The sequence below is a fragment of the Sesamum indicum genome, linkage group LG2 (genome assembly GCF_026168435.1).
Source record: "Sesamum indicum cultivar Baizhima isolate 11 linkage group LG2, ASM2616843v1, whole genome shotgun sequence".
NCBI lineage: Eukaryota > Viridiplantae > Streptophyta > Magnoliopsida > Lamiales > Pedaliaceae > Sesamum > Sesamum indicum.
The window spans coordinates 11,625,026-11,685,973 of NC_142658.1; the positions used below are offsets into that span (position 1 = coordinate 11,625,026).

Sequence of the window (60,948 nt, forward strand, 5' to 3'; positions counted from 1 at the left end):
GAGTGAAAAATTAGATGAATAAATAAATTAAATATTAAAAGTTAATGTATAGTATAGATATATACAAAACAGGAAGAACGTAGTCTTCAATTGAATCAATTGAACCTACACTACAATTATTAGCATTATTCTTTTCTTTTTCGAGTGCGAGGGTACTCCTTCTCTTGATCCTTTGGATTCTGTATGCTAAGATCAAAATCCGGTGAATCTGTGAAATTCTTTGATATGAAGAGAGTAAAGTGCTGCATCCACTGAGTAAACTTGAATCAACTTTGAACAAGTTACAAGAATGTAAAGGAGGGTAACAAACTGCTTTAGAATTCGACTGAGATCGACCAGAAATTCGCCATTAAGTTAACAAAACTTAACTAAGTACTGAAACTAATCACAGAAGTCACAGACTACCCACATAAAGATATGTCCACCAGATACACTTCGAGAAGCATTAGACTTAGGTTCCAATTGCTGAGTAGTGGTGTTCAGAATGCTCCCCGTATTTATGCATAATTCACCTTAGTTCTAACAAGTACCCAGCGAAGGAAACCTAGTACTAGACAGGAGCTGGATATTGCTTGGCCTGTTGGCGCACCCGTCTCCAGTACTCATCACGTTCCTGCAAATACCAAGACATATGCCCCAGACGTGAGTGCAGTCAATCATACCCAAGAAACATGTTAAATGGCTTCAAAAACCAAGAATCTCATTCAGTAATGTGGGGCACCTGCATGTAAAGCTGATAGCCATCTGTCTGCGCTGGATCATTTGGGTTCGGCTGGTCCAGCAGATCTTGAATGCCAATGAGGATCTGCTTCACGGTGATGGCTGGTCTCCAACCCTACAAGAAAACCAGTTTCAAAAATGTAATGCATGTATCATTTCAACAGACAAGATTACCAGAGTTATACTCGGCGTAGACAACTACTCACACTGTCTTCATTCAGGATAGACAGACAAACCGTTCCAGAAGGGTATACATTAGGGTGGAAGAAATTCTGGGGGAACTTGCACTTGGGAGGCTTGCTAGGGTAATCTTCACTGAAATGCATCGTAAGAGGATAGAAGCCACCCTCCCACTCGGTCTGCCAATCAAAATGTTAGTCCTCTGTTCCTGCTATTATTCATTAAAAATCATATCCAGAATCTTCACATAAAAGCCAATCTAATATTCTTGTGAGATGATAACCCCAATTTAAGCACGAAACAATTGGCAGTTCACTGGAAGTCCGTGACAATTATGTTCGGGTAGCAATATAGACAACATCAGGCAGGATCTTCTACAGTATACTGGATTCAAAATCCCTCTTTATGAGATTGATTTCATCTTTTTTCTATACATAAACCATGAGGACATATTTCAACGACGGGATTGCAACAGGAGTAGAAGATCAAGGGCAAGTGCTAGAGGCCATGAGAAGTATCCCAAATTAAATGATCTATATACATAAAGTGCCTGCTAACAACAGAATCTTGGCAGCAATTAGGATATGTAAAAACCATGGATAATACAGCATAAACAAGAAAGAGCAGGACATTTCCAGAATGAGGAAGAAGGTACAATACATTAAGCACCAAAATCATATTCACAGAAAATCAAGATAAAAATCAACAAGAAATCAACCCAAGCACAAATGACTAGCCCCATAAATCAAGAACAATATCCTTATCTTGTAACGAAGAAACCTCAAAATAATCAAAGTTCAGGGTGATTGAGTTTGGGGGAAAAACAAGAAACTCACATTCGCTTTACCAGGGATGATGCAATGCCACACCATGAGATTAACCGACCCATCTGGACTTGTTTCAGGTTTTGCCACAAAACCCTAAAACCAAAAATTTTCCAGTAATGAAAATCCCACAAAAGCAGAGCATCAAAACCAAAACCCACTCACCGACACCAATTTTCTTTTTCTTTTTCTTTTTCACTCAGTACACGAAGTGGGAATGGAATGTACAGAAAAATCAGGAATACTGACATGGGGGTGATTCTTGCGCCATGCTTTGCGCTCCTCCGCAAGGCGTCCTCGTGCTATGCCTCCTGACATTTTCGTTCGCTTTGCTTGATTTCACTTTGTTCTTAGAAACGGAATTATCATACAAAAACATAGAAGAAAAAGAGATGTACACATATATATACAGAGAAGAAGTAAAAAGGGAATTGACTTCTGGGTTTCCGAGGAAAATGGGATTACTGTATTAAATGCTCAATGCAACTTCTGTACGTTAGGTATGAATATCAGCTCAAACAAGGGTAAATTACAGGAATAATTACACTTTTCTTCCTCAACTTTCATGTAATTACGCATACATTCATAGTAATTTGAAAAATTATATCTAATATCTTTGAACTTTGCTTCTATTTATAAATAAGTTTCTCTATTAGTCAAAATTCACCAAATTTCCTAGTATTAACAAAAAAACCTGAATGAAAAATTTACCCTCAGTCGACTTATTACTGGTCAAATAATTTGATTCCAATTAAATTACCTTTACACGATAAAAATATACCTCCTAATAGGCATTAATGCATGAAGACATATGATGGTATTTTGATCGTAAAAATATTTATTTGATCTATAATAAATCAGTACTAAATCAATCGGATGCAGATGCAAATATATATTTTATTTAAAAAAAATTTTATTAATATCAATAAATATGATGAATTTTAACCAACGCATGAACTTATTTATTAGAATGAAATAACTCTTAGGGGTGATAAATTCAATTTTTTCAAACTATAAAAAATTTACGTGTAATAACACTAAAAATCATGGGAGGGGAAAATAATTATCCTATATTATATTGACATTATGTTTGACTAGCCGTTATGGCATGTTGATTTTTTATGTATAATAAATAATTTTTTTATGTTTAGAAACATGTTATATATAAAAATTAAATGTATAAACCAACACCCCAACTCTTCGAAAGAACTATTGAAAATTCTTCATTTATTGGATTGTGATTTGAGTTTATTGAAGTATGATAAGCGTGGCGATGGTTATGGTAGATAATTCCAGTGTCTTTTCTTTTTATATTAGCGTAAATTACATAAATATTTATTTAATTATAATATAATTATAAGTTCCTTATTCGATAGGGAAATTTTATATAAGTACCCCTGAAGTACATTATATTAACAATTTAACACCCATTCTGAAGGTGTATTTGAAATTTTACAAAGATCAAGGGGGTTTTTGTGTAATTAGGGCTAAATATAAATTTACCCATTATTTTATTTTGGTCTACTTATATAATTAGCTCGAGCTTGAACTCTGTACCCTGCTTTTGTCTAAATAAATCTATATAACAATTTGATTCAATTTATTAGTAATCAAATAACCGTTTATAAAAATAAAGAAGTTTACCAAATTCATAAAAATTAAATAGAAATCATATAAAATCACAATATATATATATATATATAAAGATTAAATTTGCCTAAATGTCGATCCACTGTTGAGATAAAAGTAAATCGGTTACATTGATCAAAAGTCTTTCTAAATCCAAGTTCGTGCAAAAGCATGACCATTAAGTCTACATAACAAATGCCGTTGTCTTAAACTTGTATTGACTAAATAAGAATAAATTAAATTAGAACCACATAACAAAATTCAACCAATATATTAGGAGTGTAAATGGTGCAGGTTGGAACAATTTAGATAATTTTTCAGCTCAACCCGATGTTTGTGATTTTTAGAAAGTTTAGTCTAAATCGAACCCGACAATCATCAAAATCGCACTTTGCGGTATAATTGGGTTGGGGCAGTCTGGGGCAGTTTATATGGTCTTTAATATAGAATCAATGACTTAAACAATTATATTAGTATTTTGTAACTACTTATGCTTTTTTGTAATTATGTCATAATAAATGCATTTTTATGTAGTGATAATTAACAAAAATATACAAACATAATATATCAACTACAATATGTAAAAATATACATGGTTATGTATATTTATTAAGAATATAAAAAACTTATTAATTCTTTAATAAGATTGTGAAAAGTTCTTTTTTTGAATTAAATTATAAATTAAACTGATCTTAATAATATATAAATAAAAGTATGCTAAATTAAATTTAAAAATATTACTCTGAACAAAGTAAAGGTATATAGTTAAAAATAAAATAACTATTCTCCACTTTATTTATAATCTATATTATAAAAAGTATATTTTTTCTATATTATTAAAAGATTAAATTGAAAAACTAAATGTTTAATTCAATATTTCTCTCGCAGAGTAATATAATTATTTTTTCATACATAAAAATAAACTTCCATAATTGCCAAAAAACTATTTTTTTTATTAATTAATTATAGTAACTTAATTTATATTTTTTTATGATATAGGAATCATGTCAGATAATACAGCAAATAGAATGTACAAATTCTAAAATACTAAGTACGTGAAAGTATAAATTTTATCAGTGATAAATTATTCAAACTGTTTGAAAATAAATTAAAAAGATTAATTGAATTAAAATTGTTATAATAAGTGTAAAGTAGTCCAAGAGGAAGTTGAACTTATATATAAAGCCAAAACTAGAAGCACTCTAGCTTTTAGCTTAAAAGTAATTCTTTTACTGTTGAAAGTTCTGCTTGTACTTATCAAATTCTGCTCGTACTTCTCAGTGTTTGTTTTTACTAGTATTTCAGTATTTAATTTTTATTGAGTCTGTTGCCAACTAGAGTTCAAAGTGAGTTAGTTTTCTTTTTTAGCTAGAATTCTATTCTTTATATATAGTTTCACATCTCTGTAATTTTAGTAACTTGAGAGTTTTAGATTAATAAAGTACTTGAATTTTTAGATGAATAAAGTCTAGTCTTTCCTTTTCTAATTTATTGTCATGAATATACTTTGTTCCCCACACTTCAAATTTTAATACTTACCATTTTCAAAAGCAGAAGGTGATTCCAAATACCTCATTAGTGTCTGTTTTTCTTTAAGCCAGAAATTGAAAAATATTTTTCCAAAGATACCACATTAAGGGAAATTTATTTAAAAAATGCAAGAAAAAAAATTAGAAAAGTAACATGATTTGAAAAGATTTAGAAAAGTAAGTGAGTAACCGCGGTGCCACAATTTTTATTTAAAAAAAAAATCTCTAACCACCGCGGTGACATTGTTTTTAAAAAAAAAATTAATGTGTCACCGCCGTTCAAAATCGTGGTGACAATTTTTTTTTTTAAAAAAAATTATTTTATTCCGCGACGAATTGCTGCCAACTTCTCGTTAAAATGTCGGCACCATCATGGCGAGTTGTCAACCATCAAATATATCGTTCGACTCCCCTTGATGAGACGAGCATTTCCCCACAAACAATTTCAAGTTTTACCAATCGTAAATAATGAATTTTTAGTACGACTACTGCACCTTTCGGCCATCGATCCGTCGCCACCGGAGCGACCCACGATCACGGACCACCACCATTGGACTCGCCTCGACCTAACGGTTCTAACGAGACCAACCTAGTTCAATTTTATTAAGTATTTGTTGAGATATGAAAATTTGAAAATTTTTCCACCGAAAATTTGCACTAAAGCTGTTTGCTGCCATTTCTCCACCGTCAGGACGAATCACGGATTGAGACCATAGTCGTTCGAATCTTGTCGTCCAGACGATTCCAACAAGACCAGTCTTGCTCAATTTCATCAAGTATTTGTTTGTTCAATTAAAATACATATATTTTAAAATAATTATAATTTTATTAAATTCTATTTAATTAATTAATAATACTATTTATAATTAATTAAATAGAATTTAATAAAATCATAAATATTTTAAAACATATGTATTTTAATTGAACAAACAAAAAAAAGAAAATGAATTTGGCAAACAGTTTCAGCGAATTTGTGGTGGAAAAATCTCCAAATTTTCAATTCTCAATAAATACTTGATGAAATTGAGCAAGACTGGTCTAAATAGTATTATTAATTATTAATTATTAATTAATTATAAATAGTATTATTAATTAATTATTTTTATAAATAGTATTATTAATTAATTATAATCTTGAAAAAAGGTGTTTTGAACGTGTTTTTTCATCTCAGTTTCTGGTCCGGTTGTAGCTGTTCCTGTTGCTAAGTCTCATGTGAGCAAGGACTTGTAGCTTATCACTCGGCCTATTAGTGATTACTGAGCAAAGTAGCGGGATTTTCTTACTGAGAAAATTCATGATCCAGGGCAATTAGAAAGGCTGTTCTAATAGTATTATTAATTATTAATTAATTATAAATTTAATTATTAATTAATTATAAATTTAATTATTAATTAATTATAAATAGTATTATTAATTAATAAATAGAATTTAATAAAATTATAACTATTTTAAAACATATGTATTTTAATTGAACAAACAAATACTTGATGAAATTGAGCAAGACTGGTCTTGTTGGAATCGTCTGGACGACAGGATTCGAACGGCTATGGTCTTAATCTGTGATTCGTCCTGACGGTGGAGAAATGGCAGTAAACAGCTTTAGCGCGAATTTTAGCAAAAAAATCTTTAAATTTTCATATCTCAACAAATATTTAATAAAATTGAACTAGGTTGATCTCGTTAGAACCGTTAGGTCGAGGAGAGTCCAGTGGTGGTGGTTCGTGATCGTGGGTCACTCCGATGGCGGCGAATCGACAGTCGAAATGTGCAGTGGTCGTGCTAAAAATTCATTATTTACGACTGATAAAATTTGAAATTGTTTGTGGGGAAATGTTCGTCTCATCAAGGGGAGTCGAACAGTATATTTGATGGTTGACAACTCGCCATGATGTTGCCGAAATTTTAACGAGAAATTAGCAGCAATTCATCGTGGAATAAAATAATTTTTTTTTTAAAAAAAATTGTCACAGCAATTTTGAACCGTGGTGACACATTAAAATTTTTTTTTTAAAAAAAAATAATGTCACCACGGTGACATAGAGAATTTTTTTTTTTAAATAAAAATTGTGGCACCGCGGTGCCACTTACTTTTCTAAATCTTTTCAAAGCACGTTACTTTTCTAATTTTTTTTCCTTGTATTTTTTAAATAAATTCCCCCTAAGGGTAATTTGATCATAAAAGTATTGCCTGCAATAAATAAATTTGGAGTAAATATATATTTTTATTCATTTTTTTGTTAATATCAGCAAATTCAATGAATTATGACTAATACAAGGATTTATTTGTTAAACGAAAGCAGACTTTTAGAATACTAAACATAATTTTTAAATCTTAGAAAATTTATTTATAATTATAACAAATATCAAAAGATGGAATGTAATTTACTCCAAATTAATTATTGTGAAATTAATTCTCTTAGAATTCATTTGCAACAGTGGTGCCAAACTGGGCCAATTAAAAGAGTTTCATGCTAAATTTTCAATGCAAGTCCAGTTCAGCCTTGTTTGGTTTCATTTCCATTCAATTTTTAACTTTTGACATACGTTTCTTTCAATGAAAATGGTTTACTATCATTCTCTCTCTATCATTTTTTTTATTTAAATACATACATATAAAAAAATTCAATCATTAATTTTATAAACCAATAATATATTCTTTATCGTAATATTTTAATATGGCATAACTAACCGATATATATGACTTAAAGAAGTTTGGTCCAAGTAAAAATAAAGAACCCTCAACAGCTCAACAGGCTCCATAATGTTAGAAGAAGAAAGGGAAGTTCAAAGTTTTCCCTATTAGCCCAACAATCCGTATGAGGGGAAGATCCCAAGCCACTCTCAAATTTGGCCCAATTATGTGGCCCAGTAATAATGATCGGGCTAAGGCTCATACCCAATCGTCCACACATAACATCCACCTGGATTGCTACGCATGACACCTAGCCTATATGGAAGACACGTGTCAAAGGAAGTCCCCTTAAAGCTCTTAGATCCACAACCCCAGTGGCCCAAAGATAGGGACCTCCCCCAATAGCCTCTGGGGAGGTCCCCCTCAGTGGCTTGCGCGTTTGGACTGCCTTCAGAAGGATCTCCAAGATGTCTAGTACCAGATTGTGGGGCTCCAGCAGAGAGCAGCAGGGTGTCCCTTTCACTGAAGTGGTAATGGCGGATGAACACCCAACAAATTGTCGCTTCCCAGCCATTGCTGAATACGGTGGCACGACTGATCCTCAAGAGCATCTCTCATATTTTGAGAATGCAGCTCTCCCACATAAGTACACGTACGAGATCAAATGTCGTGTTTCCGTTACCACCTTCGCAAAGACAACCCAGCAATAGTTCAACCAATTGTTCGTGGGAGCGATAGAAAGTTTTTAAGAGTTTCGATCTCTCTTTTTGCACCAGTTCGCTAGCAGTTGGAAGCTTCGAAAGAAGGAGCTTGGTCTCTGTCATACGACAGAAAGACAATGAACCCTTGAAGAAATACCAATAGAGATTTAATGTTGTTGCATTGGGAGCCTTCCGCCACTCAAGAAGTAAAGGCCAGTGCTTTCACTCAAGGGCTCTTGGATTGGCAATTCTTCAAGTCCCTAGCCAAGAAGCCTGTTTCCAAGTTAGATGCCTCCTAGCTCCTGCTGCAAAATACATTAATATGAAGGACGCCCAAGTTGCTAAGAAGAAAAATCGTGGACAGGAAAAAAAAAAAAAAAAAGGAAACGAAGGAGGAGGCCTCCTCTAAAAAGTCTCAGATTGATTTTTGGAATAAGAAGCCACCCTCCCAGAGAGAGTGAATGCAGTATATATACCTGACCATACCTATTACTCAGGCTCTCATGGCAGTAGAAGGAAAAGGTCTATTGCCTCGTTCCAAATTGTAGAAGGATGGTCCCCAATGCCCCAAGTTTGATAATTTCGTCATCTTCACAATTATTATGGTCATACCACCGAAGAATGTCGGCATCTGAAAAACGAGATTGAAAGACTTATTTAAAATGGATATTTGCAAATATACGTATGCTGGAAGAAAATCCGAGGAACAGTACTTTATCAAAAGCAAGAGAGTGATAAAGCAAAGAAAGAGAAAGCTTCCAGTCCTGAACCTTTCCCAAGAGAAGAGCACAAGATTGTGTCTGGAGGGAGAGTTGAGACTAGCACCATAAATATTTTTAATTACAAATTAGAATTTCTAGCGTGTTTGGTTGAGCCTTGTGAGATTGGACCATAATTTTTTTTATTTTAAAAAAAATCACTCTATCACATCTTTTCATACAAAAAGAATTACGTCTTTTCATTAAAAAAAAAACATACTGCAGAATCTTTTAATCCAAATATATTTAAGTTTTTCACACAAGACATGGTACAAAAATAAAACGGTACTTAATAAATGGAAATAAAACCAAACAAGCCTATATTTGGATCTTGATTGGGTTCAGATCATGAAGTTGGATCCAGTTGTCTGTGGGCTGGCCCAAAAATTGAAATTCAATATGAAGCTTGTTTTTGGGTGCAGAAAAAAAAAAATAGAATGGATCAAAATGAGAAGGTAATAATAATAATACAAATAAAAGATAATATTAGTGTTAAAATATTACTTAAAAATTTTAAATTCATCAATAAAAGATTTACAGTAACATGTAATAATTCTAGATTTGTTAATATAATGATTGATGACAAGAATTATGTATAAAATTATTATTAGATATAATAATATTACAAATACAATGACAGTTATATCTGTTGTCACAGTCGTTACATGTTTAATTTACGTATCTCGCTCGTTATTTATAGCGACAATATAATACCTAATTCTTTTTACTAGTGGTTGCTTATAGTGACAATTATTACATAAATATGGTCAAGATCAAAACTGTGAAAAATATTGTAATTAAAGACAAAATTAAAATTTAATACACAAAACTAAGTGACAATTTTATATCATCACTTAATTTTTGTAGTGTGATACTAATTTCTCCAATAAAAATCATATAAAAAGGAAGGTGTTAATTACAATTCTACTCCCTTTAAAAATGCAAAATTACACTTTCGCTCAAAAAAACTTTTAACTTAAGCATCATTCAACATCCGTGTAAATTATTTACAATAAGGCTAATTTTTTCATTCATTAATGGCTATTTTTTATCTGATTCTAATAAGTTAGGAATGATATTTTATCATAATTATATCCTTTTGACTCTATAAATATTATATTTATCTCCTTGTAAAATATTAAAGGTAGGTATGTTTTGTCAATAAATTATACAAAATGATGAATGAAAGGAACTAAACTTGAAAATTTATATAAATTCTTTATTAACATTAATAATTTCCGTCCAAAACCTTAATGGAAGGAATAGCTGTAAATAGAAAATCCTCGAAAAGACTACAAGTATAATTTCAAACATTCTTTAAGAAAAAAAGAAAAATGTACGTAGTTTTTGGATTTGTAGTTTGAGTGTTTTGTTTTGTATTTTGGAGATAGAGAGAGAAAAATAGAGATAAATGAGTGTGTGTTAAAAATTATTGATATGTTTGGATTTGTGTTTTTTGAGGTAATTTAGAATATTTTAAAATAAGTGGTATAAGTTTGATGTTGAGATTTGGGAGACAAAAATCAATGTTCGTTGTTAAATCATATCTTTTTTATATATAAATATTGTATTTTTTGGAAACAAAAATTACTATATATTGTCAAATCATGTCTCTTTTATATTATATATATAAGTGTGTATATATATTATATATAGAAAGTTGAAAAATAAAAAAAACACGTAGATAAGGTGTAAAAACACAAAAATAAATATTGAGTGTGTTTTATCTTGTCTTGAAAAAAGCAAAAACATAAAACCAAACAAAGCTGTATATTTTCATATTTTTACAAGGGTCTAAGTGTCATTAAATTCTATAAATAATTCATACGTTTCCGTCGTGAAGCATAACTGTGGAAAAAATTTTCGTTGTTACACATTTATCGATTGTTCTACTTTAGCACTTTTGTTTCTATACTTACAAACTTTATTTCAATCAAGGTTGTAAAATTAAAACTTTCGGTAGAAGGAATATATCATATACACATATATAAAAAAAGGAAAAAAAATATATGTATGTATACATATATGTGTGTGTGTATGATTCTTTTCTTAATGAGAAGTCAAGAATAAAAGAAGATTGAAATATTGAAAAAAGGAGATGGAATATTGTGGGAAAAGTCAATTGCATGTAATTTCAGAATATGGTGAGACCGACCATGAAAATCGCAGTTGCCAACCCACATGTTCATGAGTTGTCATAAGATATTCTACCACTTATTTTAGCTGTCTATATATTATTTATTAATTAGTCCTTTTTAATTTATTTCTATATATATAAAAACATTTACATATGTGGGTGTGCTCTAAATGTGTTCACGTGTAATTGTTTTAATATTAATCATCCATAATATGAATTTTCAGTATAATCTTTTCAGCCAATTTATGTGAAGATATATATAATAATTATTTTTATAACTTAGATTTATAATGATCGGTGCGATTGTAAACTAAAAAATTATAATTGAAATTTGTTTTGTCAAGAAGAGGTGAAAACAATAAAAATATAAATAGCAAGGTATACTATAAAAAATGAAATCGTTGTGAATTCATACTATCGACAAAGAACAAATAAAATAAATATAAAAATTTTAATTTTAATTATGGTTAATCTAACATGTATCCATGATTTTATCGGGGGAGTGAAACTTTTGTCGTAATTTGTAGCTATGCCAATTAATCTTCTGGCCTTTATTTTCAAACACAACGGCTAATCGTTGTTGTGCAGTCGAAATTATTCAGTATTTATCGTGATTTTTTATTTTTAATTATAATATATAATTTATAATCGTAATAGATAGACATATTTCTTCTACTATTTTTATGTCGAATATTTGTCTTAAAATAAAATACAGATTGTCTAAACAAAATCCACACAAATATATATAAGCCCATATTATGATCGAATAAGTTTAATTAAATTATTTTAAATATTAATAAAAAAAATGAATAAAAATTGATTATGCTGCATTTCTCCAATTATTTGCGATGCTCATCACATTTTCTTAGTTATCAACCACATGATGTTCTCTCCCCAATCAAAACTGCCAGCTCTTGTCCTTACAGCGTGCCGTACACTGCAATAAAAATGGAACAGGTCACAGTTTCATTTCCATAAGCAATGACAAGACCTGTTTGGCCATTTTTCAGATTTCAAGTTTTGGGACAATCATATCATTTTTTTACCCATCAATCTTATATTTAAATTTATGAAATAATATTTTGAATCTCGAAAGTCATCAAAATTAAAATACGATTCGTCCTAGTCTGAGAAATTTGACAAGAATATTAAAGGACGTGGAAATATGCGAAAAGTCGTGATCAATTTTTTTTATTTTCATGCTGGAATCAATAAAAAGAAATTTAACGTTTATCATGGTTAAGTGTCATAATAAAAATCGATAGTCGTTGATTTGAATTATTAATATATTGAAGCATTTTTTGAATTTGATAGTATTGAAGTATTAATTAATGAGATAATGAATCGTATACTATAAATTTAAAAAGTACAATATGCATTCGATTATGTAAAATAATAAGTCGTTACATGAATATATATATATATATAGTTGGTCATGATGCAACATGAACATGTGGTAGGAAAAAAATTAATTTCGACTTGGATGTGTGCCCAAAATGAAAATCTGCAAAAATGCACATGATATGTTCATAGTATATAATTTCCCTATGCCTAATTAGAAGAGTTTGGACATTATTAGATGACTTTATTACATATATATGGGAAAAAAAATAAAGAGGTCCAAAAGGGGTTGCAATTTTATCCAAGACAATTGATGATGGAAGAAAAAAAAACAAAGTACCAAAAACTAGATTTGAGGCAAGAGGGCCATGTGGGATATGATTGCAATCCACAAGTTTTAACTTATATCATACTATAATCCATAAAATCTTTGAAAAGATTATAAATTGATGTACTCAAAAGAACAAGTGCACTGATTGAGAAAGGAAAAAAACAAATGCATTTTTCATCCTATAATTTTTTATTTTTTTTTATGTATATTACGGTTTTAATTTTATAACGAGGACAATAAATTAAAAAGTAGCGCAGTATTTGGTCCAATTTCTATTAAAAATGCCAATTTCGCCAAAAATAAAAAAATTTACATGCTTGGCACGTGAAAGCGCCTTTTTTATTGGCAGAATTAATATTTTCTGGCAAAATTAGACCAAGTGTGCTACTTTTTAAAAATTATTGTCCGCAATTACAAAGTTTAAATCAAAGTGGACCAAAAGTACCACTTCACCACAATTACTGGACTATAATAATACCGATACGAACTAAATGAAAAATTAAATTTAAAAAAAAACACAAACTTAAATATATATACATAAGTCATATAATTAGGGTTAAATGTATTTTGCATCCGTGAATTATGCATGAAGTGTATTTACCCTCTTAAATTATAGAGTGTAACAAAATACCTCATGATATAGATCAATTTCTTTATGATGAGAAAACCCTTATTATTTACACTCCGTAAAACATGTCTATTACAATCATTAGTTCTCTTAAAATATAATTTGAACTATTATAAAAAATTATTCAATATACTACGAGAAAATTATTCAATAGCAACGAACAGAAAATTAATATCGAGATAATTAACAAGTAAAACACTCGTTACTAATCTACATTATCTAGTCAAAAGAAATTTACTTGCTATGAATTTATCAAGAAAAATTAATTTGCTACGAGTTTAGCAACGAACTGTTTAAAAAATATAGTAAATAATATAAATTAGCAACGAAAGTTTTACTTGCTAATTAGTTCGACGCTAATTTTAGCATCAATTTTTCATAACTATTGATCATTTTTCTGTAGTGAAATAAATACTACTCAAAAATTGTGATTTTATAATGAGTATAGAATTTGTATAAACTCTATAAATTTGCAATCCTTATACTTTTTAAATAACTATTAAAAAATTTACATAATTTTTGTTTGTGTTGTATATATATTAAACTTTTTTTAAAGATAATTATCAATACAATTTTAAAATATTAAATCTTACATATATATATACACCATAAAATAAGCAAATCTATGATATAATTAATCTATAACATTCCAAATTAATTATAGGTATATTTTGATTATGTGTAGATGTAATTGAATAAAAAATTATATAAGTTATATAGCATACTTTTTTTATAAAATTATATGGATTATGTATTTTCATGTATCTTTTAACATAAATTATTTACTTTGTAAAACATATTTGTGTATATTTGAGCTTATAAATGTTTTTTGTTATTTATAAAAAGCTAATATATTTTAAATAAAACTTGAGTAAAATTTTAAATCATCAAAGTAGTTGAGGAGGCGATTTTCTAATAAATAAAAAGTATAGGGGTAAGTGAGAAGGGTATTTTTGTCCATTCAATTTTATTAGAAAGTTTCTGTTGCCTTTGATATTTTAAAAGATAAATATGGGTATAACTGAAGTGTGCAAAATGTATTTAACCTTAATTATGACAGTAATGATTTTATTTTGTTGTGAATGAACAAAGAGAAAATGGGGTTTGATAGAGTGAAAGCAGACAGAAAGAAGGATGAGAATATAGAAAGGTAGGAAGCATAATGCATGTGAATGAATTCTCATCCAAGAAAAGGGGATTAGGGTTTTGGTGGAATATATAAAGTTTTTATGCTTACAAGTGAGTGTGATGAGATCTTTATTTCAGTTATTTAGGCCCCGTTTACTTTGATTAAGTTGAGATAGATTAATAACGGATAAAATGTGATATGTGGTTAAATCGTCACGTTATATACCTTATTACTTGTATTAATGAAATTTCGGACAAAATAAGAGAAATAAAACCACGTGCAATTCCACCCAGCCTGATCAAATTTAAATTATTTTTTTATCATGGGCTCGAAAGATATCAACCTAAATGCAAATAATAAGGGATTGGATTGAATATCTCTTGAAATATCCAGCTCAATCCCCACCACCAAATAAGGGCTTAGAAATGAAAGAAACATAAAATATAGTCCCACCAGCATGTGGTTTTGTCCTTTGATGAATGTTTTGGTTGGATTGCAGTATTCATTAACTAGCTAGGGATTATATGCTAATTACAGAGATGAATGGTAGAAATTAAAGTTGTTAGCATCTCAGCTGCCAACTACAAAGAGGGGCTCAAGTAATTATTATGGTAAAAATTTCTATCTGATTTAACTTAAAATTTCAAGGGATCATTTGTTAATGGGGCATATGGAGTTTCACGTTACACAAAATACAATATTTAATCATGGCTAATTGTCATGATTGAAAATAAAATAATCGTGGCAAATAGTCATTGATCACAACCATGCAACGATTATTGTTGTGGTATCTGCAAGGGTGGCCAAAATAATAAATTCATATATATAGAGAGAAAGTGAGAAACACTTATCTTATAAGTCGTGCCGGTTAATTACTTGAGATTACAAGACGAAAATAAGAATTTAATGTGATTAAAAACTTTTAAAATAATTTCCTTGTTGATTTTTAATGTATTATTGCATGTCATTTCAAAATTTGATTTAATTTCTTTTATATATATAAATAAATAATATCATATCATAAAATATTGATATTGTCATGCATATATAGCCGGCGTACCATCCAAGTAAGCCAACATGTCGACCGATTCCAATAAAATGAATATCCCGTTATTTCATCAATCGACTCCACAATCTAGGTGAATCTTTAGGTTTACGTATAAATTCGACCTAATCAAATTTTAACAACATTTAAAATGCTTAACTTGAGCTAATTTTTAATAATCTCAATTCATGATCATATGCCATCTACCACCATTGCTCTCAACAAAATATGACTTTCCCCCAACCTCTCAAAAAAGCAAGCAATATTGTCATAGTAAGATTACTTATTCTTGATGGCCATAAAGCACCAAAATATTACCCCTTTCTAACAATAGTAAAGATAGCTAAGTTGTAACCTGCAATCAATTTAGCAAAAACTGGCTGTATATAATGCTTGGAATATATAGGAGCTGATCAGGGTTGTTTGCAGCCGTTTAAAATAACTACTTATCAGCTTATTGTTGGAAACGTATACGTAAAAAAGAATGTTTTAATTTACAATTTCTACTTTTGAACTGATTAAAGTCAAAAGCTATTAATAACTCCCTATTAATTTTTTACGGCTTATTGATAAAATTATATAAGTTCTAAGTTGTTTTCCCAAATACTCCCACCTTCAATTGCTTCCTAGTTTCCACTTTTCTTTTGCTAAATATTTTTAATTTTTGCTACTACTTAACTTACGATTTTTTTTATAATTTATTCCCACCATAAATTTAAAAGGTACTGCAAAGACCTCATAAGAATTATGGATATATACTATTTTACATTTTTTAGTTTTGTTTTCAACATTTTTTTTAACTTTTGCTACCGATTAACTCACAACTTATTCTTAATACAAATTCAAAAGGTATTGCAAAAACTTCCTAAGAATAACGGCTAGCATATATATATGCATGATAGGGTTAATTACACTTAGACCTTTTTTGAAAATGCGAAATTACACTTTCCTCTACATATATATATATGTATGGACGATTACAACTTCTAATACTATAATGCAACACTTGGACGATGTTATATATTACATGTACATTAAAAGCTATATATATTCCAAAAAGATGGGTTTTTTTTTTTTTGTTAGTTATTTTCATAACAAGAAAGACAACATAATTAATTACCAAAAATGAGGAAAACTAAACTGCACAGACATAACAGTTGAAGAAAATGAAGGTGGGGTCTGAATTCTGGTTGAGTTGCATCCAAGCTAGCTAGCTAACGGTAGGATGGATTGGGAAAAATACAATGGATTATGAGTTAGGTTGAGAAAATGAGAGTTGGGGTTTTTGGGATCATTTCTGTCAGCTTTCTTACAACGCCCACCCCCCAAATTCTTCCTTGTGGATGAAGGTAGTTTCTAGAAGAAAAGGAGGTTGGGACAGTTTTCTTTCTTAACTTGCAGTCCAACGTTGCAGTCATAAAATTATATTCATTGCAATGGTTGTCCAAATTGACACATATCCTCAATTTTTTGTTGATTTGGATTCAAGTCTTGAATTTCAATCTCCGTTTTTTGAGGGCAAAGCAAAGAATTTTTATTTGATGTTTTTGTGATTTGTGAGTTTTCTACCGATACATTCTGAATTTTAATTATTAATAATTATAATAATTAATATATCAATAATCAGTATCAAATATTTATAACTAATCAAAAATTATTATATATGAAAATAGACCGAAGACTGCTATTATCATTAGGAAAAAATTTACTGGCTATAATGGCTAAAAATTGTGGTAAACAACTATTATTAACCACGGTTAAGTAAAATAGATGTAAAAACTAGCTTTCCATAATAAAAAAATTATTTGCCACACAACTCAGAGCGACGGTAAAAATATTTATCATGGCAAATATTTCAGTCACCATCGCAAAACCACGGCAAACAATCATTGGGTAGCCGTCACCAATGACTATTTGTTACGACTATTTATTATTAATTGTGACAACTAATCATGATTAAATGTTATATTTCTTATAATATATAATAGAAAAACACTCACATACATGTTATTGAAATTCGAGAACATGATCTCAATTTCGCCAACTAAATTAGACATAGTTGACGGAATTTATAAACCTTATATGGGTCTTGATTTTGATGAAATATATGAGTATATATGTGCGAATCTTGGTGTAATAAAACTCTACTATAGCTAGACAATGACTTATTCGAGAGTCAACAATTATACGAGGAAAGTGTTTCATATATATATGTTGGGAGTATGCAATAATAGCATGTTTTAATTATATATCCCATTAATTAGAATTAGTTGATTGCTGAATAGCTATAATAGCATTGTAATTAAAACATTAATTAATTTGTTGATTGCTAAATAGTTTATAATAAAAAATCATAGTAAATACAAAATATAATTTTTTATTATAGTTAATTATATAATATAGTCAAAAATAAAAAATCATAGTGAATACGAAATATAATTTTTTATCATAGTTAATTATATATCATAATGAACAGTAAAAAATCATAGTGAATATGAATTAACTACAGATGCATAACAGTTACTAATTAATATCCGTTGTTTTTACAAGTAAGATCAAAATATTAATCACAGTTAAAAATCATGTCAAATATATTGGTCCGTGGCGATCAATATTAAGTTATCCAATCGATTTTGTTTAATTGTGGTAAATAATATTGATTTATCATAAAATAAATTCTTCAAAAATATAAATTTATATAAATAGACGATAGATTAAAGAATGAAAATGTAATTATCCCAAATATATATTATACGATTCGAAGAATATCTCAACTGCGTAAAATGCCGCTCATTTCTCTCTTATTAAAATAAAATTTTTCATAATTGCAATATCATGCCATCCCTAAATTATTTATACTGGAATATTTGTAAAGTATTGTAAAATTATAATTTTATTTTTAACAATAAAATGTATAATTATGTTTAGGCAGAGAGAGATCCAGGATTGGATGGAAGAACACAATAATATTTTAATTTAATTTAATTTAATGAATTGGTAAAATTGGGTAATTAAGTACCAAATTGTCAAGAGAATAATTTTGCTATACATAATCAATTAAATAAAAAATGAAAAAGAAAATATAATCCATACCATTTCTTAAATAAATTTAAATTAACAAAGAGAATTATACTTTATTATTAATTTATTTCCCATTAGGAATTTGAGTGTGACTTTGAGGGGGCCATTCATTTAGTGACCATTATATACCACCAATACTATACTAGCAATTCAACTATATTTGATATGTGTGCATAATTTTAATTTTTTTATATTTTTTATTTGAACAAAAATAAATAAATTTATTAGTTGATAAAAATCAATAAAATAAAATAACTCTAAATATGTATGAATAAAAATATTATTTAAAAGTTTTAATGAATAAAAAAATATGATCATTTGCGGAAAAAAAAAACATAGATATATATAAAAGGAAAAAGCTAAGTAACGATGCTTATATTTTGAGTCCAGTCAAATATATTATTATTCAAGTTTATTTGAATTAATATAGACTTAAAAATTACATTCGAATTTGATTTGAATATTAATATATAATCGAGCTCAAATTATTTTCAATTGAATTAAATATAAGTTGAACTCGAATAATTTCATATTTTTAACAAGTTTAATGTAATTTACCCCTTGTAATATTGTAAATGAGCAACTTATCCGTTTATAAAAAAAAATATCGATTTAACTCCATATATTTTTTTAAAACAAAACAATTTACCTTATTATGTAATGAGACAAATTTCTTACAGGGAGTTATTTTGCTATTTTTTTCATAAAGCGAGTAATTTGCTCATTTGTAATATTACAGTGGAGTTGCTTGTATTTTTTTATATGTTTAAGTATATTTTATTATTTTTGTACTCATCAAAGTTTATGGATTATTTAATTCAATTTTCAACCCTTAAAACGTCATCGCAAATGAGAATTGTCATCAATTATAAATTTCTACGTACAACGTCTGACATTTGATCTGACAAAGGACCATATCAAATGAAGGCGTGATGCAAAATAGGGGCAGTTCTAGGAAGAAAAAAACGCTGAATAAATTATTTGCTGAATTTGAAGAAAGCGTGGTTGTGTGTTGTTGAGATAAGGTACGTACTGGAAAGAATTGTACAGAAGGCTCAGTTACAATATATGGACCATGGCATTCAATGGAGCAATGGACCACACACTAACTGAGCGTAGCTTCAGCTTTGACGCCACCACTGCGTACGTACGTACTGTTGAAATTCCTGCGGTTATAATCACTTTGTTCATTGAATGTTTGGATCGGTGAAATAGGGACGGGGGGAAATAATTAGGTAGTTTATGTCAAATCCAACAAGGCTGCACCGACCAAAGAGTAGCCGTTGATTTTGTATGTTGTTTAATTTGGAAGTTAATCATTCTTTCATGTGTGGCTGAGCCATGTTACTTAGTTGATTGATTGATTGCATCCATGTCCGGATGATTCTTATACAGCACTCGAGGAAATTTTCGTTCGAATTTTAAAAAAATATAGCAAAAAATTCCCTTTAAAAAATATGTACGTAATAAATAAATAATAAAAAAAATTGTTCCTGAATTTTTAAATAAAAAGCTCGATGTCTCCCTACTGTTTGAACATAACAGGAAAAATAATTTAATATTTATGCTTTTATATATTGGTAACTGAAAGCAAAAATAGATGTTACGCATGTAAAATATCACAATTAGTGGGATTATGCGGGAGTGAGACGTGTAAGGTAGTAAATTGTGTCTTTTTTTTATAAGTTCAATAGGCGAGTTGCTGTTTTTTTTTAGAGTTTTTTTTTTTTTTTTTGTATATTAGGGTTTTTATAGGGGAGTGGTTGTGTTTAGCTCGGAAAAAATATATATACTTCTTTGAACCAAGTTTAACGACACACGATTAGTTATTATATTATAAGTATTATTACACTTATTATTATGTAATTAGTCGATTTTATTAAATGTGTGTTTGTCAAGTAGTATATGTGGTTACATATACGTGCATATATATGATTTTTGTTTGTTTTTTTTTTTTTTTATAAATAAGAGTAAGAGTAAAATAAGAATAACATAGAAATGTATTTCACGTTGGTTGTAGACGAGTAACTTGAGTGACTTATAAGCCTTAAGGATCATCTAACTAACGAGGTGCATTTTCAGAACACAAATGCAAGCCTCATACGGAATCACAGTAGACAATATCTCAGGAAATGGGGCATCGATCTGGTCGCACGCCACATCATTTCGTGCCGTTTGTGGGAAAGAGCCCATGTACCCGTCCCGAGCCTCTAGTTTGAGGGGTTGATGCTGTAGACACACGTCCTATATCGGTTGCAAGTGAAGAACTTGAGTGCCTTATAAACTTCAGGCATCCTCCCTAACCAAACGTCATTTTTTAAGAAAAAAATGTGAGGCCCACACAATATCAAAACGAATAATACCTCGTGCTACGAACCATCAACTGTGTCGCATACACACATCAACTATCGAACGAAATCATGTCATCGCCCTAAATCTCTTGTTTGAATACATACCTATTGATTCCAAGGAGATAAATGGAGTCGGTGAGACCGAACGCCATTGAGATTTATCTTGATGGAGAAGAAAGGTACATTTTCACATGCATGCATATGCATATGCATCTACCAAAAGGAAGACAAAGGTCATGAGAGAATGCACAAAGAGGAAGAAGCCACTTCCTTGTGAGTTGTGGGCAACAAAATTGCCAAACACTACTACTACTTTTGATATTCCGTTCATACCAATCGTGTTTTAATTTGATGATTAAAAAAAAATTGTATGAACAAATTTCAATCGTGAATTTGAGTTTCACAGAACGTATGGATATTTGTCTCACTTAATTTATATAAATTTATTTCATAACTTTTTATTATATTGATGCTGATGAATTGCACATACGATTTGTTTAGTTTATTGAAATATTATTATTGTAATTATATATTTACGACTTCAATTCTATAAAGAATTCATATCTTTTTCAAATTTAGTGGTTTTATATTAAATGATAATGGTATTATACAGGTGGCATTTATATTTGTGTTGATATAAAATAATATAATAAATTAGAAAACATAGGATATATCCGAACAGCCACAGAAATGTAGAATAGATCAAAATTGTGTTTTAGAATTACTATGATGTTTGGCTAAACTTATTTAAAATATTTTAAAATTTATATATTTTGTAAGATGTTTTTGAAGCTTATATATAAGATGTTAGAATTATTTTAAAGGGTAAATTACAACGAGTTTTCCTGAGATTTGGTATAATTACAAATACTCTCTTATTATTTGATAAAATTATGTAATTTTTTATGGAGGTCTCATATTGTCAACTTTGCCCCTAGTGTATTTTTTTATTAAAAAAATTATAAAAAAGTTTGAAAATTTATAAAAAAAATTATTCACTTAGTCTATAAAAAATTTATAAAATTTTAAAAAATAATTAAATAAACTATAATTCTTAATCCACAAGACATTTGATTAGTCGCCACATAAAATAGATGAAAATCTAACAAAGACTAATGGATTGAACTAGTTGTTAGATGTCCGTTAAAATTAGGAGATATTTGTAATTATGCCAAATTTCATGGGAGCTCGTTGTAATTTGCCCTATTTTATAATAAGTGTTGTAGAAACAGGTTGGGAACCCTTTACTTGTTTTAAATGAGCTTATAAGCTGCCAACATCTTATTTTTTTAATTTTCCTCAAAATTCTACCACCATTTTTTAACGTATTATAAATTGTGGCTCGAACAACTTGTAAAATATTTTGAAAAGTTTATAAGCACAAACTACTCAACCAAAAACACCCTTTAAACTATGAATTTACTATCAATAAATAAAAGGGATAATTGCACTCTCATCCCCTAAGATTTGGTGTAATTATATGTAGACCCGTTGTGGTTTAAAAAATTATATCTAGTACATATAAAGTTTGCTTTCATCTAAAAAATAGGTCACTCAATCAGTCAAAATTCACTGAGGTTGTTGATATTAACAAAAAAAATGAATGAAAATCGATTATTTTTTACTCTTATTGACTTATTACAGGTCAAACAAATCTTTTGTGACTAGACTACCCTATAAAATGATAGAAAAAAAGAAATAAAAAAAGAGAGGTTATTGGTAGAATAGTAAAAGGGTAATAATTAAGAGGCAGCAATGGTGTGGAGGGAGGGGGGCCCCACAAAGGAGCCTTGAGTCTGACTAGGTGAAAGTGGGGCCCAGAGGAAGGACTAAGAGTGAGGAGGCTAAGAAAAGGCCATGTGAGGTAGGAGACCACCATTGCTGGCTGTGTCTCAATGGGTGGGGGGTGGGGGTGGGGGTCTCTTCTCTTTACTTTACCCCCTTCTCTATCACTGCCTTTTTCCTGCTTTTTCTTTCCTCCCCTCCAAATATTTGTTGTTTGGATTTTCTATTTTAAATTCTCATAAGATATATTATTATTATTATTATTATGCAATTTCAAAAAAGAAATTATTAATTTATTGGAGTATTAGGCTATTTGTGATAAATATCATTTTCTAATTTATTTGTGATTTTTATATATTGTAATTTACGGATGCACAAATTAAATAGTTGTAGCGAAAGATAACTTATCATTAAAATTTAAATTTGAAATATTTACTTATGTAAAATATTTCATATACTGGGCAATATTTTTTTCCCAAAATTTAATTTTAATACGAGATATAAATACGAAAAGTTGATGACACGTTGCTTAATATAAGTTTCAATCTGGCAATATAGTGTGTATTTTTTCCCATACCAATTTTGGGTTCGACTCCTGATCTTTGATGGAAAAATACGTTCTACTCTGTGTTTTTATTCTAAAGTGATTGGACTTTGATTTTTTATGACAATACGTTATCTACATAAATCCTAATCGGCACACATGTGCAAATATAATCTTCCGTGGCGAGTTTATAGAGTGTGGCACGTAATTTCTCATTTTTGCAACAAAATTAAGGTATATCTTTTTCAAAAAATTATTCACAAACTTTTTTTTATTTTTTCTTATCTACAAACGAGAGAGGCGATATCATCCTAACCACAATCTGAATTTGTGATTACATTTATTAGCATGTGTTTTTTCTTCATTAAATAATTATTTTCTCATGTATATATATCACTAAACTATATCATATTAACAATAAAACTTATTAATACTAAAATAACATAATTTGCATTATTTAATATTTTTCACAATAAATCTATAAAGAAAAACTCATGAAAAAGGTGTGAGGAAATTGAAAGAAACTACACCTCATAATGTTGTATATACATTAGAGAGCCATGTGCCATAAATTTACATGAAATAATGACATTCACCAAAAAAAAAAAAAAAAAATTACTACTTGTAGAATAATTATATAATTAGAAGGATAATAAATAAATAGTACCAAATGCTATTGGTGGGTGATGGGAGTTGAGCCCTTATTTAACAAAAGGGTCCAACAATTCACTCATTAAATATTTAAAATTAATTACAACTTTTATATTGAAAAAAAAAATGTAATGTTGTATTTCGAAAAAAAGGTTTTGCCGTGATTTTGATTTTACGAGATGATTCGAAGTAAGAATTTTAAATGATCATAAAATATAATTCGAAATGAAAATATAAGGATTTTATAACATAAATTTAACCAAACAAATTTAAAAAATTTGTGATTATAATAAATTTAAAATCTTTAGATCTAAATTCGTGGATTCGAACCCAACACAAGGGCATTTTAGTAATGATATGATTTGCATGTAGTGGTACTTTGCACAAGAAATGGACAAAAGGAAGAATTTGTGGATTCATTTTTGCATTATTGTCATTTTCCCTTAGGAAAATTAAGATAAAATTGCATGTATTCATTGAATTAATGTTTATTGTTACGTGCGTATGCTCATAGAGGTCGATCAGTAGAACATCGGACTGACCCCAATATAGTCCTCAACACTGTATGCTCATTGATTTTTAGGTGAGCAGTTGGGTACGAAAATAATCAAATAATAATCAAAACGGTAAAAAATATACTTAATAATTAAAAATTATATTTTACAGTAATAATTGAACTGCAATACAATCGAACGAGACCCATTAATCCATATACGATTTGATGATTCAACAGATTGAATCAGTCAGGTTGAACCGTTATGAGTAGAGACTATTCAAATGTTCAGGATAATATATGATCTTTTGAGTGATGCTCGAGGGTATCTTAGTCATTTGCCAAGTCCCATGTGCGGCCCTCACATCACAAGTAAACATCAAAGACTAAATTTTGTGTAGAAATTGTGTCCAAAATACAAAATATAGAAGTTGGATTTTTATTGACTTATTCACATTACTATGTTGCGTCCCGTGACCAAAAATCACTCCTTCCTTCACCAAACAAAAGGCAAATATACATATATATATATATATACTGTATATATATATTATAATATAATACGATACAATATAGACACTGCAATACGAAAAATCTTAAGAATTTAGGATACAATACGGTGTCGATACGACTGTAATATTATATTATGTAGCGTGTCTGACACCGTATCTTTTCTTTCTTTCTTATCTCTTGAACACGAAAATGCCGTGCTGGAGTGTATCGATGTCTGAATGCGTTTTAGACACTATATGCGATGAATTTTAAAGTATCTATTCATCATAATATACTAGTTACCGTGTCGTGCAATACTTGCACGCATATAATAAGATAGATACTACACATGTTATAAAAAGAAAAGACAATACACGATTAAAAGTTGAGCAAGTAATAAATATGAGTGAAAGTCGGGTATATACATGATACTGGATTGACGGTTAAAATACGACGTAGACCATTTGGAAAAAATAATCAATCATGCTATTGTAGATTTTTAAGGGTATAAATGGTATTCCATATAACTTTCTTTTTGTTATATTAGTATTTTAGTCTGAACCCGACTCGGCCAAACTTGAACCAATTACATGACAAGTGTGACACACTTATTTTATTTTTGGTGTACAGTTTAGAAAAAGTGATCAATCACATAACAAGTGCGTCGCACTTATTTGGTGATTGATTTGGTCCGACTAAATCTAATTCGAATAAGAATTTTCTTAATGGAGGAGATTTATTTCATGTACATACGTATATATACGTGTACATGTACGTATACATAGAGAGTCACATGCAGAATGAGTGGACATCGTAATTTGTAGTTTCCTCGTGGAGAAAACAACTCGTAGGGAAGGGTGATACCATTATTTCCAACCATCACGTGGCTTGCGCTGTGTTTGGCCTTTTTCTACCACATTCTCGGCAAACAAACACGCCCTTTCCACGTGTACACAAATACACGTACATGTAATAATTCCGCAAATCGTATGCCAAACGTACAATCTACGGCCGTCGTGAGGATAATCATGTAATTGCACAACGACAAAAAACACAACTGTTCTTTTGGTGCAAAATCAGGAAAGACCGTTGGGAGCTGCGCGACATATTTTAGGAAAATATACTTACATATTTTTTGTATATATAATAATTATTTTTTTATATTTTAAAATATATTTTATAAATTTAAATAAATTACATATAATAATAAATCACACAAACAAAGAAAACAAATAAAAAAAATCAACTTAATGTATTATTGATGAAATAAAAAAATTGATATAATAGTGTTAAAATGACGTGCAATTTCTTTCTTAAAATAAAAAAAGTAATTATTATTAATTTTGAAATCATCTAATAGGGATATGATCGTCATATTTAAAAATTAGCATCACATTGTTCCTAATCATCGTTTGCGAGTATAGTGAGCATCTTCTTTTTAGATTAGTATAAATAATTTTTTTTGGTATTAAAGCATATACGATATGTGTGTATAATTAAAATTCAATTAAACTAAGAGTACATTAATAATAAAATAAATTAATTTTATATGAATATTAAATAAAAGAATTATTAATAAAAACATGTTTATTTTACGGATTTTTTTACAAACTTTCCTCGACGCAATTGCACATATCAAAATGTAGTCCGATCATAACAAGAAAAAAAACATAACCGAATATTTGGATATTAGAATGATATTAATAATAAAACTCGAGTACTTACAATAATTTTTATTTATTAATGATCATAAATTAGAATGTTGGAAGAAATTTTGTGGAGTAAAAGTGAAGTCTTGAAATCCCATTCGGGGTGCCGGTGTAGTGTACTGTGCCAGAATTGCAATGAAGAAGATTTAAAATAAAAAAGGATAATTACACTCTCATTTTTTGTAATTTGGTGTAATTATATATATATTTCTTATGATTTGAAAAATTACACCTTGCAATCTTGAGATGTGCTTTCATCTAACAAATAGATTGCTCGTTAATCAAAATTCACTTAATTTGTTGTTTTACTTTTGATTGACTTAATACTGACTTATTGCAGGTTAAATAATTTTTTTTGAACTAAACTATTCTTATAATGATAAAGATATACTACTTTAGAGACGTTAGATATAATTTTTAAAACTATATGGGTTCTAGATGTAATTATATCAAATTTTAGGGGAGGGGAGTGTAATTATCATAAATAGAAAAGCAAACTAAAATAATAATATATACACACCTACTGAAGTGAAAGTCTACAGTTACACACAGAACACACACTAAAATACATATACACACAGCAGAGGCGGCTTCTTCTTCTATTCCCTCAACTACCCTTTATTACTACCATACTCTCTCTCTCTCTCTCTTGCATATAGTAACAATATAGTTGGCTGTCTTCTTAACTTCTCTCTCTCTCTAGTTGCTGCATCATTTTCTGGTCCAAGAACTCTCTTTCTGTCTTTCACCCTTCCCCTCCCTCCTGTGAATTTTTTCTGCTAACTGTTTGTCAAACCACATTGAGCGCATTTGGCATTTTTCTTCCTTGGGTGGGGTTGTTTTTAGCTCTGGTTTTTATTTCGAGGCCCAAAAGGTGTATTTCTCACAATGGAAGCCAACTCCTCCGGGGAGGATTGTTGCGTCAAAGTGGCAGTTCATGTGAGGCCTCTGTTGGGAGATGAGAAGATTCAGGGCTGTAAGGATTGTGTCACTATTGTGTCCGGGAAGCCTCAGGTACTCAAAACACTCACAATGTGATGTGGGCTTTTGCTGTGAAGTACTGAAATTGCTGCAATTTCAAGAAAACAAGTGTTCCTTTTTTTCGGTTGCTGTGGTTGTCTGTGAGTTGGTTTAGGGTTGATTTTTTGCTGTTGGGATTGATGGGTCTTGAGAAGATCTGATCTTTCTTTGATGATATAATCCCAAGATTTTAGCTCTCATTGCCATTTGGGAAATTTGGTAGGCCATGCATGTTGAAGTTTGAGGTGCAGTGTTATCATGATCTGAGGTTTTTGGTGATTCCACAGCAATCCGGAGTTGGGTTGTGTCCAAGTAGGAAAAACATTCATAGTTCTAACATTTTCTTTTGCCATGTGATTTGGTCATCTTTTTTTGGCATTTCCAGAAGAAATTTTAGGCTTGCAAGTAATTCCAGAGTTGGATAATTTCCTTGCAAATTCCTATTATCAAGATTTGTAAAAGTTTAGCATCTTGAGAGGGATTTGGTTGTGAAATTTGGTTCATTGTTTGATTTTCTCTCGCAGTATAGTAAATCTCTCTCTCTCTCTCTCTCTCTCCCTCCCTCCCTCCCCTTCTTGAAATCAAGGATAGATGAATTCAGGACGCATGGATAGTATTTGGGAAATTTGCATCCTGTTGCATTACTGATGCATCCTCCAATAAAAATATGATGAGCAAATTTTCTGTTTTTGTATTTTCTTTCTTGGCTTACTTTTATTATCCTTTCCTTTTGGGTGGGGAATTGGGGCTTGGTTGGACTCGTGTTTGGGTATGTTCTGCTGACAGAATAATCTTACTGGTAATTCTTGCTCTGCAATGTCTGTTTTTTTAAAACTCCTGTCTAAAGAGAAGATATGAACCGTTATGTCGCACTTCTTTTAGTGTGTGAGATCAATGCAATTATCTCAAAGGCCTGGATAAAAAGCAGAATCTGTTTCTGTCAAAGGTGTGGTTTTATTTGCTCGTTTCTGCTGAAACATGCTCCTATAATCAAGCTGATTTTCATAGTCATTCATTTCAAGTAGTTTGCACAATTACTAAGTGGGGAAATGAACTATCCAGTAGCTTCTTTCTTATGCAATTTTTGTCCAAATTTGTTATTCTTCTGAGTGATAAATATTTTGTATTTGTCTTTTCATTTGTTTTCTTTGCCGTTTTACGGTTCCCTTGCTCACTTATTTCTCATTGGTGACTTGTAGATGCATTAAGCTGCATTGTTATTTCTTGTCTTATTGATACTGGTTATATTTCTGCTCCAGGTGCAACTTGGCACCCATTCATTTACATTTGATCATGTCTATGGTAGTACCGGCTCTCCCTCGACTGCCATGTATGAAGAGTGTGTTGCACCTCTGGTTGATGGCTTGTTTCAAGGGTATAATGCTACTGTTCTTGCCTATGGGCAGGTAAAGCTTAAGTCTTAATTTTTTTTGCATAAGTGGAAGTTAACATTACAATCCTGGCAGCAAAATAGTTTGTATCTGAAAGATATGAGTTCCGATGTGGTGCAGACAGGGTCAGGGAAAACATACACCATGGGTACTAGTCTCAAAGATGGATGCCAAACAGGACTAATTCCTAAAGTTATGAATGCTTTATTCAGCAAGATTGAAACCCTGAAGCATGAAATCGAATTCCAACTACACGTTTCCTTCATCGAGGTTCATCCTGTCATCCTTCGACGTTCTTTCATAATTTATGGATTGTCATCTATTACATATAGTGAATATCCTTCATGTCAGTATGCATATATGTACTAGGTATGAAACCTTTGGTGTAAAGGCATATTTAAACTCTAAGAAACTAAAATATGTCCTGAGTGCAATACCTATAATGCTTGTCATCCTTATACAAATGTGAAGGTTATTTAAAACATTTAATTCTATCATTTGTAATTCTCTTCTAAATTTACTTGATAATATTAAAAAATTTAATCCTAAAAAGTGAAAAAATTTCTATCTTGTATTGACTAATTATTATATTTGATGATCTTGTATTTTAATAAATTAGTGTGGAAGTAAAATACAAAATATAAAAAGAATCCAATACTAAAATAAAATTAATGAGTCAAAGTTTCTTATTTTTGAATTTTTTATGAGAAAATTCAATTTAATAAAATTGACATGTTTTATTTATAATTTTATTTGGCGATATTCTATGTTTTCAATTTTATTTATTTTTATTATATTATTTTTGTGTGATATGTGTTATGAAATAATTTTAAACTAATTATTTATTAATTATTATTAACAAAATTTTAATCTAATTAGACATCCGTTGTAGCAGTATTTGTATAGCTAGGTCCTTAAATTAGGCAAATTTTGTCAAAATATTGTTTACACGCCTCATTAACTTCTAAATTTGAAATATTACATAATGTTGTTTTTTGCTTTTAATTGTAAATTTTAATTTCACATTTTTAGTGTGATTTCTTGATCTTATTCATATGAATCTAACTAGTATTCTCTCTTTCTTAATCAATAATATATTATGTTCTTACAAACTTAGAGGTATTCGACTAAACTTATTTAAAACATTTTATATGCTCTTACATCTTACAAGATGTTGTAAGTGCTTAAAAATATTGAATCGTATTTCAGAAATGAACTCTTAAAGTATTTGGACAAATAAAAGATCTTATTGTTTACTAGTAATTATACACATCATATTTTCTTATTGATATTCTTTTATTAATATCTTTTTATTTGCAAAAAATATTTTAAATTTATGAATATACTAATTATTTGTTACTTTTAAGAAGAAATTATCCAAATTGAATAAATAAAAGGTATTCACAGAAAGACACTTCTAACAAAAAGGAAACTTATTTAGTAATTCTAATTCCTCTCAACTACTTAGATAAGGTATTCAGACGATTAAATTGTCTTTATAGAATTAATTCTATTATGATTATGATTTATTTTTAAAAGAATTACTTAAGTAAGGTTACGAGTGTCTTTTCACAATGAGGAACAAATACTTAGGATATTCACACTTTTATATATAGTATAGATATAGATATATGTGAAGTTTACTGCATTATTACCCAGGAAACATATCCGGCGTTTTTCTCGGAGAAAATAACTTGTCAGGTGATTATGTAAAGGAGACTGTCCATTTTGCCTGTTTGTCATCAATTGTCACCATAAGGTTCTCTATTGCATAAAGGTTGACTGAAAGCACTTGGCCTGAATTGGCATGACTAGAGACACTTGGTATTCATTATAGAATTTTCATATTTGTACTTGGACTCCAAAGTTGATTATCCAGTTCCTGTTATCATCAACAAGGGTTATTTGTTTAACATTTTGGTTCTTGATGGATAATTGCTCCTTTTCCCTGGATGGGACTCTGGCCTCAGTCATGTTTTGATTTGAAGATTTAAAACAATGGTATCGGTACTTTTTGGCTCAAAAAATGGCTTCATGTAACCCTTAATGATATTGCTTCAATAATCCAAGCATTTTGACTTACCCAAAATGCGTAGAGTGAGTTTTGCATCATTTTGCAACTAATTGTACTGTCTTTAGTTATTACTATGCTGCTGCTTTTGTATGAACGTTCTCTTTTAATTACCGTTCTCTAATGGTTCAGCATCAAATTTTATTGCTGACATTGAACTTTATATTTTCATTTGAAGATTCATAAAGAAGATGTGAGGGACCTGCTAGATCCTGATTCTGCTAACAAACCAGAGATAGCAAATGGACATGCTGGAAAATTGACCATCCCTGGGAAACCTCCAATACAAATTCGTGAAACATCAAATGGTGTAATTACACTTGCAGGATCTACGGAGCGCAGTGTTAAAACACTCAAAGAAATGGCTGATTGCCTGGAGCAAGGATCACTAAGCAGGGCAACAGGGAGTACGAACATGAACAGTCAGTCAAGGTAGATAACACAATGAATATTACTGGTTCATGATGCCTTTCCAGAGAAAACTGAGCATGTAACAGTATGATTCCTTGTGAAAATGGTTGGAAAATATCCATCACCCTGATGCAGGATAGTCCTTCAATAGTGTTACGAATCAACAAATAGGATCTAAAAGACTGCCTTACTGATAAAATAATGCTGGATGATTTAAAGAAAAGAAAAGAAAAGAAATCGAACAAGAAGTTTAAGGCAAAAGAAATGCTTCTGATATTTATCTAAAAGGCAAAAGCTGTAGAACCTCCCTTTGGAAACCTTTCATTTCTCTAAGACCTTCTAAGGTTCTCTCCTGGAAAAATCTTAGTGGAGTCTCACCATTAAAAAATTGAAAAACTTGCAAGAGCTGAATTTCTACTAATTAACTGAGTTTGAAAGAGGTTAGAGCACATTTACAGACTACAAGAATCTAATCACAGTAAAATCACACTGTGACCAACTTCCAACATTTCAAGCATACTAGAATTCTTTACTGTGAATCACAGAATCATTCTGTAGTTATATAACTACAAATCCTGGTGCTACCCACTTTGTTCTCTACTTCCTAAATGATTGATCGAATTCCTCCTCTCTCTATTCCAACTCAGTCAACTCTTAAGTGTTGGTAGCTCAACCTATAAGGTACTATTGACATGTAGCATGTAGGGACGGGCGGATTTATGCTTAAATTAACAAGAAAACAAGTTTAAAAGCTAAGGCATAAATATAATGAGGATTATCTTCAATAGACCTTGTGTTTCCTTTGCAATTATTTTGCTATATTTTTTAATATTTAAGGCTCAACTTGCTTCATCAATCATTGTTCAACTTTCAACCTCTTAGTAAATGTTAAGAGATGCTTTTACATAAGCTGGAAACTCATGAACTGGTAAAATAAAATCTCTAATAATAGATAAAACCGGCAATCCCATTGTTAATGGAAAGTTAGGTAATTTCATTGCATCCATTTATTTTATTAATTGCATTTGTTTTTACATAATTAACTTACAAGTCAAGCTTTTTGAGAAACCTAATTTGGAGAATATATTTTGAAATCTCATGCTCCCAAATGTGTTTTATGTTATTGCTGAGAGTAATCTTTCTCTTTCTTTTCTCTCAAAAGCCGTTCTCATGCCATCTTCACCATCACGATGGAGCAGATGCGTAGGCTTCATCCAGGTACTTCTAGTGATGGTAATCTAAATGACTGTATGACTGAAGAGTATCTATGTGCCAAGTTGCATTTGGTGGATCTTGCTGGATCAGAGCGTGCGAAGAGAACTGGCTCCGATGGTCTACGCTTTAAGGAAGGTAAGCAAGCAAAATTTCATTGGCTGTTGATTCTCAGATGTCGCTTCTCATACCAAAATTTTGAAACACATGCGTTTATGCAGGAGTTCACATTAACAAGGGCCTTCTTGCACTTGGCAATGTTATAAGTGCTCTTGGAGATGAAAAAAAGCGAAAAGAAGGTGTTCACGTGCCATATCGGGATAGTAAACTCACTCGGTTACTTCAGGTTTGACCTACCTTCACTATTCTAAGGAAAACGGCATTAGCTTTGTCATATAATATATTTTTTCATCAGATTATATATACCTAGTGTTTGCTTTGATGCTTATTTTGTAATAAACCTTTCTTGCATTACAAATAATCAAATTGTGATCAATTTGTAATGCTCTCCCGAGTTTCAATAGAGAACCATGCACTTCTCATGCCCCAGATTGGGTACAATAGGAAGTACCAGCATGTGTCCATATTCTTGCTCTTTTCTGTCATGTCAGAATGGACTGAATATTTGAAGTATTTTTGGTATCAGCTTAACCAAGAGAAAGAATATTAAGCATGAGCTTTATCTTCTAATGTCACTATGGAACTCTGGTTGGTTCAATTCGTAAACTGACACATTGTTCAGAATTATTGTAAGTTGTTTATAACTCTATTTTTGAGGATTTGAGCATCACACAACCTGCATTTCTTTTTTGACTCAAATATTTCCTTGTATTCTATACCGAGTAACTTCCTACTCCTCTTGTTACTGTGCTGTTCTCTCTTGTTATATTTGATGTTTTAAGCCTTTGGTGGCAGGATTCTCTTGGTGGAAACAGCAGAACAGTAATGATAGGTAACATATATTTTTCTGTTGTTTTGTTCATGGGAATGATTCTTATTATGATTATCCGTATCCTGTTAGCAATTTATTGTTATTTATGTTCTTCACTGCCTTCAAAAGTATGATTTACAACATTGAAATGGCAAACTGAAAACCAAAAGTACTTTTGCTTATGTTCTAACTTGTTTTTCCAGCATGCATTAGTCCTGCCGATATAAATGCTGAAGAAACTCTTAATACTCTGAAATATGCCAATCGTGCTCGGAATATCCAGAACAAACCTGTTGTAAGTGTTGAAGTGTTCTATCAGTATCTCCCCATTTTCAGATATAAATGTTGGTACACTTCTCTCTTAAAGATTTGTCATATCGAGATCATTTTGCTTGCTCGATGACCAGATAAACAGAGATCCCATGTCTAGTGAAATGCTGAAGATGCGTCAACAATTGGAATATCTGCAAGCTGAACTTTGTGCCCGTGGCGGAGGAGTTTCATTTGATGAAATACAGGTAAACTTGATCTTTATAGTGAACCCCTGGACATGGGAATCATCTGGAAGACTCCACATGCTTACGTTCCAAAAGTTTCCTGGAAATGCTTGGAACTTGTATGAATTAGACAAGATTCTTTTAACTGTTCTCACTACTTCGCATGCTATTTTGTCTTTAAATTACTAAAACATGACCTTGTTATCCGGCCAGTATTTTAGTTTCATTTGCAAGAAATGTGTTTTTGCCTACCTTTCAAATTTGATTCAAAATGGAAGGCCAATTTGTCAAAATCTGTGTGGGACAGTTGACGGTGGAGCTTGGACTAAAAGACATGGTTTGATATTTATAGAAATGCTATATTGATATTGCACCTTTTCCACAAATGGATAATGATCTTTGTAGTCTCTCTTAAAATATATCTATTCTGAAAATGTAGCCTTTCACTCAAACACTAAATTTTTTGAAGCTTTTTCTATTCAATGATCCATTAACACCTTTATGTAAAGATATTTATGTACATTGTCAAAAAATTGCATGGAGACAGCCCTAACTCGAGTTAAATCTTGCAGGTTCTTAGAGATAGGATTGCTTGGCTTGAGGCTACTAATGAGGAGCTGTGTCGGGAACTTAATGAGTTTCGCAAGAGAGGCGGTACTATTGAGCCACATGAAGTCACTTCGAAAGTATGTAACTATCTTTAATAGGAAACATAAAATCTAGCATGAGCACTACATATGTATTTGTTGACGAACATGCATATCTCTAATCTCGTATCCCAAGTTTTTATAAGGAATTACGTTTTGCAGGTGGGCGGAATTGGTGCAACGAAAAGTGAAGGTCTCAAAAGGGGATTGCAAAGTATGGAGTCATGTGATTATCAAATGAGTGAAAGCAGTACGTTACTCTATGTTAGAACATAGCTTACAACTTGATGTTCATCTTTTGACTAATGGTTATAGTTAGCTTAAAATAATTCTAATCAAGAAAATGAACTTAGTGTACTTTAAACTTCATTTTCCACAGAACATACAAATTTTCATTTTAGGATTGCATATTTGCAGTATTCAAATGTCAATTTTTTCAGGTGATTCTGGAGATATTGATGAAGACACCGCGAAGGAGTTGGAGCATACCTATTTGCAGAATAGTATGGACAAAGAATTGAATGAATTAAATCGACAGTTGGAGAAGAAAGAGGTAATGTAGTTTCCAAATGCAATTTGTTACATGTTGGGATATTTCATGTTCTTTCCTTATCATTATGTCCCGATTATAAGTCCATTACCTTATGAGGTAATGAAATTTCTCTCTAATTCTGGACATAATTATGATTTTGGACGTTCTGAACTTTAATTTGATCTTCATCTAAATGGTTGAGGGCCCTAAAGCATTTGGATTCTGTTGGTTAAATTCCATAGAAAATGATGTTTTCAGTGGCTACTAACAGATGTTGGAATAATATCTGAAACTGGTTGGAGAAAGTCCTATGCCGCAGAGAGGTCCTTGACATCTATGACAAAGTCCTAAGCAAAGATATACCTGACCGAAGGCACCATCTGATACTCAAACAAGTACTGGAAAACTAATAGATGGCTGCATGAAAGTCCTTTCCTCACATAGGATAAGTTTTCTCGAGTTTGCATATATTATGAGGCTGCCTACACTTCTCTACATAAAAAACCTCTGAACTTCCATCAATATAACTGGAAAGGCATGAATCACCTAATATAAACTAAACAACCAAATCAGCCTCGATTAAATGCCATCTCTGACACTCTAAAGGCTTTTGGACTCTGTGGGTAGTGTACAAACTGAGTTATCATAAGTTCCAAAGGCAGTACAGAGGCAGTTTGTGTCTATGTTTGCCTACAATGGTGTCCTGTATTTGGATTTGGGATTCCACATTGTGGTCACTAAAAGGACATCTGCCTGGATTAACATGAGGGGTATTTAGAGCAAGTGAGCAGTTTCTCCACTTTTCAGGTCTCTCCAGTTTGCTAAAATGCTGCTTGTCGCTTCTGGTGTTCATTTTCTCATATATAACCCCATTGATGATCTTGCCAATGTAATGTCATGGTCTCCACAAATTAGCTTTCTGCTTGATTACAAGATAAACTGCCAACTCCAAATTGGATATACCTGAAATGATCCAATCAAATTTTTCTCTTCCATATTTTCCAGTAAAGGAATGCCAACTGTATCTACTGTATTTGCATGACATTAGCTGCTTATTGCACTTTTTATATGAAGCAAATTTCCTGCCCAGTCATCATGCGTCTGAATTGATTCAAAGCAAAAATTTCCTTTGTTTTATATAAAACTACATCTTGCAGTCAGAGATGAAACTTTTTGGAGGATATGACACAACGGCTCTTAAGCAACACTTTGGAAAGAAGATCATGGAACTTGAGGAGGAAAAAAGGACTGTCCAGGTTTCATACTAAGAACAAGAACTATTCAATGACAACAATGTTGGCAACCTTTTATAATCAATCTCTCATCTTCACCTATTTAATGGATGCAGCGTGAAAGGGATAAATTGTTGGCAGAAGTTGAAAACCTTTCTGCAAATTCTGATGGACATGCACAAAAAGTGCAAGACGCTCACTCCCAGAAATTAAAACTTCTTGAAGCTCAGGTTTACTATGACACATTTTTCCGAGTACCTTGTTTCTCATTTCATTTATTTACTGTTGATTTGACACAATATATCCTTAAATAAATCTTGTAATTTCTGTACTTCAGATACAAGATCTTAAGAAGAAAGAAGAGAATCAGGTTCAACTCTTAAAACAGAAACAAAAGAGTGATGAAGCAGCCAAAAAGTTACAAGATGAAATACAGTGCATCAAGGCACAAAAGGTCAGATTTTGCTTTTCCTTGTTTACATATTTTCACCTTATATTTTCTTGTATTCCAATAGTTTTTTGGTGTTGTAGGTTCAACTGCAGCATAAGATTAAACAGGAAGCCGAACAATTCCGACAATGGAAAGCATCTCGAGAAAAGGAACTATTACAGGTAATTTTGCTGCTTATGTTCGTATAAAAAATTGTATAAAAGCAATCTGTAATTTGTGCAGCTGAACAAAACATTAAGAAGTATTATCTTCAACTATGGTATGAATGAATATTTGTTTGCATTTATATAAATCCTAATGATCTCCTGGGAGGATGTACCTTTCGAATCTTTTGCTTTTTTGAGTTTAAACTTGTCTCTTTATATACAGTTAAGGAAGGAGGGGAGAAGAAACGAGTATGAAAGACATAAACTGCAAGCATTGAATCAGCGTCAAAAAATGGTGAGAATCTTTTATTTGTGCATTTATAGATAACTTTCTAGTTTCAACTTTTTAGCACAAAATGATAAATAATACATGGCAAATGTGATTCACTTTTCCAGTTGCAACAGAGAGATTCTCTTTGAAAATCATTTAATTCTTTTGCCTGTTCTAGTATTTGACGTCAGAATATTGTGTGTAAATTTTGTCATGAAGAAATGGCTAGAGAACCTAAATACAGAATTTGAATTTTCTGCCGTATCAATTTATTAGTTCTTAAGTCATCGTTTTATAGTATCTGAACTCTGCCAAGATTAGCACTGCTCTTTGTTCTTCATCTTTGGGATTTGAACATGAAGTTCTTAGTTGTTCTTTTAGGTGTTTTGGCACTTTGGGGATTCAAACAATTGAATCAGTTTACCTCTCTGTTTATACAATTAGTGAATGCAACAAACATATAAACATACTTGCATGTTTTATTCTTGTGTCGATTATTCTGTATCCTCGAAAGCTAATTTTGACCTTATATTATACTTGCCAAACATAAATCACAGATACACATGGATTCTATTGAATGTATTGATGGAATGCCCGCTGAATGATTGTAATTCAGGTTCTTCAGAGGAAGACTGAGGAAGCTGCAATGGCTACCAAGAGGTTAAAAGAATTGCTAGAAGCACGGAAAACTACAGCCCGAGAAAACTCTGGTAGGAGTCTTTTGCCCTACAAAATACCATCTTATTGTCATCTTTTTCTGCATATATGCTTTACTTGATGAGGTCTTCGAAGTTAACTGTCTAGGATAGGACAATGTTGATGAAGTCTTGACACTTAAGTTTTCATATTGATGGTCATCAGAAGTAGTTTTATGAACACATTCCTCATTTATATATTTGATACTGATGTTAGATTTCTTTCCAGTGAGTAGCAACGGGAATGGAGTAAATGCACAGGTAGTCCCTTACTCAACTCCCAGCAGAAGATCTCAATCTTTCACCTTATGTAGTCAAACTATGTAAACCTGATCTTTGATTTTCAGAGCAATGAAAAGTCCTTGCAGCGTTGGCTAGATCATGAGCTTGAAGTTATGGTGAATGTTCATGAAGTTCGTTTCGAGTATGAGAAGCAAAGTGAAGTGTATGTACCGTTCATTTTTCTTTTTTTAATTTTATTACAGATCTTCTTTATATGATTTCATTACATGTATTCCGCACATACAAATGCAACTTCTGGTGCTATTTGTAAAGTGTTTGTTGGCTCATCTCCAGTCGGGCTGCATTGGCAGAAGAGTTGGCTGTTTTGAGACAGGTTGATGAATTTGCTTCCAAGGGTGTTAGCCCTCCTAGAGGGAAGAATGGCTTATCGAGGTAATCATATTCTTACAGCCGGTTATGTGATTAAGTGAAAATCAACTGTGCTATAGTTCTTCCATATTAAAGGATTAACATATGCAAATCTTGAGTTGCCATGGAAATTTAGAAACTGTTCTTGATTTGCTTCTTTACTTTCCAGGGCATCTTCAATGTCACCAAATGCAAGAATGGCGAGGATTGCTTCTCTTGAAAGCATGCTTAGTATTTCATCAAATTCACTTGTTTCCATGGCCTCACAGCTTTCAGAAGCAGAAGAACGAGAGCGTAGTGTCAGTAGTCGTGGACGCTGGAACCAGCTTCGCTCTATGGGGGATGCAAAAAACCTGCTCCAGTATATGTTCAACTATCTTGGCGATGCAAGGTAGATAGGCAAAATTAATATCCTAATCAGTTGAAACTTTTTCTTTTGTTCTTTGTTCTCTATGGTGTGCGTGCCACTGCAGCTTTAAGGAAACAAAGCACTAGTTAAAAGCAGTTTCAATATCTGAAAATTCCTAATCTAGTTGTTCATTCTAGTGAACATGAATACCCATGAGAAACATAAGTAAAGATACTTAGCCTTGAGAAGGACTACTAATTGATCACCAAAACTGACATTTGTTCAATTAAGGGAGCAATGATTATTTTGATATTTCATTTGAAACATTATATTGATCCTTCCGACCAATCTTGTTATCTTCATTACTAGACCTCTTATATTTCAAGTAGTATGGTTAAGCTCATTTTGCAGCCTGTTATATCCCCATGATGTCTAAGCTCTCATTCTGAAGGAACCTTCCTCTCTCTCTTCAAAAGAAAAGGGACTGTAAGGCGTTGAATGAAATATAAATAAAGCTTGAACACTGGCTAATCATTTAAATGATCTGCCTATCCATTCTCACTAATAGATGAACCAGTGGATGGAATAGGTTTGGAGGAAAGTACGAAAGGGCTATAGAGTTGAGACAGTGATGGAACCAGAATCTGGAACCCCAGAGATTGTAGGAAATCGTAACTTGCTTGATCCAATTAACTTTATAGGATTTTCATTTCATCAACAGGTGCCAATTGTGGGAAAAGGAAACTGAGATCAAAGAGATGAAAGACCAGATGAAAGAACTTGTAGGCTTATTGCGACAAAGTGAAGTCAGAAGGAAGGAAATCGAAAAGGAGCTAAAACTGAGAGAGCAAGATGTTGCTACTGGATTGGCTACACCTCCTTCAGTACGATTGCTTTTTGTTTATGTTCTTGCTGATTGTGTTTCTTTTTCTACTCCTTTCTTGACTTTTCTTGCGCTACAGGGAAACTCGCACAAACACGTTGCAGATGATACTAGTGGCCCTTTATCTCCAATTCCAGTACCAGCACAGAAACAACTCAAATATACGGCAGGAATTGCTAATGGTTCAGTCAGAGAATCTGCAGTATTCACGGATCAAACACGAAAGGTTCATTTACTACTACTTACACTTGATGTTGCTACAGAGTGTTCTATTTGTCTTCACAAGTTCTCTTGTAAGTGCAGATGGTGCCTATGGGTCAGTTGTCAATGAAGAAATTAGCACTTGTTGGACACGGTGGGAAACTGTGGAGATGGAAGAGGAGTCATCACCAGTGGCTATTACAGTTCAAGTGGAAGTGGCAAAAACCTTGGAGACTCTCGGAATGGATTAGACACAGTGATGAAACGATCATGAGGGCCAGGCCTCGTCCGCAGGCTCTTCCTGATGTTATGTATAGAAACGGTCACTAGCTAATATATCTCAACCTTGTGCATTCATTACCCATTCCAGCTCCCGACACATGGCACAGGGAAGTGTATTTGAAATAAGTGCAGGTAAAGTTCACAAAATAATCTACTACTTGAGATATAGTCTAATCATGCCATACAATATTCTCATCCGGCTATAAAGTTACAATCATAGTACATATCCTTGGAACCTTGAAAGATTATTATAACATTACCTTGAACATCAGGATGTCCCCTTACTCAGTTACTCTCGACTTTCTTCATGTAGGAAAATTCGTATATCACATGTAGTTTTTCAGTCCAATTTTTCAAAAATTCATTTTCCATTATGTGAAATGCAGGTTGATGTATATGTGGCAGTTGGACAACTTTTGCCTATAGGTTATAGCTATATCGGTAGACAGGAACATGAGTGAAATGGTTTTTTCGACCTTGGAATTTTGTAGTCGTGGTTGCTCATCGGTTGCATCTTGTGGAACGGTGCCACTATGAATGGGTACTCACTTGCCTGCGTAATACTGAGGACCACACTTTGAGCTGTGGAAATTCTGATGTAACGGAGATGGTTATATTTGTGCATCTCCTGGTGTACTCCATTGTTGTATATACGTGTCCAAAGTCTTATCTTATTTTCATCAAATCACTGTAGTGCTTGTGAAATTCTCCTTTCTTCTTCTGTAAGGGTTTCTTCCTGTTTGATTTTTTTTGGCTAATTGGCCTGTTTGTACATTGTGTGTAAGCACAATATTGGTCTTTTTTAAAGGGGTTATGCAGTGCAGCATTAGGTTCGGAAAGATAGTTTGGTTTGTGCTCATAGTTTTTTCTTATTTCATCATCTTTCAAGATCTTCTACTTCAATCATATTTCTCCAAGCAAGTTATATGTGGCTCAATCTTGTATGTCATTCTGGCGGAAACAGGAGACCAGCTTGAATCCTTCTAAATCTATACGTACAGTTTGTGATGCATGGATATACACGATATGATACGCCTGATATATAATTTACACAACTTTTAGGATATGACATGGTTTTCACATGATAATTCTTTAAGTGTACTGTACAATATATATAACTATGTATATATATACAATCATTACATACATGTAAACATGTAATTAGTAAATCATTTATAAAATTATATATGTCATTGTAATGAGAAATATTTTATTTTGTTCATAATATTTAGAGGCAAACAAAAGATGATTTTCCGATTACAATACTGTTGACAGAAATAAAATATAATAGTAAAAAAAAAAATACGGTAAAAAGAATACTTAATGGGTAATACTATGTTCTTTAATTAAAATTTAACAAACTTTTTAATCTTTAAATTCATAAAATGTATTATCGATGAAAATTACGGTTGGATGCATTATCACTCGTGTCCTTCCCGTGTTGATTTATTTTAATTATATTTCTGGACATGTTAAATAGCGTGTCCAAAACATGTTGGAGTCGTGTCTAATAGTATTATCCGACACATATAAGATGCTGCATGAAGTGATATTTTTGAAGTATACTTAATAGTGAACAATGCTATGTGAAGAAATCTACATGGAAACGGAGATGATACACACAGCTAAATAGAACCCAATACAACTAATACTAGTGCACCCTGTATTATTCTATAATGAGAGAACTTAGTAATGATACAAGTTGAAAGATACAATGGAGCATTTAGCAAATGCATGCCCGATATGCCATGTTCATTGGTTCACCCATTATGCAGTGGTGTAAACATCAAGTGCATAACAAACTCAGATTTCACAACACCAGAATGCAAAGTGTTCCTCTTTGCGATGGTTGCTGACGAGACCCCCACACTGCAAGCACACAAAGCTGCTTCCATCAGAGAATGCATCGAGCACGACCTGCTTCCTCCCTGTCTCAGCAAGAATTGAAGTTCCTTGAGGATCTGGTTCAGTTGAGTGGTTATCCATCCTATGTTGAGATAATTGAGGTTGAGAAGGAATCGCCTCAGCAATTGCACATTCAGCAAAGAGTGAAGCCAACTGGTCAGCGGCAGCACTAGCTTGAAGTTTGTTTATGTACAGTTCGCGAGCACGACTTAGTGCTTGAGATACAGCTTCGTCTCCGCCTTGTAATTTCATTGCCATCACCACCTTTAAATAAGAGTATTAGTTCTAGGATCACATACTCTTCAAAGACGACAAATGGTTGAAGACTTAAATTATTTTCTCTCTCCAAACTCTGATTTTCAGTATCACGTCGTATGAGGAATAACACGGAAGAATATAACCTTAGACCAAAACTAGACGAAGTACTGTTAGAAAAATACAGTAAATACCAACCTATTTAGTTCAGTTTATTCTCTTAGGTGGAAGAGGGGATGTGCAGATGATGGTGAACAGAAAGTGTTAAATATTGATATTCATTTGGAAATATTTCAATGTAAATAAAATGGACATAGTGCTGCTGCTGAAGACTTTAGTTAATTTTTAGTTCTTTCTTATCAACAAACATAAAGACAAATAAGAAAAAAGGGACAATAGCAACATTAATTCCACAAAAAATGAAAAAACAAGCATCAGTATTTTCTTTACTTAGCTCTTAATCATATATCAAAGTGATAATATTCAAAATGATCAAGGATTTTATAACAGATGACAAAGAAAAGCAGACAACAGAAACGATAGCATTTCCCGGTCCTTAATATGGAGCCAAATTGCAGTCAGCATATATGTGAAATGGTGTTAAGATGAGATCAACTTTTAATATGTAAAAAGTGATAAAAAGATGAATTTACATCATCATGTTGCAGACAAAGAACTGAGCATGAAGACCAAAGAATTATCTGATGCATTTGTGTGCTTTAACTCGCGGGTATAGGGTAGGTCATAACCTATTTGTAATAGTTACAGGTATGTTTTATGCATATACAGAAACACATATGACAGCACTACAATCTTTGAAATCCTATAGATATTAAGTTAAAACATTTCAAGGCCAAGGAGGAGAAGGCATAAAAGCTGGTTATCACTTGTGTTTGTGACAAGGGGGATTTCCTTAAGTCGAAAAAATTGGTCTCATTGTACATATGTGGAATATCTAGGGAATGCAACTGTATTAACTGCTGGAGGGGTCCATGTACTCTTTGTTTTATACAATCGGCAGAAAGCAATGCATCTTAATGCCTTGCCATCTATAAATTATATTCAACAACAAAGATTGAGATTAGGCACTAAAGCAAAGACAGGTAGCAGCCATGGCACGTTTAAGATAGGTCATCCATCAAAAGTTCAACAGCTGAAAGAAAACACTCTTAAGTATCAACAAGTGAACATCTCATAAAAGAAATCAGACAGAAGAAGATGCAGTAACAATTCCATCAAATAATTTTAGCATGTTTCACCTCAAGTAACAAAAGGTCCTGCATCTGCAAATTCACATCACAGCGTGTATCATCTTTTGCTCTCAACTACAACGACAAGAGCACGTAGATTAATGTATTTGCAGGGAGTGAATACATGATCGAAAATAACAGCCAATTGACAATAGTGAGTCGTATAAAAGGCTACTAATTGACTAAAAATATTTTTAATCTATTTCCTTTACCAATACAATTTGTTAATAGCATTAGCTGAATTGTTCATAGAATATTATGTACGTTTCTCATCATTCAATCTCTGTGCATTAAATTCTATTTTTCTCGTCTTCTGAATGCATTGCACCAACATTAGTGCATTATCTACAGCTTATTATATCTCAACTCCAAACGTTTGACACAAGTTAGAAGGTTATATATTGCTTGCCACATTTTTATTTCTATCTTATAGGATTCCAGAGCCTTTGTCCTAAAAAGTTAATTTCTTTGCATTGATGTTATAATGAGTGCTCCTCTCTGGATCATACATTGAACCATTGGACTTAACAATATGCATCCCAGGTTCCAACTCCAGTTTCAGTAACTTAAAACCCTATTGTCTAGAAAGTGATAATTTACAAGAAAAATAACCTTTATGGCAAGGTATAGATGCTTTCCGACTTGTATAAATAGCTTTTACAGGATCATTGCTATGTCACTGACAAGTTAACTTGGTCCATAAGTATTTTACGGGAAGTTACTATCTTAGATTACTAATAACGTCATATAACAAATCACTTTGTCAGTCTAACAAAGAGCACCTTCTTCTTTGGCGCTAAACAGCAGTTAGACTTACTACTGACATAATTGCACTATTTGCTTCACAGCTTGCAACAACTGCCAAATTCTTTGAAACCAAAATTAGATGGAAAGTTGCCTTGAGAGGATTCAGTCATCCTAAAACTAACTTGACTAGCCAAAAGTATATCATTATTCATACATTAGGGTACTCTAGTAATTATACTGTGTTTAGATTTGAATTTCTAGATGCATCATTCAGCATCATACATACTTAACTTGTTTCTGCTTAACTTGATGATATTGTTAGCAGTCAATCTTGACATCTCCTCAGCCCATCATTACTAAGAAACCACATTCAATGCAGCATTAAACATCTCTTATACGACGATTATGTACAGCCATTCTTATTCACTGAGTGATTTAAATAATGCAAGATTTAGATTCTAATAGTGAATGAAAAACATATTGCCGCATGCCATGCATTCCCCTTATTGTGGGATAAATTCTGACGACTTTGTACATTTGTATTTGGCATGTAAAAGATGCAATCAACAATCACGGCAGATGATCATATTCGTTGAAAGTATACTGAAGCCCTGTTAAGCGTTTTCTTTAAACAGTAAGATAACTGGAGAGAACCATTCATCAAATCCATGCTCTATCTATGTATAAGTAAAGATAAATGCTATCACAGTCCAACTTATATAAAAAAATTGATCTTTAAACCCCTTTTCTCATGTCACCTCCACGTACAAGAAAGGAAAACCTATTCCAATTTATTGTAATTGATTATGTAGTTAAGTACATCCGGAAGCACAGAAAAAATCCACTGGCTTATTAAATGTCGCGGAACTCGATTACCAATAAATATAGAACAACTGCATCCTAAAGACGAATTCTTAGATACTAATCCACTGTACAATCAATGATTTTGCACATTCCAATAGAAGCATTCACAGAATCTCAGACACGAAATAGAGATAAGTGAACAAGAAGTAGTTCAGTAACGGCATTACACACTAGCTACTTCACTAAAGTCCATCCGATGAAATTCACAATTCTCATAACGCGCAAAACTGTAGAAGAAGACAACTTATATATTTCTTGTTCCAAAAAAGAAAAATAAAAATACATTTTTATATCTTCCCACAAAAAGATACCAGCTACTTAAACACGTAAAATCAGAAAACAAAAACTCAAAAAGCCAACTGATCACAAATGCAACCAAACAAGCCATGAATCAGACTATTCTTCATCCAAAATCAACACAAATGAAGAAGAAACTCAACAAATCAAAGCAAATGAGGGACAAAATTACCGCTTGGAGAGCCTGGGAAGGCTTCCCTTGATCAACCAGTTGGCGAGCCATTAACAGCAAATTCCTGACATCGTTAGGGTCAGAACCCGACCCCACCGCCCGAGGCGGAGCTGCGGCCTCCGCCTCCATCATGTCGGTGTCTCCACAGTTCATGGCATCACAATTTCTTTTTTTTCCCTTGTAATTCTGTCCCCTTTTGCCTTTGTATTGAATAGAACCAGATGTTTCCAGCAATTTCTGCTTGAGTTGTAAAATTCTCTTGATTAATATAGAGTGTGAAATCTGGGCCTCCTTCATGGGCCGAAACTTTGGGGTGGGCTGGAGAACACTATTTGGGCTCGTTGTTGGGCTGAGAGCCCATATCAGTTCATGTTTGAACAATTATAAACGTCGTTATAAAATTATAAAATACTCCATTATGAAAACTCATAATAGGAGTATTTGTTAAGGTATTTATAATTTTTAAAATATGAAAAAGTATTTATAATTAAGACGAATTTTATATATGCATGTATTTGTCTATTTATATATTAGTTTAATTGTAATTTGTCGCAATTGTTGCTTTATTGTTATGAAATTCTTGATACGTTTAACAATATCTTGAGTATTTTGATGCATTGTATAATATTTATTAATTGTTTTTACAAAGAAAATAATGTGAAAAATTTCGTTGAAAGGTCAATTGCAGTGCTTGGTTGTCAACTTTTGGATGATGGAATTGATTGGATTTTGGTTGATCAAGTCAAATTTATCTTGTAACTGATTTATAGTGTAAAAAATAATTTATTATATTAAATGTAGATTATAATGATTTTTTTTAAATATTGTATAGTTATAAATATTTTTTCATTGTTTGAAAAATTATAAATACTCTTTTAATTTTAATATTTTTATAACAATAAGCCCATTCCGTTAGCTTTCCTTAGATTTTCATCCAATTTTTATAATGATCTCACAAAATTCCCTTTAGATCATATATTATAATTTCATATGTTTTCTAGAATTTTTTAAAATATTTTTATGGAATAATATGTCTACGGATTATTTAATTTACCCACCCTAAGGTGTTTCCAAACCTTTTTTTTATTTTTAAATTTAGCAAAAGTAGTAATTTTCACCTCACCGTCTAGAAACTATAAAATTATTTTGCACTGAGGAAATATTTATAATTTTTCTAATAACGAAAAACATTCATATTTAAGCCACAACTCAGGGGAAATAACTATAATTTATCCGGGGATTGGACTGGGAATCTTGAAATATATTCAGCCCAATTCTTTGTTTACTTGCATTTAGGCCAGCCTCAGTGATATCACTCGGCCCGTATCTAAATCCCAACAGGCCCACTAGAGATGGATTGCATGTGATTTTACACATTTATCCATAGATATAGAAATATTTAGTTCAAAATAACCCAATTTCCAGATATCTAAAAAATTACTTGATTTCTTTCTTTAACTTGTTTCCCGAATTTAATTTTATGAATACAAATAAATAAGCTATATAATGTGGCAATTTAATCTTTCTATTCCATCCCTCATATATGGTAAAGGAGACCTAAATATATTATCACTTATAATGTACTGGATGGGATTGGATTGGATCCAGATAACAATTTTGAGGTTGCTTGCTCACAAGTGCCTCCATTATAGCATCCATCATCTATGTATACATTATCAACAGGAATTGCACTTAACCTAAAATGCTACTAAATTAATCTACATTGACTGTCATTCTCTACCAACCAAGGCACTGCGAAATTGTAAGCAAAATTGAAACCTAACACACTGCACACAGTGGAAGTTCCAGAGCATATAAAAAAAACCAAGTGATGATTCCTTAATCTGCCTGTGGTTTTCTTTCTATATATCTTCACTGTGCGCACACTGCTGCTAAGTGTTAAGTCCAATGCACGGAAAAATAATGAATGCGAAAAGCTGTTTCAGCAGAGCTCAGATTCTGATCTTAATTGCTCTGATCGTACTAGTTTGTCTTCAAGTTGGGACTCTTGGGAAGAGCCATACAGTTGAAGCCGTAGCCGGTGGTGGGGTAGTACTGCCTGTTGCTCCGCCACCTGCATCTTCTCCTTCTCTGGGTCAGTTGATTTTCGCTGATCTAAGGCTGGCCGTCGTTTATCCGGTGATTCAGAAATTCAAGAACCTGATAACTTCTGATCCGCTTAACATCACAGGGTCGTGGGTTGGCGCAGATATATGTAATTACAGGGGGTTTTACTGTGAGAGCCCCCCTGACAACAAATCAGCCATTGCACTGGCTTCCATTGATTTTAACGGGTTCCAGTTATCAGCGCCAAGCTTGAATGGATTCCTGGATCAGCTCCCGGATATAGCCCTGTTTCATGCGAATTCTAACAACTTCGCCGGGGCAATTTCTCCAAACATCGCCAAGCTACAATATCTGTACGAGCTTGATATCAGCAACAACAACTTCTCCGGGCCCTTTCCCACTGCTTTGTTAGGCATGGATAGCCTGTCTTTCCTGGACGTACGCTTCAATTCCTTCTCGGGTGCGGTTCCTCAACAGCTGTTCAGCAAAGACTTGGACGCCCTCTTCATCAACAACAACAATTTCATGACGAGACTGCCCGACACAATCGGCAGCGGCCGTATTCTCTATCTTACCCTAGCTAACAACAAGTTCTTCGGCCCAATCCCGCGCGGGATCGCCAAGGCCTTGGAAAACCTGTCAGAGATTTTGCTGCTCAACAATCTTCTAAGCGGCTGCCTGCCTTATGAACTGGGACTCCTGAAACAGGCCGTCGTCTTCGACGCCGGGAACAACTACTTAACAGGGCCTTTACCCTTCTCTCTGGCGTGTTTAGAGAAGTTAGAGGTTCTCAATTTCGCAGGAAACCTGTTGTATGGACACATCCCGGAAGTGCTATGTGGGCTCGGAAACCTGGCCAATTTGTCGCTGTCGGATAACTACTTTACCGGCGTCGGGCCTGTTTGTTGGAGGCTGATCAAGAACGGGGTGCTGGATGTGAAGAAAAATTGCATTCCAGGTCTGCCGTTCCAGCGATCAGTGGCTGAATGTGCGGCATTCTTTGCACATCCGCGGTACTGTCCCTACATGCCAACATACGCACACATTCCCTGTTGGCTTCCCCACTTCAAGTCTTCTGCATTAGCCCTTTCTGAGTTGGCTCCTTCACCTTCTTGATTAGTGGGGTTTGATTTTCAGCTCCTTTTGGCTGAAATTGTTGTTGGATTTCCGCAAAGAAATGTGTATAAATTATTGGTATGTTAATGATGTTACATCACTGTCGTAAAGTTGAATTTTTCTTCTCTTAAATTTCCATGCCTGGACCATATGTTAATTAGTCCAACGTTAGTCATGTCAAATCATGAAGATCACTCCAACCACGATTGCTCTTCTACAGTGATAATGTGCAAGGAAATGTGGTATGGTTATCATTCATCAAAATAGAAATTCTTATATTATTATACAGAAAGAAGAAAATTTTTGCTTGCATTAGTCGAATCAAATCAATTATAAAGCAAGTACATCATATTTATTATATAATTAATTTTTTTTTAAATTATACTCCAATTATTTGACCGAATCCGACCTAGAATATTACAAAAAGTATTAAACGGTGTAAGTTGCATCATATTGATAACGTGATCTACTTTGTTATATTAATAGAATATAATTAATACATGATGCGGGGACCATTAGGAAATAGATTCCTAAAAATGATAGAAAAAAAGTTCTCAAACATCATTTGAACGTCAAATTATCCCAAAATCTGCCACTAACTCTTTGGTCAATCCAACCCCAAATATAATATATTTGATTTCCATAATTTTCCATTTTAAATTGAATACATTGTTCACGATGAATATATAGTACAACTCCATCATTTATATTTTATATTATTGACGATGAGGCTTTTGTTGTTTTAAATTGGATAATTACATTTACATTTTTTTTACCTATAGTTTATTTATACAAATTATTCCTATCTTGTCTATAATTATAGAAATTATCCCTAACAGTCAAAAAATAAGAGTAATATGTGTAATGATGCTAATATTTTTAAAGGGTGTGTTTGCAATTTTTAAAAAAAGTAAGGGATGGTTTGTGTAAATGATATTGATATCTGGTGCGTGTAAGTATAATTATCTAAAAGATATAAATAATTTATGTAAACAGACCATAGGTCAAGATGTGTAAATATAATTATTCTTTTAAAAATTATGGTCCGTCACTTTTACCTTTTCTTATCTTTTTAACTATCAAAGTGTCAATTTTTCTCAACTCTCACTAACTTTGATTTCTTATACTTTCATACATATTGTTCAATATTTTTAAGTTCTTCAATTAAAATATCTTTTTAATTTTTAAAATTTTTATTTAATTATGTACGCTTGTTTGAGTGTGCCACACACATAAATATACAATGGCTAAATCGCAGTGTGTTTTATAAATTGCATTTACGTTGGGGGAAACAATTTAAGGACTTTAGCTATTCAAATTCTTTCAATAAATTTTAGCAACTAGAGGACTCCGATCATGTGAGTTTTATAATTCACTGAAAATTGTTAACGTAGACGAAATTAGAATTTTTTTAATTGAATGTTTGTTGACGGTGATGTATTTGCTTTTGTAATCGCAGTCCCTAAAATGCCACTCTTCTTACATATGTGGCATAAAATGCAATTTAGTCATCAATTACGTGACTAAAGGGGCTAATTGGATGCTTTCTAAGAAAAAAATAATTTCAATTTTAAAAATTCAATTTGGTCCATATCAGCAATTTTCGGCAAATTATTAAACTCCAACGACCAAAGTCCTCTAATTACTAAAAAATCTTGAATTATGAGTTATAATTTGTCACTCTCGTAGCTTGAGTCTTTAAATTCCCGTCCCTCTAACGTACAGGACAATAAATACAATTTAACCAATATACGCTCCTCAATGTCAAGTATAACTAATTTTACTGCTTTCAGACAACCACAGTTAACGTCGTTTCGTCCTTACTAATCTAAATACTGAATTACCACAATCAAAGTTGATGTAATATTATTTTTACCAGCTTTTGTAAGACTCAAATTATCGTCGAGTTAACTAGCAAGTAAAAATTTATCATTGCTAATCTATATAGTTAATATATATTTTAAATAATTCATTGCTAATTTGTTAACAAGTAGATTTTCAATTTATTACCGTTGCTAACTTCATTTACAAGTAAATATCTTATATTAAATAATACATATTAACAACGAGAATTTTATTTATTAATTAATTATACAATAATTTTTTTCATTACCAATGAGAGATTTTCTTAGAGTGAGTACACGTGAATAAAATAAAAAGGTTGCAACTTAAATTTAGCTGCAAGTTCAGACATCATGAGACCACACAACTTTATATAAAAAAATTCAAGAATTGTGGATGATGCATTAATAAGTCAAATTATGACAAGTTATTGTGGTTTTGAGTGGGTGACAACTAATCCCATTTGAAGTAATGGGAAGAAAAGTCTGGAAAGTTCATGACTTCTTCAGAGAAGATAATTAAAGAAAAGATCACTAATTAAATTCACCAAACGAAAATGGTGCTATATATCTACCAGATGTACAGTTCAATGCAGTGTCAGCAGCCACTGTTTTAATTTATTTATATAGTAAATTTGAGGACAAGAAGTGGGTCTACACCAACTCCGCCGAAGATGTAAGAAAATGGAACTTTTGAAAGGCTGCGGACTGCTTTTGAGGATATAATATTAAATATTTTGCTCTATTTTGTAAAAGTTGAGACAGCTTTTCATTCTGTCAGTGCTTTTGCTGATAGGCATATTATGGCCATTCATGTGCAGCTTTCGTGGGATTAATTATTTTAATAATGTCACAAAATAATTTTGCGTTGTTTTTTAAAATATTGAAATAATTATGGCCAAGTTGATGATGCTGGGGTTGGAGCGTCGGAGACTCGGAGTCTCTCTTAATATTTAGGGTTAATTATATTTATTTTTTTAAAATATAAAATTATCTTTTTTTAATATTTATATAATTCATCTTTCATTAATATTTATATAGACATCAAATGAATAACATACTACATCGGTATTTTTGGTATAACATTATTACATCTATGAAGTTAGAGCTCCCGACTTAATCTGGCACTACTAATCCACCTATATGGCTGACACTGGCTTACGATCTATCTCTCGAAAAAAAAATATGGCAAATTTTATGAGTTGCCAACTCAGTAACTGTTAGCTAATTAGCCTATATATATAAACAGATATAGGCACGTATAACATAAACCTAATTTAATTCCATGACGATAATCAATCAATATTCTTTTTATAGTCACGAAGTTGCAATTTCAATAACACCAGTAAATGGATACTTGTCACACAATTTCACGAAATCATGAAGTAATAATGCCAAATTCAAGCGAAATCAATATCAGAATCAAACACTATTCACAACACGAATCATACAACATTAAAGTTTAATTATCTTAATTATTAATCATTCTTTTGGACCCCGCTTAGTTTAACTGAATCATATTCAATGATTTTGCAAGCTCTCGTCATCTCAATTAATATCATACAAGCAACAGCACAGAGTACTCATCGTGTGTGATATTCCCACAGTGGCCAAGTGTGAAGCAATCCCAGTATAGGACATCACACCAAACATGGCAGCCCTACACCACCCTAGTGTGTAGTTAACAGCACAGGATATTCTCCACTATCCGGAATACCTCGATACCCTTCGCGCCATGGTACTTAGCTATATATTTATTTTTCTCATATCATATATTGCATCAGCATGACAACACACAGCTCGTCATCAATCACATCACATCATCGTAAATCATTGAATATGTTCCAGATTAGGTAAGTCATCTTTTCATATCAATAATCCATTCACGTTTTAACAACTCCATAATTCCACTCCGTTCGACACTCATCTCAATGTATCATCTACACAATGACTTCATAATTTAATCCCAGTTAACAATCACATAGAAACGTGTTACAATCATTTACAACAACTCTATCATTCAATTCAATTCAACAACGAAATCAATCAATTAGAAGCATGTTATAGTCATCTCCATAATTTAACTTTATTCACCATATGTATCACACACCATAGATAAAAATATAACAGCTATTTCATGAAACAACCATATAATTCAGTTAAGTACATGACAATTTTTGATCAAATTCACAAATAAACAAGTAGATACATTTTTATCTCATTTTTCCAACTATTTAAATAGTAAAATGATGTGTATAATCTTGAATATTGTTCTCGTGTTCTAATCAACTATAAAAATTTATTGATCTTGATGATAATGGAATTAAGCACCAAAATTCCTCCTCTCCTCTCTTCTCTTCCCTTCTCTTCTTTCTCTTTTCTTTTCTTCTCTTTTTTCTCCCCTTTGCACCCCCCCTCTCTTGTTTTCTTCTCTTTTCTCTTTTTTCTTTCTTTTCCACTTTCTCTCCTCTCACCACCGCGTCTCTCTCTTTTGTTTTTTCTCTTTTGTTTTCTTCTCCTTATTCAAAGAATATATATATATATAGTTAAATATCTCTCTCTATATAAGTTAGTATATATGTGTATGTATATTTATATATTAATATAGTATTAGATATATATATTGATAATGATATAAGGAGTGTTTACACATTATTCTTATTCCACCCTTTCATTCTCTTTTTCATCTTATTTGTATTTTGTTTTACTAACTTTAGTGTATAAGATGTGTATATATATATATTAGAAGAAGATTGTATTTGTTCCACCTCATCTTTACAATTCTACACTTTTAATCTCACAGTTTCTATTATTTAAATTTTCACTCTCTTCTAAGAATTTATCATGTCAAATAAATTTCTACTTAAACACCAAAGATTATATACATCATGACACCACTTATCTCATTATTATGCTAATAATTGATAATTACGTATCAAGATTTGAGAATGTTACAGCAGATGGATAGGCAGTCTCATTAGAAGTGAAGTAAAGAAAAAAGATTTAGATTATAAGCCATGTGGATTAGGTTGGATGAATGTGAGAGGATTATTAAAGAGACTAGGAGATGGGAAATGGAGTTGATTCGAGGACAATAGTGTGGAAAAAGGTGAAGCAATGGTGGGTAGGTCTCTTGCGATGGGATAAAGAAAGTTTTGGTCATGTGGGTAGGAAGACTGGCCGGCATGCAAAATAGGGGAGTGATTGATGACAGTCTTGGGGAATTACCATGATTGCAATAGAGGTTAGAGGAGCTTAGGATGAAAGAGGAAATGCTGTGGCAACAGTGGTGCAAAACACATTGGATGACTAAACAACATTAAAATACCAGATTCTTCCATTCGTCCATCACGGCTCGCCAAGAGCAAGATTCGATATGGAAGCTTAAGAGTAGTGCAAGGGAATGGTGTATGGAGGAGTTGATTCAGAGAATGCTCTTATAGTACTTTCAAGAAATATTCGCTAGTAACATCTATTAAATGAACTACTTGAACAGGATGTGAACATTGTTCAACTAGTTGTCACCTTGAAGATGAATGAGGATCTACTTCAGCTATTCACTGAGGAAGAGGTAAAAATCGCCACCTTTTATGTGTTTCCGCTAAAATTTTCTGGCCCAAATGGTATACCCCCTATGTAGAGAGCAGTGATGTTACACGTATTTTATCTATCTCAAACGAGGGAGCATTATTGCCTAAAATGAATTTAAAAAACTATTGCTCAATTCCGCTCTATAAGCCTTTGTAATGTCATTATGCGAATTATGTTAAGTATGTTGCAAATTGATTAAAGCATATCCTAGATAATGTGATTTTCCTTATCCAATCGACGTTTATCCCAAGTCGATTAATTACAGATAATGTCCTAATTGCCTTTGAGTTGAACCACTTTGTTAAGAGTAAATCATGAGGCAGGAATGGATATTTTGCTCTTAAGCTTGATATGAGCAAAGCATACAATAGGGCAGAGTGGTGCTTCTTGAGGAGAGTACCTAGTTGAATAGATATACACGATCGGTGTGTGAGGCTTATTATGACATTGGTTAAGTTTGTTTCATATTCACTGATGCTTAAGGACTCATAATTTGGGTAATTTTTTGCCACTGAGAGATTCGAGGGTGATCTCTTGTTTCCATATATTTTCTTATTTATGGTTGAGGTTTTCAGTTGTATGTTTAGGAGGTGGAACAAATAAAAGAACTACAGAGGATTGATATGTGCAGGACAACTCCACAGATCTTACACTTACTTTCACCAATAACACCATCATCTTTGGGCAAGCACGGGAGGAGGTTATGGCATGGTTTGCTTACACGCATATTAGAGGTGTAGGGGAGAGCATTGAGACAGTTTATTAACTTCGATAAATGTTGTATGTTGTTAGTCGAAATGTGGTGGCAGAACGTCAAACTCGACTGATAGAGATACTTGCGGTTCACATATTGGATTGACATGAGAAACACTTGGGATTGCTGATGGTTGCATGCAGGTCATGTAAGGAATTACTTAACTGGTCTAGAGACCATTTGTGGCATTGAATCGATGGATGGAACTCCATACTTCTCTTTGGAGCTCGTAAGGGGGTCCTTATTAAACTTATCTTTCAATCAATACCCATGTATGTTATGTCTTGCTTTCAACTACTAAAGGAGTTAGTACATGAGCTTGAAACTGTTACGAGTTACAGCAACAACAACTCTCAGTGACAGCAACACCAACACCCAACTGAAGGTTGAAGATGATGAGCTGGACGACAGCGAGGCACAACGTGGACATCCCACCTTTTAGCATATGGCGCTATGTATTTTACACGCTTCTATTAGTTAAAAATGCGATTTCTTTTTGTTAATTAGTTTTCAAAAATTAGTTAGCAGCAGTTGTTTCCAGTTATCAGTTTAGTTAGTTTTCACTCTATATTTTGTATAAAGTGTGCACTGTACTGCTCTGTTGTCAATTGAATTCTCTTCCTGAATACAAGTTTTCCTTCTCCAATTTACACCTGAGATGTCTGCAAATACATTTTGTGAGTTCTGTGGTTTATTACATGGTATCAGAGCTTTCGATTGAAGGTCTCTGCATATCGCGGCACACCTTAGCTACTGGCTAGATCAGCAAACAATTGTGAGAAATGGAGGATTCTGGTAGAAACCAAAGACAACCGATGTCACCTGTGATGGAAATGGGGGAAGGAGGAAAACAACAAGTACCTGAAACGCTGCAGCTACACGGATCGGATCACCCTGGAATGATTTTAGTGAGTACTTCACTCACTAAAAATAATTATCTCACCTGGAGCTATGCTATAAAGAGAGCTCTGGATCTTAAGATGAAATTGTGCTGTATCGACGACACATCTGCGAAACCGGGTGTTACTGAACCATTCTTCGAGCATTGGATGCGGGTAGACATCATGGTCACCACTTGGATCCTTAATTGTATTTCAAAGGAAATCGTCGGCAGTTTCATGTATGCGAAATCTGCAAGAACACTTTGGCTAGATTTGGAAGAGAGGTACGGAGAATGCAATGGGCCTTTGTTATATCAGCTTCAGCGCGAAATAGCCTCCTTGACGCAAGGAACTAAGTCAGTGGTTGAGTATTTTTCCAGATTGTGCATGATTTGGGACGAACTTGATGAGTTAATGCCTACTCCTCAATGCACATGTGGATGCACTTGTGGAGCCTTTAAAATTGCTGCAGAACAAGCTACATTCACTAGATTGACACAGTTTCTCATGGGATTAAGTGATAATTTTGATCATCTACGTGATCAATTGCTCGTCATGGATCCAACACCTATAGTGAATAAAGCGTACTCTATGATGTTGAGGGTAGAAAAGTAGAGAGAAGTCAATATGGAAGGAGTTGATTCCTTGGACAGTGCTGTAATGCAAGTAAACGCAGGGGTTCGACGAGATTTCGTAACCAAGCCTGGACAACAAAGAGTGTTTACTGATAAGAGGAGCTTGCAATGCAGCAATTGTAACTGCACGGGGCACACCAAAGACACTTGTTTCAAACTCCATGGAACCCCGAAATGGTATAGAGAATTGGTTGAGAAGAGGAAGAAGGAAACAACATCTGTGAAGGCATATAACACGCGATTGGAAGAACCAGAAAAGGGAAGCAACCAAGAAACATTGCTGCAGGAGCTAATACAGTTGATGAAGGTGGAAAGACAAATACCTGATAATACATTACAAGTCAATTTCGCCCAACTTGAAAGTTTCGCAGGTACAAGTTATGCTTTCTCTAGTGTTCAAAATATGTTTTTAGATTTTTGGATAATTGACACGGGTGCAACGAATCATATGTGTGCAAATAGACATGCTCTTCAATCCATTACACCCTCTTCTCAATCCACCCTTGTACATTTACCAGATGGAACAACACAATCAGTAACACACAAAGGAAATGTCACTCTACACCCAACACTTACTCTCACAGATGTTCTTTACGTCCCTTGTTTTCGATACAACTTATTGTCTGTCTCAAAGCTTTGCTTGCAATCTTCTACTACAATGAAATTTTACCCCTCACATTGTCTCTTACAGGACCTGAAGACTGACAAGATCATAGCTATAGGAAAGGTTCACAAAGATCTATACATACTAGACAAGTCCTCGTTTCATCCAGATTCTTTAGTTTCTTTAAATTCTGTTCAACATTCCTTATCTACTGAATCTGCTTTCTATTATAATGTCTTGTGGCATAGGCGATTGGGACATCCCTCCTCATATGTCTTGAAACAAATTCCTGATATAAAGTTTGTTGATACATCTGAACCATGTATGACTTGTCCCCTCGCAAAACAGAGTAGGTTACCCTTTCAATCTTGTGATATTCATTCATCTCGTATTTTCGAACTAATACACATTGATCTTTGGGGTCCGTATAAAACCTCAACACTTGATGGCTGTAACTATTTTCTCACCATCGTAGATGACTTTAGTCGAGGAACATGGACTTTTCTTATCCGATATAAAACTCAAGTTAGCCACACACTAGACATATTCATAAAAATGGTTCAGACACAGTTTGATTGCAAGATAAAAATGGTGAGATCGGACAATGGTACGGAATTCACAAACGCAACCTGTCAATTTTTATTTTGTTACTTGGAAATTATTCATCACAGATCCTGTCCTCACACACCTCAGTCCAACGGGGTAGTCGAGCGCAAACATAGACATATTCTTGATGTCGCTCGAGCCTTAAGTTTTCAAGAACACCTTCCAAATAAATTTTGGGGTGAGTCGGTTCTTGCAGCGACTCACTTGATTAACAGACTTCTTTCTTGCCTATTGAACTGGAAAACCCCTTACGAGATCCTTTTCCATAAAGTCCCTACCTGCTCGAGCCTCAGAGTTTTTGGATGTCTCTGTTTTGCATCTAATACCTCACCCTCTAAATGTAAATTTACACCCCATGCACATAAGTGTGTGTTCTTGGGTTACAACAAGCATCACAAAGGATACAAAGTCTTATACCTCAACACTAATCGTATGTTTCACTCTAGGGATGTTGTTTTTTATGAGAATATATTTCCCTTTGAATCTCATGTGTCTGATCCTAACCCCACATCTACTGATTTTATACATTCTTATTCTGATGATGATGACCATACTTCACCTCGTTCTGCTTACATTTCCCCTGTTCCACATTCGACTTCCAGTCATTCTTCATCCCAATCACCTACAGCCTCTCAAGACGACTCACAAATATCCTCTGTCCCTCTTACTGATCCTCCTTTACTTTCATCTTCTGCCCCTGAACCAAGGCGCTCCATTCGTACACATAAACCCATTTGGTTAAACGACTACGTGTGTCACTGTGATATTGAATCCCCTACCTGCTTACCCTCATCTTATAAACCTGCACATATATCTTTTGTTGCTCTTTTGTCATCTATCCAGGAACCTAAGTCATATGCTAAAGCCAGTCAAGATGAACATTGGACCGCTGCGATGAATGAGGAACTTGCGGCGCTGGAATGTAACAACACTTGGACACCTATGCCTCTTCCTCCGGCCAAGAAAGCAATTGGATGTCGCTGGGTTTTTAAGTTGAAGTTAAACCCGGATGGTAGTGTGCTGCGACATAAAGCCCGCCTCGTTGCCAAAGGTTACAACAAAATCGAAGGCGTCGACTACTTCGATAGCTTCTCCCCGGTGGCAAAAGTAGTGACAGTCCGCGTCTTCTTGGATGTAGCAGTGGACAAAGGATAGCCTTTGTGGCAGTTAGACGTGAACAACACATTCTTGCACGGACATCTTGATGAGGAAGTGTTCATGACACCTCCAGAAGGTTACAAAATGGCTGCCCCTAATTTTGTTTGCAAATTGAATCGGTCCCTTTACGGTTTAAAGCAGGGGTCGCGCCAATAGAACATTGAACTTACCACACAGCTGCAAGCTTTTGGTTATACTCAATGTCCTCATGACCACTGTCTTTTTCTCAAGATTACTAACTCTTGTTTTGTCGCTATGCTCGTTTATGTCGACGACATATTATTAACAGGTGACTCTGCTGCTGAGATTGATGCTCTCAAGGCTCACCTTCACTCTCTTTTTACAATCAAGGACCTGGGTTTAACCAAGTATTTCTGGGGCTAGAGTTTGCTCGATCTTCCCATGGGTTGCTTGTTTCCCAACAAAAGTACCTTCACGACATTCTCAATGATGCAAACATGCTTGGAGCAAAGGTTGCCCCTACTCCCCTGCCTTCGGGACTGAAATTATCTACTGATAGTGGGTCTCTGCTCTCTAATCCGAGCTCTTATCGACGGCTGATTGGTCGCCTTTTGTACCTTGGGTTTACCAGACCTGATGTATCCTTTGCTGTGCAGCAGTTATCTCAGTTCTTGCAGCACCCCAGGTCCTCCCATTGGGATGCTGCCGTGCACTTCGTTATCTCAGAGGTACCTCTTCCCTTGGAATCTTCTTCTCCTCTTGTAGCACTCTCTATCCTTTGGTTTACACTGACGCCTCTTGGGCGTCCTGCCCCGATTCCCGCCGTTCTATTTTTGGGTATTGTATATTCTTGGGGTCTTCTTTGGTTTCTTGGAAGACCAAGAAGCAAGCCACCGTTTCTCGCTCTTCCGCCAAAGCCGAGTATCGTAGCATGGGTGCTGCAGTCTGCGAACTCCTGTGGCTCTCATATCTTGTGCGTGCCTTCAACATTCAGTTTCCTACGCCAATTCCCTTTTGGTGTGACAACCAAGCCGCCATCCACATCACGGCCAACCCTGTGTTTCACGAACGGACTAAGCACCTCGACATCGACTGTCACCTTGTTCGGGACCAATTCAAATTGGGGTTCATTCTTCCGTCCCACATTCCAGGTCGTGACCAGTTAGCTGATATCTTCACCAAATCCTCCCCTGTCGCTGATTTTGGTCATCTACTTGGCAAGCTGGGCTTGGCGTCCGCGCTCCAGCTTGAGGGGGGGGGGGGATGTTACGAGTTACAGCAACAGCAACTCTCAATGACAGCAACAGCAACACCCAGCTGAAGGTTGAAGATGAGAGCTGGACGACAGCGAGGCACAACGTGGACATCCCACCTTTTAACATATGGCGCTATGTATTTTACACGCTTCTATTAGTTAGAAATGCGATTTCTTCTTGTTAATTAGTTTTCAGAAATTAGTTAGCAGCAGTTGTTTCCAGTTATCAGTTTAGTTAGTTTTCACTCTATTTTTTGTATAAAGTGTGCACTGAACTGCTCTGTTATCAATTGAATTCTCTTCCTGAATACAAGTTTTCCTTCTCCAATTTACACCTGAGATGTCTGCAAATACATTTTGTGCGTTCTGTGGTTTTCTACAGAAACAATGATAGTGGACTTTTGCTGGCACAATATGGGGTTGTGG

The 60,948-nt window shown here is 33.0% G+C and overlaps 4 protein-coding genes across 7 annotated transcripts; 2 read left to right on the forward strand and 2 right to left on the reverse strand.

Moving 5' to 3' along the window:
• Positions 1 to 415: 415 nt before the first annotated feature.
• LOC105155540 (SUMO-conjugating enzyme SCE1) lies at positions 416 to 2,180 on the reverse strand. The gene is made up of 5 exons (XM_011071435.3): positions 1,974 to 2,180; positions 1,737 to 1,820; positions 927 to 1,079; positions 722 to 835; positions 416 to 613 (listed from the first exon to the last, which is right to left on the reverse strand). The coding sequence occupies exons 1-5, from the start codon at positions 2,040 to 2,042 to the stop codon at positions 551 to 553; spliced, it is 483 nt and encodes a 160-aa protein (XP_011069737.1). The 5' UTR covers positions 2,043 to 2,180; the 3' UTR covers positions 416 to 550.
• A 25,129-nt stretch (positions 2,181 to 27,309) lies between these two features.
• Positions 27,310 to 41,402, forward strand: LOC105155539 (kinesin-like protein KIN-4A). Of its 2 annotated transcripts, XM_011071434.3 has the most exons (26): positions 27,315 to 27,704; positions 28,970 to 29,116; positions 29,222 to 29,371; positions 31,351 to 31,604; positions 32,746 to 32,933; positions 33,017 to 33,141; positions 33,711 to 33,747; positions 33,930 to 34,021; positions 34,134 to 34,244; positions 34,796 to 34,909; positions 35,033 to 35,120; positions 35,311 to 35,423; positions 36,560 to 36,658; positions 36,751 to 36,864; positions 36,972 to 37,088; positions 37,166 to 37,246; positions 37,455 to 37,526; positions 38,119 to 38,212; positions 38,427 to 38,458; positions 38,545 to 38,642; positions 38,774 to 38,872; positions 39,018 to 39,239; positions 39,919 to 40,081; positions 40,160 to 40,306; positions 40,384 to 40,695; positions 40,950 to 41,402. In XM_011071434.3, the coding sequence occupies exons 1-25, from the start codon at positions 27,579 to 27,581 to the stop codon at positions 40,609 to 40,611; spliced, it is 3,111 nt and encodes a 1,036-aa protein (XP_011069736.1). In that variant the 5' UTR covers positions 27,315 to 27,578; the 3' UTR covers positions 40,612 to 40,695; positions 40,950 to 41,402. The 2 variants fall into 2 exon arrangements, with proteins under 2 accessions (XP_088733737.1, XP_011069736.1); XM_088877611.1 differs by having other exon boundaries at positions 27,310 to 27,704; positions 39,919 to 40,306.
• A 696-nt stretch (positions 41,403 to 42,098) lies between these two features.
• LOC105155538 (uncharacterized) lies at positions 42,099 to 46,303 on the reverse strand. Of its 3 annotated transcripts, none has more exons than XM_011071432.3 (3): positions 46,054 to 46,303; positions 43,983 to 44,006; positions 42,099 to 42,732 (listed from the first exon to the last, which is right to left on the reverse strand). In XM_011071432.3, the coding sequence occupies exons 1-3, from the start codon at positions 46,204 to 46,206 to the stop codon at positions 42,367 to 42,369; spliced, it is 543 nt and encodes a 180-aa protein (XP_011069734.1). In that variant the 5' UTR covers positions 46,207 to 46,303; the 3' UTR covers positions 42,099 to 42,366. The 3 variants fall into 3 exon arrangements, with proteins under 3 accessions (XP_011069734.1, XP_011069733.1, XP_011069735.1); XM_011071431.3 differs by having other exon boundaries at positions 43,983 to 44,048; XM_011071433.3 differs by lacking the exon at positions 43,983 to 44,006 and having other exon boundaries at positions 46,054 to 46,301.
• Positions 46,304 to 47,592: 1,289 nt separating this feature from the next.
• Positions 47,593 to 49,368, forward strand: LOC105155537 (uncharacterized protein At4g06744). The gene has a single exon (XM_011071430.3). The coding sequence runs from the start codon at positions 47,962 to 47,964 to the stop codon at positions 49,234 to 49,236; it is 1,275 nt and encodes a 424-aa protein (XP_011069732.1). The 5' UTR covers positions 47,593 to 47,961; the 3' UTR covers positions 49,237 to 49,368.
• The last annotated feature ends 11,580 nt before the right edge of the window (positions 49,369 to 60,948 follow it).

What these genes read in the sequence shown, in the direction of transcription:
- LOC105155540 (XM_011071435.3), bottom strand. Translation starts at nt 2,042, where the DNA reads ATGTCAGGAGGCATAGCACGAGGACGCCTTGCGGAGGAGCGCAAAGCA. An exon ending in TCATCCCTGGTAAAGCGAAT is followed by an intron (nt 1,080 to 1,736) that starts GTGAGTTTCTTG and finishes TTTGATTGGCAG; the next exon opens with ACCGAGTGGGAGGGTGGCTT. An exon ending in GCTATCAGCTTTACATGCAG is followed by an intron (nt 614 to 721) that starts GTGCCCCACATT and finishes TGGTATTTGCAG; the next exon opens with GAACGTGATGAGTACTGGAG.
- LOC105155539 (XM_088877611.1), top strand. Translation starts at nt 27,579, where the DNA reads ATGGAAGCCAACTCCTCCGGGGAGGATTGTTGCGTCAAAGTGGCAGTT. An exon ending in GACAGTTGGAGAAGAAAGAG is followed by an intron (nt 35,424 to 36,559) that starts GTAATGTAGTTT and finishes TACATCTTGCAG; the next exon opens with TCAGAGATGAAACTTTTTGG. An exon ending in GAGAAAAGGAACTATTACAG is followed by an intron (nt 37,247 to 37,454) that starts GTAATTTTGCTG and finishes CTTTATATACAG; the next exon opens with TTAAGGAAGGAGGGGAGAAG.
- LOC105155538 (XM_011071431.3), bottom strand. Translation starts at nt 46,206, where the DNA reads ATGAACTGTGGAGACACCGACATGATGGAGGCGGAGGCCGCAGCTCCG. An exon ending in CTTCCCAGGCTCTCCAAGCG is followed by an intron (nt 44,049 to 46,053) that starts GTAATTTTGTCC and finishes TTGTCGTTGTAG; the next exon opens with TTGAGAGCAAAAGATGATAC. An exon ending in AGGACCTTTTGTTACTTGAG is followed by an intron (nt 42,733 to 43,982) that starts GTGAAACATGCT and finishes TCTTATTTAAAG; the next exon opens with GTGGTGATGGCAATGAAATT.
- LOC105155537 (XM_011071430.3), top strand. Translation starts at nt 47,962, where the DNA reads ATGCACGGAAAAATAATGAATGCGAAAAGCTGTTTCAGCAGAGCTCAG.